At 40.5% G+C, this 58,986-nt stretch overlaps 4 protein-coding genes across 7 annotated transcripts in view; 1 reads left to right on the top strand and 3 right to left on the bottom strand.

Annotated features, from left to right (window-relative positions):
• Positions 1-4,927: 4,927 nt before the first annotated feature.
• On the bottom strand, positions 4,928-37,775 carry LOC134223975 (prominin-1). 3 transcript variants are annotated; one of them, XM_062703192.1, is made up of 9 exons: positions 37,615-37,775; positions 8,412-8,508; positions 8,181-8,343; positions 8,030-8,100; positions 7,732-7,967; positions 7,383-7,666; positions 5,607-7,329; positions 5,453-5,551; positions 4,928-5,141 (listed from the first exon to the last, which is right to left on the bottom strand). In XM_062703192.1, exons 2-9 carry the CDS (start codon positions 8,412-8,414, stop codon positions 4,979-4,981), a joined length of 2,742 nt encoding a protein of 913 aa, XP_062559176.1. In that variant the 5' UTR covers positions 8,415-8,508; positions 37,615-37,775; the 3' UTR covers positions 4,928-4,978. The 3 variants fall into 3 exon arrangements, with proteins under 3 accessions (XP_062559176.1, XP_062559177.1, XP_062559178.1); XM_062703193.1 differs by having other exon boundaries at positions 8,030-8,085; XM_062703194.1 differs by having other exon boundaries at positions 4,999-5,336.
• Positions 37,776-45,385: 7,610 nt separating this feature from the next.
• On the bottom strand, positions 45,386-46,623 carry LOC134223973 (caspase-1-like). The gene is made up of 2 exons (XM_062703190.1): positions 46,384-46,623; positions 45,386-46,327 (listed from the first exon to the last, which is right to left on the bottom strand). Exons 1-2 carry the CDS (start codon positions 46,425-46,427, stop codon positions 45,490-45,492), a joined length of 882 nt encoding a protein of 293 aa, XP_062559174.1. The 5' UTR covers positions 46,428-46,623; the 3' UTR covers positions 45,386-45,489.
• An 11,121-nt stretch (positions 46,624-57,744) lies between these two features.
• On the top strand, positions 57,745-58,849 carry LOC134226853 (uncharacterized). Its single transcript, XM_062707900.1, has 3 exons — positions 57,745-57,988; positions 58,053-58,325; positions 58,543-58,849. The coding sequence occupies exons 1-3, from the start codon at positions 57,785-57,787 to the stop codon at positions 58,828-58,830; spliced, it is 765 nt and encodes a 254-aa protein (XP_062563884.1). The 5' UTR covers positions 57,745-57,784; the 3' UTR covers positions 58,831-58,849.
• Positions 58,850-58,860: 11 nt separating this feature from the next.
• Positions 58,861-58,986, bottom strand: part of LOC134226852 (L-threonine 3-dehydrogenase, mitochondrial-like) — a 174,879-nt gene continuing 174,753 nt past the window's right edge. For both annotated transcript variants that reach the window (XM_062707896.1, XM_062707897.1), the window contains one exon: positions 58,861-58,986. This exon is cut by the window's right edge and continues 397 nt beyond it. In XM_062707896.1, coding sequence (XP_062563880.1) covers positions 58,971-58,986 — 16 coding nt within the window. In that variant the 3' untranslated portion in view covers positions 58,861-58,970.

Below are 58,986 nucleotides of genomic sequence, written 5' to 3'. Positions count from 1 at the left end.
AGCGATTGAGCTGAAATTTTCAGAGATTGATTCTCTCACCCAAAGACACAATCCTGGGGGGGGCCCCGTGGAATTAGACAACTTTTTGTTTCCTGGGCCAGTCTAGTATGCATTAGCCGTAACAATGTAACAATACCCATCGCTATGTTTACAAAGTTTATTTTTGAACTTGTTTGGAAGAATGTTTTATTTTTTATAAATCAAGTGGAACTATAACTCTTAAAAAGCAAGGTTGTTTTCAGTGTGTCGTACCTTTGCTTGCAGTAAAGTATTTAAAGGAGAATCTGCAACCAAACACCTGAGAAGACATCTCAGATCGTGTGGGGCTTGGGAAGCGCCCAGGCAGCAACCGCCATGCATGAGCCACAAGGACCCCGCAGCACACACGTGCATGTTTCTTGCGTCCTGCATCCGTATATGGGTTTGTCCGATGTCGTATCTATGCCGCTAACAAGTATGGCATGCCAATAATTTTAGGAACGTGGGCATTCTGATATGACGTGCTCCACTGATTCTACTTCAGACTTCACCTATGTATTCCGTATATGTAGCCCGGAATGTCTGCAATTCCGAACATATACAAGAACTTGCAGTTTTCCAAAAATAAAAACCAAAGTTTCTTCAGAAATAAGTTTCAGTATTTTATTACTTATTTTTATTATATTTTGTGTTGAATTAATTACTGGTTAAAAATGTGTTACAAATATTCATATGCATTGTATTCTCTAAACATTCTTTGCTATCTTTTTCCATAATTATTTGAAATTTTCAACGGAATAATTGCATTTTAGACTTTTTTTTCGTTTTCTTGTTATTTTGTTTATCCCCCCTCGTACCTTCCAAGAGCTGTCGGACATAAAATAAATTTTATATTTGTATGGGCCTAAGTGTAAAAAGAATTTTGAAAAGTGATTTTTGCTGACCCGTCCAGATGTTTTGAGACATTTTTATATATAATGAGTAAAATTGATTGAACACAAAATAAATAAAGAGAATCATTATTTGAAACTGCAATTATATTTTATTTTATAGCTATCATTGACAGCATCAAACATTTATATATATTTTTTAATGAAAAAGTACCGTAGGGACGGATAGCTCTTATTTTTAAATTACCGAACTGTACGGTACATTTTGATAGATGATCTCAAAATAAAATTGTTGAAAGTATTTAAGATTACAGATAATACTGTAAATACTGTAGACTGTAAAATATTTTAAGTGTGTATATATCCAATATCCCAGTGATTTCTCGTGGAAGTGTAGATGACTCATCGGCTTCTATCATAGCGAGAACCATGTCAACATTATCCTACCCATTCTTTAATTGACTCGCATTCGGACACAGTCGGCATTGGTATTGCTTATTTTTAGCTAACCAGTTTTTACACATTGAAGATGATGTTAATCCCAAACTTCATCTGTTGGTTCTCTGTGTAATAACAGCTGACCTGGCAATAACGGAGTAGCAACTATGGGCGGTCGGTAATGCTCATGCTAAAAAAAATGCTAAAAAATATGAGTGAATTTGTTTTGGCGTGTTTTGCGCATCAGAAATAGTATTTTGGCCATCCATTCAATTCCGATCCATTCAATTTTCAATAGCAAACAATGAGACACGATTTCCAGTCGAATAGAACCTGTTGCGAGTAATTCAACCAATGCTAAGTACAAAAAGTGCGTCTACAAAATTTTGTACACATACACACACATACATACAAACATAACAGACATCACCCCAATTCGTCGATCTTAGTCGATTGGTATATAACACTATGGGTCTCCGAGCCTTCTATCAAAAGTTTGATTTTGGAGTGATGCTATAGCCTTTACGTATAGGAGGAGATCCCCAAATTCCGGGCACATAAGCCATTTCAAGAAAAACTCTACAATTATAAGGATTATGTCTACTTGACCATATACACAAAATATGACCGATGTTCCATGCTAACTACATTTTGATCATTTGAAAAAGTTTCATGAAAAAATATTTTAAGCTCTTTTTAGTGGAATGTATACAACCGTCTAAGACGAGTTTAGTACACTGAAGATAACAAAATAATTAGTGGAATAAAATGGAGAGTACTAAACTCGTCTTAGACGGTTGAAAGTTTCATGGTTCAGAAAAGTGTCCCCAAGTACCTGACACTATTGCACCATGCTCAAATATGACCAAGTCCATGTTACATGAGTAAAGACATCATTTAGAATAGTATTATTTTTTATTTGCTTAAAGTTGTAGATAATAAAATGTGTTAGTAGTGCTTATTTGACTCTTCAGCTAAATTTCTTACATCCTACTCCAAATGCCCACCTTTTTGCCTTTCTCGTACAATAAAGATGTACTGAAAGACTATGGAATTACTCCAAAAATGATCTTTTGATAGAAAGCCTGGATACCCACAGTGTTACATACTAATCGACCCAGCTCAACGAATTGAGGTGATGTCTGTATGTGCGTATGTATGTGTGTTTGTAGACACACTTTGTAGAACTTAGCATTACTCGAATTGCTCGCAACAAGTTGCATTCGACGGAGAATGCGGTCCCATTGTTTTCTTTTGAAAATTGGCCCAATCGGACATTGCATTTTGGAATTATTGAAAAATCATTCTGAAAACTCAGATGTGAATATGTACATTCTGTGGAAGATTTTGATTTGAAAAATGTATTGGAGGTAATCACTTTCCCTTCGATGGGTCTCGGGAAGGGCCGTGTGGCCGAATATACCATTTGGCCGAACAGATCATTAGGTTGAAAGTCAAATGACCGAAAGGGCCATTTGGCCAAAAGGGTCGTTTGGCCGAAAGGGTCGTTTGGCCGAAATAGTCATTTGTCCGAGAGAATCATTCGGCCGAAAGGGTTATTTGACTGAAAGGGTTATTTGACCGAAAGGGTCATTAGGCCGAAAGGGACATTTGGCCGAGAGGGGCGTTTGGCCGAAAGAGTCATTTGAAAAGTGAGAAATTAGGAGTGAGAAGAGAGACGTCTCAATTCTCATTCCTCATTTCTCACTTTTCACTATAAAAAGTGAGAAGCTCACTTTTTACAGTAAGCAGTGTGAAATGAGAAGTGAGTAAAGGGACATCTACCTTCTATATCTTCATTCTTCTCTCTCGCTGTGAAAAGTGAGAAGCGCGAAGATAGTTGTGAGATGTCTCACTAATCACTTCACGCTTCTCATTTCTCACTTTTCACTGTGGAAAGTGAGTAGTGAGACGTCTCACGAGACGAAAACTGCATTATTACATGCCGAAGCTTATTTTTCAGAATAAAGTGATGTATGGACGAAACTTCCGCAACACTCGAAGGAAATGAAAGGAAAAATTGAATTGGGCACATATTGAAAATTTATACTACCCCCAGAAGCACCTAAAATTATTTTTCTGGTTTTAAGGCATTTTTTCAGCTAAATCTAATAAAAAGTCATAGAATATGCCCTCTAAACATCCTAGTATCAATGACAAAGTGGTAGATAATAGTCTAAAGAAGCTATCAACGACTAATCCTTTTATTATGTGGAGTTAAATTGATGCGTTCAGATGATATTTTAAGAAAAATTCTGAAAAATCACAAATCTCGTTTGATGCACCTCTAAATCTCCATGGATTTGGCTGAAAATTGGTCAGGAGACTCCATTTAAGATACTTATTGAAATAGAGGGGTGGCACTTTGAATCTGAAATACTTTTGAAAATGGTGAACAGGTCTAATGTACATATATATTTTTTCTTTCATGTATGTCTTTATCATCTTTACTCAAATTGCTTATGGAAAGCTATTTGGGAGTTAATAGCAATCTAATTAAAGGTCCAAAATGAGAAAGCATGAAAACTACCATTGTCGACCAGGCCCACCTGTTCCGTTAAAATGAAGGGGGAAGGAAATGATGATATGATATCTAATTAACAAGAGGACAGCGACTCACCAATGTCCTCATAAATGTCAAAGAGTTGGAAAGTAGGGAGGAATGATTTATAGGAATCATCACTACAAGCAAATGATAACATAATGTTTTTAAGACGTTGGGAGTGATTTTGCTAAGAAAGTTTTCATCACTCCTTTCTCCTTTGTGTTCTTCTTCTAGGGAATGTATTTAATCTATGCCCTGGCTAATATGCCTTGGCTCAAGCGCCATTACTCGTCCCGTGATGTGGAGGAAGAAAAATTGGCAACAAACCACTACATAAATCCGCATTTCTTGAATGAGTGTTTGTAATATTACTCAGTCACAATGAATCGCCTGCTTTGAGCATGCTTACAGCGGCACACTAGGAGTTAACTTTCTGAAATCAGTATGGCGAAAGGCATCTAAGGTTCGATTTTTCAAAATTAAGCACTTTCATCAAAAAAATATTTGGTAGGCATGGTAGCGGACACCATCCTACATAATCGGTACCAAATAGTTTTTCATGAAAAGTTTCTTATTTTGAGAAAACCCGCGTTAGATGACTTTCGCCATACAAATTTCTGGCGGTTAACTCTTGCTGGCTATTTTGCGCATATACTATAGCGCCTGGATGTGACAGCGGTGGGTAGAAAATCAGCCACTGCCAATAATTCATTTTAATGATAGACGGAAAAAGACAGACGACACACCGCCGGTGGAAATTCAGTATATAGATAATAGCACATTCGATTTTTTTTCCATTTCCACACTAACAACTAATTTACTTGAACCAGTCATGCTATAAATATTTAACTCAATCTTGATATATTATGCTAGTTACTATTGTCGGAAAACATATTGCCCGAAGATAACAGTAAAGACACATAGTAAAGATTTAAACTGGATAGAAATAACGAACAGCTCGTGAGAGCCGCGGATTGAGAACCGCTGCTCCAATTTGTTCTTATCGCTCCTGGTAGCATTCACCTCCAGCACTGTGGACATTCGAAGCAATCCAAGTTGCATCACTTTTTATCTTTTGAGTTTTTATTAAACATACCATTATGCAATAGAATAGTACAAAAAAAAATCAGATCAAACACTCCCGAAACTTGGTCGGGTCTCCGTCGTCAAACTGAAGCTCTATATACTCGATGACGACTTCGCCGTCGCGATAGGCGTCCACATCGTCTGCAATGATATCGTCGTCAGTGCAGCTTTCCTTGGCGGCAGCAATGTGCACCGAAATGGATCTGCGGTGGGGATCGAAAACAAAGAAAAAGAAAAAAAACAAGGGACACAAGACAAGGATCGATGATTTCTCTGAATGTTGATCGGCGTGAACGAGCGAGGTGAGATGACGGTTGGAATTGGCTGAGGGTTACCAATTGGACCTATCAATATCCGGAAGCACGTTTACCGATGTACCGGATGAGGTCAAATGTGATCTATTGGGCGAAAGTGCCAATTTTGTTTGCGGGTTGGGAAGAGAGGTTGGAATTTTGAATTAGTTCAGCGCATGGCAATGAGGCCGTGGAATGATGTAGAAGAGTGTGAAAGTTACCTTTGGATGGACCAATGACCGGATGGGTCAAGATGAGGAGGCTGTTGTTGATGTGGTGGCAGTTGAAGACGTGGATCAGATCGCGTAGAACCTTCGTTCCTGAAAACAGAGTGGGTTGACGGTTATTCGGATTGCAAGCTCGACTTTATCTCACCCATAGTAATTGCTATTAGAGTGCTGAAGCTTTCCGGAAAGCATCTCCAGTCGCCTATAGGTGGTGGACATCATTAACGAAACGGGAGTTGCAATTGCCCACAGAAACAGACAAACAAATGACGAGAACCATAGTCCGTTCATTGGGTCCATGATGTGATGGCAGAAAAGCATTCTCATTGCGTCGAATATGTCGAATAGAGGCCTGCAGCTTGCGCACTTGTCGCTCAAAATCACATGTGTGTGATTCCGGTAAGATTCAAAATGGCCTTTCAATCTGCTTCGAAACTGCTCACTTTTGTTGTGACATATTTCCGCCGATTCAGCATCCAAGTATGATTGAGCACTCTTTAAATGAATTAGACTCTTGTTAACTTGATTTGCCCATGGAGATAACTGGAATTCTAGTGCCGTCAGATGATAGACGATATCCCCACGAAGCTGCTCAAGGGGTACTAAAAGTGAAGTCTGCAACCTCTTCGCCCTACTACCAAGCGTGGTCATTCTGGACGACGTAGCCACGTCCTGGATCTGTGCAGAAACTCGTTGCAGTTGATCAATAAAGGTCACAACGTCTTTATCTGGCGAAAGCTGTGTCAAGTCCATCCGAAATGTTGCCAAATTGATGTCAGAGTCGGTCAACATGCCTTCCAAAGTCGATTGAATTTGGTTGGTAAACCCAATAAAGGGAATTTCTGTGGCTCCCAGTTCATCGATTGCATGATCCAGGTGTGGATAACTGTGGCAATCCATGATTGACGAGATGTTCAATAGAGTATCTAATTGGAATGTAGAGAACGTGCCTTTCTGGCGTTGACATTCGTTTATCGCATTTGCTAGCGATATGTTCACGGAAAATGTTTTATTTGGATCAACTGACCGCAATACCTCGTCGATTATTCCGTTTTGTGGTTCGACTGGGTAAATCAAACCTGGCTTATCAATAAGTTTCCCGAGAATGGTGTAATTAGGTTCATCGTACAGAGGATTGCAGATAAACACTTGGCCGTGAGCGCCTAGAAGCATTTCAATCATGGCAAATCCTGACAATGCAATACTTGATAAACAAATAACTATCGCTCCAAATACCAATGTCAAACCTGCTTTATTATCGGAATGGCAACATCCACAGCTCAGAGCAGCCAACAATATAAGCGTAACTAGCAAAGTGCAAACAGTAGCTGTTAATCCAGTTAACCACAAAATGGCTCCCACTTCACGATAATAGTCGAAAAATGAGTCAGAAAAGTTTGCCGTCTTTGTCACTTCTACTACAAGAGCATTCAAAGAGTTGGAAAATGTATTTGTCGATAGCAGCGTTGTATTGCTCAAACCCTCCAAATAACTTTCAATGTGTTCTTTGGAAGGCGCGGTTGCATTTTTCAGGTCCGTTTTATAATTTCTGAATATAGACCGAGCCAGCGTTAACTCCTGCGTCAACGTCTTCATCGTGCTGTTCTTGCCCGCTTCTCCCATGGACATCAGCTTAGCTAGAACGGGTTCATTTTGTAGCTTTCGTATCTTTTCTATTAGACCCGATTCCTCAAAGTTCTTAATCTTCAATGTATCGCAAAGAGGTCGATCTCGATACGTACATTGCCGTTGTAGGACAGATAACTGTATTTGTAGTTCGTCCAGTCGGTATTCAGCTTCGTACGAGATTTTTGCAGCTCTGGCAAGGGTCTCTTGAAGAAGAGAAATCCTCCGGAATAGATTATTGCTACCTGCAAACATATTATTTATATAGAAAAAATCAAGAACCGCAAACAAAACTTACTTGTGCCAATATCCATAATTGACTCGAAAATAATGTCAATTCCAGTAAACAGCGACAGATGGTTTTGAATCGGTTCTCCTAGTAGCTTATCTAAATCATTCATATCACTCCTAATCCTGTCCACAGCCGTAGCCAATCCTTCAAACAACAGAAAGGAAATTTGCTGTTCCGTGTCTTTGAGAAATGTCTCCACATCGATCAGCGAGGATCGCACTACGATCGGTGTCTGATCAATCGCAGAGGCAATCTGTTCATTCGTTATGAACATGGCAATTATACTTGCACTGAAAATATGAATTTATATGTCAACAATCATTCTGTTTCTATATCATTCACAATCTTGGCCTACATCAACAGTAGAATTATAATCTGTAACATCAGACCAAGGAAGCTCCTTCGGCACTGCAGAGATTCTTCCAGTGAAAGCTCTTCGGCGTGGATAACAGCGTCCACTGTCGGTCCCGGATTGATGTCGTCGTCCGCAGTTTTCGAACAACCCCACGCTATCGTGTAGCATAGCGGGATCAAAGAAACCAGGAAGAATATCGCAATCAGACAAATGTAGCCTGACTCTACTTTCAGTGCCTGTAATTTAAATGGTTGAATATATTTTTAAGCAGTACATATGAAGATTGTCTTATACATACCTCCATGATCAGTTGCAGAAAAGATACTCTCGCATGGAAGGCATCTCGCAGAAGCTCTAAAACACAATAGACTTGAATCGATTGTTTTTTGGGAACCTATAAAGGTGTGGTCGCTGCATCTGGAAGAGAATGTAGCAACAGAAATACTTACCTACTGGGAGATCATACGGCGTTATATAGGAGAGGAATGTTGACAGGTAGGAGAACACAAAGGTCCCCTCGTGAAGTCCCAGCGTTGGGATGATGTACGCATCTGTAGGAGTCGGCTCGGGGAAATCCTGTGCAGGCCTTGGGAGGCTTTGTGTTGGTGGATCCTTGAAGATTCGAATTATACAAGACATTGAATATTTGAACTTGTTGCTAGTATGTAGTACTTATTTACCATATTCTAATGGCAGTATGACTCACGCAGGTGCGGTATGGTGCGGCGTTGTCATTTGGCTTTCCATTATACAGTTGTGCGAATACAATAGTACAATCTGAAAAAGAAATACAAATTCAATAAGGCCGATACATTTATTTTTATTTAACCTTCCGCAACTCTCTTCAACTTTCATAACACGAGAACTCGCGTGTTGTAAAAAGTACAACAAAAATCCGTTATAATGAAGCCAGTTCAAATGATATCAACGTGGTTTTCTAGGGAAAATAATAAAGGGGATATAAACTCTCATTGAGGACATTTTTTAAGTCCAATGGATGTTCTGCTGGTCCTCCGAAAGATCCGGACCAACGGAACACCGGTGAAAATAGTCAATTTTCTCAATAAATAGCGCAATGTTTCTTAACAATTCTAAAAACGCTGGAGTAGTAAAAATGGTGATAGTGGAATTCAATTATTATTATTATTTATTCAGACTAAGGCCGAAGTGGCCTGTGCGGTATATAAGAGTCTTCTCCATTCGGCTCGGTCCATGGCTACACGTCGCCAACCACGCAGTCTACGGAGGGTCCGCAAGTCATCTTCCACCTGATCGATCCACCTTGCCCGCTGCGCACCTCGCCTCCTTGGACCGTTGTCGAGAACCATTTTCACCGGGTTACTGTCCGACATTCTGACTGCGTGCCCGGCCCATCGCAGTCGTCCGATTTTCGCGGTGTGAACGATGGATGGTTCTCCCAGCAGCTCATACAACTCGTGGTTCATTCGCCTCCTCCACGTACCGTCCGCCATCTGCATCACACCATAGATGGTACGCAGCACTTTCCTTTCGAAAACTCCAAGTGCGCGTTGGTCCTCCATGAGCATCGTTCAGGTCTCGTGTCCGTAGAGGACTACCGGTCTAATGAGCGTTTTGTAGATTGTCAGTTTGGTACGGCGACGAACTCTATTCGATCGGAGCGTCTTGCGGAGTCCAAAGTATGTACGATTTCCAGCCACTACGCGAACCCAAGTACACAAATTCTTCTACCATCTCGATTTCGTCACCACCGATGCAAACTCGCGGTGGGTGGCTCACATTGTCTTCTCTTGAACCTCTTCCTATCATGTACTTCGTCTTCGACGTGTTGATGACTAGTCCGATCCGCTTGGCTTCCCTCTTCAGTCTGATGTAGGCTTCCTCCATCCTCTCAAAGTTACGTGCCATAATATCTATGTCGTCGGCGAAGCCAATAAGCTGGACGGACTTATTGAAAATTGTACCACTCGTATTAATCCCTGCTCTTCGTATTACCCCTTCCAAAGCGATGTTGAATAGCAGACGCGAAAGACCATCCCCTTGGCGTAACCCTCTGCGGGTTTCGAAGGGACTCGAGAATGCCCCTGAAACTCGAGCTACGCACATCACCCGATCCATCGTCGCTTTGATCAACCATGTCAGTTTATCCGGAAATCTGTGTTCGTGCATTAGCTGCCATAGCTGGTCCCGATCGATTGTATCATATGCGGCTTTGAAGTCGATGAATAGATATGTGTGGGCACGTTGTATTCGCGGCATTTCTGCAGTACTTGGCGAATGGCGAACACCTGGTCCGTGGTGGAGCGTTCGCCCATAAAACCCGCCTGGTACTGCCCCACGAACTCCCTTGCAATTGGTGCTAGTCGACGGCATAAAATATGGGAGAGTACCTTATAGGCGGCATTCAGCAATGTGATTGCGCGGAAGTTGCTACAATCCAGCTTGTCGCCCTTTTTGTAGATGGGACAGTTATCGTGTGTTATTAGCGCGGTACAGCTGATCCGTCTCTTCACGGTCTCGATCTTCCTGCTGACGCTTTTTCCTCCGGAAAATCGAGTTTTGTCTGTTCCGCGCCTGTTTATATCGTGCCTCGTTCGCCCTCGTGCGGTGTTGCAGCAATCTCGCCCATGCTGCATTCTTCTCACATTCGCCATCATACCAGTCGTTTCTCTGATCCAGGGGCACCGTGCCAAGTGCAGCGGTTGCGGTGCTACCAATATGGCGGATCGAATATCTCTCCAGCCATCTTCAAGGGGTTAGGGACAAAAGGTCGAAAGACAAAAGGTCAAAAGGACAAAAGGTCGAAAGATAAAACGTCGAAAGACAAAACGTCGAATGGGACAAAAGGCCGAAAGAAATAAAAGATTAATAAAATCAAAAGGCAAAACAGGTCGAAATAGACAAAAAACTGAAAAGGGGAGAATCAATCCCGCACCAGAGTTGCCTTACACACATGGGCGTAGCCAAGGGGGGGCAGGGGGAGGGCCGTCGCCCCCCCCCCCCCTAAATTGTGGAAAGATTGAACGGGTACTGAAATGAATTCCCTCAAACATGTGCACTTTACGATCCAATCATATACAGAAATAGGTGGTTGAAATTCAAAAAATTCCCAAAACTTAAAGCCTGTCCACGTTATATTTCGGACACTTGGATAATGTCCAAATGATTTATTGCCTTTTTAGTAACTTAGACGACAACTGAAACATGCTGAAAATATCATATAATGCGAAAAGATTTAGCTATCATGTAAATGGATCGTCTCAGTGATTTGTAATTATTTTCAAAAATCGCATTGGAAGATGGATGTCCGAGATTTAACATGGACAGGCTTTATTAGGGCATCCAGGATCCATAATATATGAAAGTTCAAAACAACTCGAAACATTTCGGGCTCAAAAATTCTCCTTGAAATCCTTCTAGAAGCTCCCCTGGGAACTTCTAAATTCCTCCGGAAAGTTATCCACAAATTCCTCTGAAAATCGTTCGAAAATCCTTCTCATGTAATTGTAATTCCTCCTTATCTAGAAACCCCCCACTAAATTTCTTTAGGAAATTCACGAGGAAATTCCTTGAAGATATCTTTTCTTCTCTCCAAGATTTACTTCTAGATATTTCTTCGGCTATTCTCTCTTCAGGAAGAATCCGGCATTTCCTTCAGGCATGCATTCGAGAGTTCCGTCAAGAAGTGATTTGTAATTATTTTTAAAACTCGTATTGGAAGATGGATGTCCGAGATTTAACATGGACAGGCTTTATTAGGGCATCCAGGATCCATAATATATGAAAGTTCAAAACAACTCGAAACATTTCGGGCTCAAAATTCTCCTTGAAATCCTTCTAGAAGCTCCCTGGGAACTTCTAAATTCCTCCGGAAAGTTATCCACAAATTCCTCTGAAAATCGTTCGAAAATCCTTCTCATGTAATTGTAATTCCTCCTTATCTAGAAACCCCCCACTAAATTTCTTTAGGAAATTCACGAGGAAATTCCTTGAAGATATCTTTTCTTCTCTCCAAGATTTACTTCTAGATATTTCTTCGGCTATTCTCTCTTCAGGAAGAATCCGGCATTTCCTTCAGGCATGCATTTGAGAGTTCCGTCAAGAATACATGTTACATTTCGCACCTCATTGCATAATACTCACCCCTAGCTATAAATCAACTAACTTAGATGTGTAAGGAATAACAAAAAAAACCTCTTGTTTAGCGAGTGTGGAGGTTCTGTTGGCAAGGAGGCAATCGGCTTCAGACAAATCACCGAAATTGTGAGTTATACATTATTTCTAATTATGTAAATAACTATCAATAAATATATTATTTCAGCTTTTTAGCTAATAAATTACAATCATGTATTTTATTTGCTGTAAGCATCGGTTCGAAGCCACCAGCCATTAGCTCCCGCAACAATACATACGGAATTTCTTCCCAAAATTCTACCAGAAGTTTCTTCAAAAATTTCTGACGGAAATCCTCCGATTTAGCTCCATAATTTCCATAATTTCACTTGTAAATCTATAAGAAATTCCTTCGGAAATTCTTCTAGGAACTTCTCGGGGCATTCCTCTCGGAACTCTTCCTTTAATTCCTACGGGATTACTTCCAGGAAATTTTCCGGGAATACCTTCAAACATTCAATAGCGAAATCATCTAGCATTCCAATCTGGAATTATTTTCGCAATTACTTCAGAATATCCTTCAAGAAATCCTCTAGAAATATCTTCATGAATTTCTCCTGGTATTCGTCCAAGTATTTCCCCAGAAATTCTTACAGGTATTTTTTCGGGAGTTTCTTCAGGTACTTCTCCAGGAATTCCTTCAGGAATTTCTCCGGGAGATTTTCCGCGGAAGTGTACTAGAATTCCTTCCGGACTTCACTCGGATTTTACTCGGATATCTGCCAAGCGTTCTTCCAGAAATTTCTTCGGAACAATCCGCAGAGATTTTCTTCAGCAATTAATGTGGGAATACTTTCAGGATTTCATCTGGGAATTTCTACATTAATTCCTCCTGGTATTTTTCAGGAAATTCCTTCAGATTTTTTGTCGGAAATTCCTTTAGGAACTTCTCTAAGAATTATTTCAGGACTTCCATGTGGGAATTCCTCCGGAAGTGCTTGTGGGAGTTCCTCCAGGAGTTCTTCCAGGAGTTTTTCCAAGAAATTCTCCGGTAATACCTCCAGGAACTTCACAGGGAATTCCTGGACGATAATTGGCAGGAATTTCACGGGAAATAGGATTTCGGAAGTTCCATCAGAAATATTTTTTCTCTTCCTCTAGGGCATTCCACCGGATGATCCTCTGAAGTTCCACCAGTAGTTCCTTCGGGAATTCAATCAGGCTTTCTTCCTGGAATTCATTTAGCATTTCTTTAGGCATTTATCTACAAATTCCTCCAGAAGTTCCTCGGAGAATTTCTCTGGGAGTTCTTACGGGAGTTCCTCCGGGAGGTTCTTTTAAGAATTCTTCCAGGAGTTCCTCCTGGAATTCTTACGGAAGTTCCTTTGGGAGTTCATCCTAGAATTCTTACGAGAGTTCTTCCAAGATTTCCTCCGGAAATTCTTCCTGTAATTCTTCAATAAATTCCTTCAAAAGTTCCACCGGCAGTTCCTCCGAGAATTCCTCTGATTTCTCCAGAAATTCCTATAGAAAATCCCCGAGAGTTCCTCCGGAAATTACTCTTTCTTTTCAGAGTAACACCCGGAGAAACTACAGGTGAAACTCCCGGAGAGATTCTCGTAGAAACTGCTGGTGGATTTCCCGAAGGAATTGCCGGAGGAGCTCCCGTAAGATCTATCGTAAGAACTCCCGGAGGAATTTCAGGAGGAACTCCTAGAAGACTTCCTAGAGGACCTCCCGGATGAGCTCCCAGAGAAACTATCCGAAGAACTTCGGCAGGAATTTCCAGCTTCATTTCTGAAGAACTCCCTCTCCTGAGGAACTCCCGGAGGAATTTCCGGAGAAACTCCCGGATGAATTGCTGGTGGACTTCCCGGAGGAACTCTCGAAGGAATTTTCTGGAAGAATTTCTGAAGAAACTCCCGGGAGAATTTTCAGAGGACCTCCCGGAGAACTCCCTTCTCGCAGAGAAATTCGCGTAGGAGCTTCCGGTGGAAAATCTATATAAATTCCTGAAGAAGCCTCAATATATTCCAATTCTGCCGCAGTTCCCGGAAGAATTTTCATAGGAACCGCCGATAGAACTACCGGAATAATTCTCGAAGGAAATCCTAGAAAAATTCTTGGTGGAAATGCCGGTGGAACTCCTGAAAGAATTCCTGGAGGAAGAAATTTCCAGGAAGGAATTTCGTATTAATCTAAGAACTCCTCCGAAAATTCCATTGTTGATTTCATTTTCGGTAAAATTTCTGTATAAATTTCCGGTGGAATTCCTGGAGAAATTCTTTGAAATTTTCACAAGAAATTATTCGAAACAATTCACGGAAAATTTTATGGAATTTACACAAGAAATTCGAAGATTTTTCGTGAAATTCTCAGGAATGTTTACTGGCAATTCTGTGGAATTTCCACGGAATATTCTTATTCTTAAAAATTATGGGAAACAGCACGAAATTATTTGAATTATTGCAGGGAATTCTGCAGAACTTATAAAGAAGTTCGTGAAGATTTTCTTGGAGTAAATAATGGTGGAATTTTCGGATCAATTCCCGGCAAAATTTATGGTGGAATTCCTGAAGACTGTGCCGGAGAAGTTTCTGGAGGCATTCCTAGAGAATCCCTGATAGAATTTCGGATAGAATGCCAGGAGCGGTTGTTGAAGGAATTTCTGGAGAAAACTTGCATATTGATTTTTCTGCCTATTTTATAATAAATATTATTTCAAAGATGATTTGTTTAGAAAGTCAGATGTATGGTTCTAGTTTTCTTAAACTTATGGAAGAATGCAGGATTTTTATAATAATTGTTATAGCCGATTTAATATTCTTTCTGAATACTAAGTTCGTTAATATTTTTTTCACTTTATTTAAAAATATCTGATGAGCAATGAATCACGCATTTTTAAATCCATTGTTGTTTTAATCATTATTGTTTCGATTTGGTTTGAATTTAATTTCATGTGTTAATATTCATGTGTTTTTATAAAACTACTATAAAACTACGATTTAGAAGACCAAAAAAGTTGCCCCCCCTTCTCGAAATCCTGGCTACGCCCATGCTTACACAATTGGCAAAGCTCTGCTTACAATTTTTAACAATTAAATAAAACTCATTCAATGAGTACAGATGGATGTTTGAGTTTTCAAAATGTCACTTCGTTCTCTCACAATGGCGCACGCCGCACATTAAATACACCGGCATGTATTGAGGTTCCCCCAAACACAAGAGACGAGATAATCTTGACGCGATTCTATTGCCTGGCGACTGCGATTCTGTCGCCGTTGGTATGGAAGCGTAAATGGAGCATTGCCAGCATCCACCCAACGATAGAATCGTGGCAACAAGCTGTCACCGTCCCGGCAATAAAATTGCTTAGGCCTGGGGGAGCCTTTACACACCGGTGTATTTTTAATGCGCGCACTTGCGTGGCTGCGGCGTGCGCTATTTAGACAGATTGACGTGACATTTAGAAAATCTAGATCTCCATCTATTATTTGCACTCATTCAATGATTTTTTGTTCAATTGTTAAAAATAGTGGAAAATAAAAAAGCAATTTTTTTGGCAAACTGTATAGGACAATTCTGTCTCGCAAAATACAAGTTTAATTCATTTCTTAAATTAGCAATCTTTTTTACCTCTAACAGAACTATCGGAATATTCATAATATTGGTTTATAGTAATTACTCCTTCTTTGAAAATTGCTCATTCTTCAACTTTGATTGATAAGATAAGTGTGTTATTTCTGCTTGAAAATAAGTGCATTTAACAAATTCCTTTAGAGTACACCCAACTTGGTATTTATCGATCTTTTGTCCCTTTAGACATTTTGTTCTTTTCGACCTTTTGTCCCTTTCGATCTTTTGTCCTTTTCGACCTTTTGTCCTTTCGACCTTTTGTCCTTTCGACGTTTTGTCTTTTCGACCTTTTGTCTTTCGACCTTTTGTCCTTTCGACTATTTGTCTTTCGACCTTTTGTCATAGATTCATCTTCAAGAGACGCTGCGCCTAGCTGCTCTTCCGTTGGGAGTGCCACTTCCAGCTGCTGCGCGTATTCTTGGGCTAGTCTAGCGTCTTGTAGCCGCCCAATGTTAAGCCGCGGCGTCCGTCTTCGACGCGTGTTGTACACCGTCGAGAGTTTTGAGCGCAGGCATACTGCAACGAGGTGAATCTATGACAAAAAGTTGAAAGACAAAAGGTCGAAAGGACAAAAGGTCGAAAGACAAAAGGTCGAAAGACAAAAGGTCGAAAGGACAAAAGGTCGAAAAGACAAAACGTCGAAAGGGACAGAAGGTCGAAAGGACAAAAGGTCGAAAAGGAAAAAATGTCGAAAGAGACAAAAGGTCGAAAAGAACAAAATATCTAAAGGGACAAAAGGTCGATAAAGAACAAGTTGGGTGTATTCTATAGGAATTTGTTAAATGCATTTATTTTCAAGCAGAAATAACACACTCATCTCATCAATCAAAGCTGAAGAATGAGCAATTTTCAAAGAAGGAGTAATTACTATAAACCAACATTATGAATATCTAGATAGTTCTGTTAGAGATAAAAAAAGATAGCTAATTTAAGAAATGAATAAAACTTGTATTGCACGAAACAGAATTGTCCTATACAGTTGGCAAAAAAATTGCTTTTTTATTTTCCACTATTTTTAACAATAACACCTAAAATCATTGAATGAGTGCAAATAATAGATGGAGATCTAGATTTTCTGAATGTCACTTCAATCTGTCTAAATAGTGCACGCCGCAGCCACGCAAGTGCGCGCATTAAAAATACACCGGTGTGTAAAGGCACCCCCAGGCCTAAGCAATTTTATTGCCGGGACAGTGATAGCTTGATGCCACGATTCTATCGTTGGGTGGATGCTCGCAATGCACCATTTACGCTTCCGTACCAACGGCGACAGAATCGCAGTCGCCAGGCAATAGAATCACGTCAAGATTGTCTCGTCGCGTGTGTTTGGGGAACCTTAATATTGCTTTTTGCATTGAAACTTTTCGTTTCGTCACTGAAACCATTGACACTTGTCTTCATCGACTGCTTCCGCGATAGAGCATTTGCACATTTTATTCACTCATACATCTATATTGCTGTCAAAATGTGCATTTGACAATTAAATTTTCAGCTAAAAGCTCTATTTTTTGACACCGGTGCACTCACCAACCAATCGACATCAGTTGTCAAAAAATCAGGAGTACCAACTTGACCACTATCTCCTTGTCGTCGAGTCTGGCGCTGAGTGTTCGGCGCGGAAACCCAAAGGTGGGAATAAAATTTTGGGGTTTATGCGCAATACATGCCGGTGTATTTTTTTTTTTGTTCGGGATGAACCACTGCGTCCATTTCATTGAACTTTTGTAGTATACCCGTGTCATTTGTTTAGTGCATGTCTTTCTGCTCAATTTCTATTGAGAAGAAATGAAGTAGTCATTTTTTATTCATATATTTCTCAAACTTAATGTGAGGCCTCTTTAGATTAAGGTACCGCTATTTATACCCTTCGAAAAATGGCTTATACCAACTCTCAAAGGCGCGCCCCTCAATCAGTTTCGGCTCAACAATAAGTGGGATAATACTGATTTTGACCATGCATCGGTACTGAAGTTCAAACATATTTTTGCTTTTTCTTATGAGTTCCGAATTCGTTTTTGTATAGAGATCTGATTTCATTGCGTTTGGCATTTCCGAATCTCACCTTTACACAGAGCTCTAATCAGTCAGAGGGTTCAGCAGATCCACCAAATTCGTATCCGCTTCTTTCCTAATTAATCAGTGCTCTGGAGCTTGGAGATTCATGTCGTCGGCTTCGAAACCAGCCTAAGATTGAGTTACGTTTTTACAATTTACTCCATTGACTCCATCCAAAAGGAGCAAAAGATGGGTCATCTAAAAGCAAATTATAGTCGTTCCATACTCTTCCGACCATCACTCATAAGTATTAACAAGAATAGTAAGAACTAGAGCACAGTGTGGTAGATCTTACTCCGTAATGCACCACGAAAAGTGTCTACCCAGCATTACAGGCTCCGTTAACTGCCTGGCTAATTGTTTCACCCCCAGGCCATTCATCCCCTCAGCACGGGTCGCCTGACACCTTGGGATTCGGGGTTAGGGACGTCATATTGTCAGCTTCAGTGTTGTACCGAGCCTGGCGATATGACCGGATTTACACCGTTACGCACTACTTCAGAGTATCCATATCCCAGCGTAACGGGACTGCCGGTGTATTTAATGTGCGGCGTGCGCTATTGTGAGAGAACGAAGTTACATTTTGAAAACTCAAACATCCATCTGTACTCATCGAATGAGTTTTATTTAATTATTAAAAATTGTTAAAAAATAAAAAAGCAGAGTTTTGCAAATTGTGTAAGGCAACTCTGGTGCGGGATTGAATCTCCCCGTTTCAGTTTCTTGTTTATTTCGACCTTTTGTGCCTTTTGATCTTATTGATCTTTTATTTCTTTCGGCCTTTTGTCCCATTCGACGTTTTGTCCCTTTCGACCTTTTGTCCCATTCGACGTTTTGTCCTTTCGACCTTTTGTCCCTTTCGACCTTTTGTCCTTTTCGACCATCTGTCCCTTCGACCTTTTGTCTTTCGACGTTTTGTCTTTCGACCTTTTGTCCTTTCGACCTTTTGTCCCTAACCCCAACGAGGTAGTGGTCGGCTTCAATATTCGCACTGCGGTAAGTGCGGACGTGCGTGATATCGGAGAAGAATTTACCGTCGATTTGACGTGATCGATTTGGTTTTCCGTTTCTTGGTTGGGTGATCTCCATGTGGCCTTGTGATTATTTTTGCGGGGAAAGAAGGTGCTTCGTTGGCCGTTGTCATTCGATACGGTGTGCGACTATCCGGTCTGATGACCGGTCTATACATTTCCTCCCTTCCTACCTGTGCGTTCATGTCGCCGATGACGATTTTGACGTCCCGCAGTGGGCATCCATTGTATGTCTGCTCCAGTTGTGCGTAGAACGCTTCTTTCCCGTCGTCGGGTCTCCCTTCGTGTGGGCAGTGCACGTTGATAATGCTATAGTTGAAGAAACGGCCTTTAATCCTCAGCTTGCACATCCTTGCGTTGATTGGCTGCCACCCAATCACACGTTGGCGCATCTTACCCAGCACTATGAAGCCGGTTTCCAGCTTTGGTAGAAGGTAGCCGCTCGATGCCCGCTTTTCCACACTTTCTGTCCTGGCCAGCAAATCTCCTACAGCGCCACGACGTCGAAGTTGCGGGCATGTAATTCATCGTAGATCATCCTGTCGCAACCTGCGAAACCTAGTGACTTGCAGTTCCATGTTCCAAGCCTCCAATCGTGATCTTTTATTTATTGCCTAGATCTCTGCCGATTATTTCGAGTCGCATTATCTCTTATATTGTTCGTAACTATTGGTTTTCCAGGCGGCTTATTAGGCCTGCGCAAACCTCCTGTCTCGTCTGAGGGCCGTCGTGTCAGAGCTGTTTAGCGTCCCACCTAACACCAGGACTTGGGTTTGTGCGCTTTGGGCGACACACGGTCGCTTTGGTGGGACCTACGTGCGGATACATGCAGCTTTTTATAGGAATTTAACAGGGTCCACTGTCAAACCCCACCACATCCTAGGCAAGCACCACAACTCGCAGATGGCCTGGGGAGGGATCGGGATTGATATGAAAGTACCGACAGAATAGTTCTAAAAACGTTTTAATTACGAACGTTAATCGTTCATTTAATGCGTCTACTTTTGACGTAGACTACGTCTAAGGGGAAGACTCGGATACAGGGTGGCAAATGAAAATTTCCAAATTCGAGACCGTCACGAAATCACGTAAGATTTCAAACGTTAATAGCTCCACCCAAGTAACACATGCAACTTCATAGTATTAGAAAAATATTAAAATGGGTTGTAAATGAGTTGTATCTAAGTTAGTTAGGAACAATTAGTTGTAAATTTGTGATAGTGTTGTCACCCATGTTTTTCTTTCTCATGTTTCGACTAAAGTTGCAATAATACTTAATAAAAACATTTAGTTAGGGATCAACAATTTTGCAACCAAATAAGCACTTCATAAAATAATGCTCTGTTACTTTGAGGTAATTTTGAAACCGCTTACCAACTTACGAATTAATAAGAAAGACAGAACCAATCGTTATTAATTAATTTAAACAAATTTTAATTGATTCGATAAATAAGTAAAACAAGTTAAACTTGAAATTAAGATTATTCACTCTAGGGTAAAATGCCCAATAGTGGACCCCCTAGTAGCGAAATTTTGCTCTTCCTGGCATAAGGAGTGGAAATTTTTAAAATATTAATTCTGCGTGATATCTAATATCAAGCTCTGCATCTCCTCTTCACGATACGTACATGAAACACGCAAATACTCAACGTTATTCGTTGAAATTAACATTTTAAAGTCTGACTGAATTCGCCCTATAGTAGACCCCCTGGGGGTCCATAATAGGAAATTGCTTCCCTATAGTCGACACTTCATTTGATTTTTATGTTCCGTTTCGGGACGTTCTTCTTCCCTATTATGGACCCCCCAAAATATTCCTATAATGGACACTCTCGTGTTTATTTTTTATAGAATTGTAAAAAATCATCTATTTTTACTTTCCATAGCATTTTCCATGCATGTAATCAAATCATAGAACTGTAAGGTAGGTTCTCCCGATGGAATTTCATAGCAAAATGTTTACATTATGCTGTAATAATGCAAAAATGGCTGGAGGGTCCATTATTGGTTGGGGGTCCACTATTGGGCACTTTACCCTATTATTAATACTGTGTTCGATATCATGCCAAATATAAATAATGCTCAGCTTTTTCTGCATGCACACTAGGAATCCAAAACGGTGGAAAAGGAACAATTCCAGTTTTTAAGGGCGTTGGAATCCAGTGAGCTTTCCGTAATCCTTCTGATTTCCACGGAAGAGCAGCCACTTTTACAAGGATGATTGCAGGATTTCCGAAAATGTACTGTTGATAACTCCGGTGATTTTGTTTTTGGAGTCGACATTATCCGTGGCTAATCCTCATCCTTACCTGGATAAAAGTCAATTAGGTTCACTCGCTAATAGTTAATGCATTAAATTACTTACCTGCAGGTTCGAAATTATCAATTGGATAACTATTTCCATTATGTTTCATCGTTTATTGAATCAAACGATGAAATAAAGCTAGAGTAAAAATTTTGTGCTTGCGGATTTATTATTGTTGCAATGAAACTTTTTTATACCTTATTTAATACATATACCATAATTGACATTACAGAAGTGTTATTTAAAAGTTTCTCAAGTGACTTATATAGAACAAAACGAAAGCAATATGGATAGGGTTACTATTTTTATTTACTCGCCTAATTTTATTGGAATTGTGAATTTGAGAAGAAATCATCAAGAAATGCTAATATTTGGTTTACATCACAAAATTATCAAATTGTCGAATATTAAGTGTTAGCTACTTTACACTGCACACTGTTTCCTTTCAAGGAAAAACGTGATCGAAATTATTTTGACCTAGAAAAAAGCATTTTAGACCTGTAGTTTCTTTAGCAAAGTTTTTCCGTTGAATATTCTTGATTTTTTGGATGTATCTATTTTGTGATTAATCCCCCTAGAAGTGAGAAACAAAAAAAAAATTTTATTATCAATTTAAAAAATTCATTTTGTTTAGCAATGTTGTAGAGAATCTTATTAGAAAAAATGTTGCTGAAGACACTATAGGTCTATCTTTCAATTTTAATGGTCAAAATTGATTTTTAAATGAAAACGCGCTAAAAATCACTTTTCTTTGAATAACTTTTTCAATCAATTTTCTACAATTTTCGTATGTTCTACAATTTTGATCGCCATGAAAAAATACATGTTTTGCTATAAAAACATATTTTTTATCTCTTATATGTGAAGAGATATTCAGTATTTTCTAACAAAAAGTGAACTTTTTCTGTACAAAAAATCTACTAAACTTGCAAATTCTTGCAAACGAAACCACCTCCACGTGAAACTATGAAGTAAACACTAACGAATCATGGGAAAATCATTTGTCGCTCGTTGTCCCTTCCATGTTAAAACTATGAACGTAATCAGTTTATCACCAGATTAACGGAACCAATTTTTTACTAGTTCAATTGAGCTGTTTCTTGTTCGGGGTCGTTCAAGGTTTGTAAAATATATAGAAATTGTTTTATTATTATATTTCCATATTTTGGTATTTCACTATTAAATTACACAATTAAAAAATCATGTTATAATACTAAAAAGTTAATCATCACTACAGTCGCTGTCGCTTTCTTCTCTCGTACTATCATCAAATAAAACCAAAAGTTTTTTCGCATCTTCCGACAAAAGAGATGCTTTTTTCTTCGGAAATCCTCGAATTGACGTGATCAATGGATCAGATGTCTCTAAAAGCCGGTGTATGAGGTCTGTGTTTGTTTGCACCCTTGAAAACTTCCTGGTATGATCTTCTCTGTAGTTTCTGATGTCCTTATTTCGCGATTCTAACGCCTCTTCCGTTAGTTGACCAATAGGAACAAGGAAAGAAGAAATTACTTTTGCACCATGAACCAGTATTTTATGCACAGATGCTGGCATTGGGTACCATCCGTATTGATCGACGAGAATATGAGCAGTTTGCAAGGCATATTCTTCAAACTTTTCGGAATCAATTTTACAACCTGAAACGAGTACAAAACAGTTCATAAAATAACTCAAACATGAGTGGTCGAAAATTACCAGAAGCCATTGTCTCAAGGATAATTTTACATCGATATATTGCTTCAGGTTTGATTTCAGTGATCTGTGCGGATTGCTCCCAATCGTACACAAAGCGCCTGGCAGTATTGCCGTCGTTGCTATTGCCGCATCCACCAGAACGAGGCTTGTCGACGATCAATCCCATTTCCTTTTTAAATTTCGATTGGATGATGGTTTTCCTCTCCGATACAGTTTTCTTGTGTTCTGCTGTTCTTGCTTGCCATTTCTTTATATCCAGACGATAAGCCAAGTGCAAAAAGTACTCGAAAAACCGAATATACGCATGAAGCACCGACAAACCAAACTGGAAGGTTCCTTCATTTTCATTCCGTTTCAACACTGCATTCAAATCATTCATTTGCGACGGAGATGCGCCACAAATGTAGCAGCATTGCGATGAAGTTGACGTTATGGTATTGCATATTTTCCCGTCAACCATTGTCATGAGCATGTTATACTTAACGAGTACGGAACGGCCAAAACACTGGAATTTCGAGGGTTGTAGCTGCGCAATTTGGCTATCCAAAGAAGCTTGTTCGGCATTGATAAGTGCTGCAGTCTCTTTAGCAAATACTAAATGTAACGGCCTGCAAAACCTCGTAGATGAAGGCCGTGGGTTTTGGAAAACAATTTTTCATTAACAACAATGCTGATTGGGACAATGGATGTTGCAAAAATTTGGCTGTCGGTTGCAGCACCATCATCATTTGTAAATTTCTGCTTATATACTGCATGGTCACCACTGCCATCATACCCGTACTTAACCGTACACACCAAATTCAACAATTCTTCATCTGAAAAGTTAGGTATAATATCTTTGGTCGTCAACATAATTCGTTCAACCGTATGGTCAAGAAGTGCTTGCAGTTTTATTTCTATGTTTGTCTCGCCTATAGTTAACGACTGCTTATCAGGATAACATCTATTTTTGCTTCTAATACTTTCTTGTATGCCGGATATAAGTTAGCATTCCGCATCTTAGCTCCTAGCCGCATCTTGTTATATTGCGATACTGTGAGCTGAGCATCACAAACTAACGCCAAAGCTTCGTCTGGAGTGTAAGAAACGCATAGTGATTGTGCGACACATTTCAATGATTTCAACATGTGTGTTGCTTGAGACGGATTACTCTGCGTGCAGATGTTCAAAATTGATGCCTCAACCCTCCTACCTTCTTCATGTAGCTTCATTGAAGTCGCAAATGATAATTCATCTGCGTTGTGCTTGGATCTTATTTCTGATGTTTTCCTTCTTTTAACGCAGTCTGAACTTTCACTGAAGGCAATTCCTTTAGAAGTCGAAGGAAGTAGGGTGAGTACGGATTGCGGCAATTCGAAATATTGATCAAAATACTTCAACTTCAATACTTCAGCCTCTACGCGCGAATACTTCTTCCATAGCTTCTTAAAATATTTGCTTAAGTTTAAAGAGCATTTCAAAATCTCTGACCGTACATCTCCAGCTTCATCAAAACTGAAATGATTCATTATCTCCAGAGCGAGATAATCGGCTTTTACCTTCATGTTTCCTTCAACACATTTCCATACTCGGAATAAATCGTGGTACTTGAGTTCACCTGCAGGCTCAAATCTACATCTAATATCTATTATTTAGATAGGTAATGAAACTTACTTGTTGATGTCATGTTTCGAAATTGTTTCAAACGTTTTTTTTTCACCATATACACAGGAAATTTAGTCACATTAAAAAATTCTGTTCACTACTGCCTTATCTAAAACATAGCGTTGGCTTACGAAATTAACTTTTGTGTTGTGTCGCGCAGAAAAGTATTTTGGTTAAACACTCTGAATCTCGGCTACAATCAGATAAAGGCTACTTTGATATTTTCAAAAATTTGGTTACTACGTAAAGGAATTAGGCGAGGATTACTTGGATAATAAGCACTATATGTACAATGTGCAAATATAATTGAAGAATAAGTAACTGTTATTTATAAGGCACATCGGACCACATAAACGATCCACATAAAAAGATATGAAAATGATAGAATTATCGAACAAATATGATGTTTATGTGACATATCCGCGAAAAAAAAGATTTTCGTGGAACATAAAGTATATGGCACATTTTTTAATCACAGGTTTTAACATGGAAGGGACAGCGAGCGACAAACGGCTTTCCCTCGATGCATTAGTGTTTACTTCATAGTTTCATGTGGAGGTGGTTTCGTTTGCAAGATTTTGCAAGTTTAGTAGATTTTTTGTACAGAAAAAGGGCACTTTTTGTTAGAAAATCTTGAATATCTCTTCACATATATAAGATAACAATTATGTTTTATACAACGTGATTTTTTCATGGCGATCAAAGTAGAATATACGAAAATTGTAGAAAATTGATTGAAAAAGTTATTCAAAGAAAAGTGATTTTTAGTGCGATTTAATTTAAAAATCAATTTTGACCATTGAAATTGAAAGATAGACCTATAGTGTCTTCAGCAACATTTTTTCTAATGAGATTCTCTACAACATTGCTAAACAAAGCGAATTTTTAAAATGGATAATAAAAAAAATAAATTTCGTTTCTCACTTTTAGGGGGATTAATCACAAAATAGATACATTCAAAAAATCAAGAATAATCAATGGAAAAACTTTGCCGAAGAAACCATAGGCCTAAAATGTTTTATTATTGGTCTATTTAATTTCGATCACGTTTTCCCAAAAAGGAAACAGTGTGCACTGTATGTATATACAAATCAAATGGTCTGTGTTCGTACCCGCATAACTAGAAACGGGTGGATAAATTTTCTTCATTCCTTCTACAGATAAGTTCCTTTTAGTTTTCGACGGGTTTGTCAAACAAGTCAAACCACCTTCCTTTTGCCAGTGGAGATATATCAGCTTCCACACTGATATTCTTCCCTCCCCCTTCATACGGGAGCTTGGCAGAAGGAAGGTCGTGCGATATATGCCATCACAAATATTGCCCTCCGCTCGCTTTCAAATCGACTTCTATAAAAACATTCTTCATGCCTGCCGTATCCTAACGGAACTATCAATTCTATACTTTCGCCTCTAATGCTATCATGAACATGTACGTCCGAATTTGGAAGATGATATTAGCATTTCCATATCATAGTCTCTATACATAAAAATAAATTGGTCTGTGTTCGTATCCACTTAACTTGAAATGGCTGGTTTGGTTTTCTTCAGTCCTTCAGCAAATCTATTCTGTATAATCTCCGACGGGTTTGGAGGATATTTTTCATGTGAAAATCAAAGATAAAATTGAGATATCGTAAAATAATGGAATAAGGATTTGCATGAGAATTTTGCATGGACAGTTCACACCTCGCGTTCTCGCTTGACTATGCAGGAGAACGTCTGCCGGGTCAGTTAGTTACTAAATAATAAAGTCCATAAAGATTTTCAGTCAATTAGGTCCTTCCGTAGCCCTACACTGAATGTGATCTGGCGAGTGTGATTGAATGTTTCAACTGCAATTAAATTTCTTTTTCAACATATTTGAAATAATTTACATGCTCTTTCATGCACCACGGAAAAATAAGTTTATTTTGCGATCTGTATATTGACAATTTCTACATCGAAACACCGGAGATTTTTTTCAATGTCTTTTTCCTTCGACTTTTTTGGTCAAACATTTCAATTTCAGAAGAAAAACAATGAATTTACAAATATTTTAATTTGTTAGAAAAATACTTTTGTGGATGATTTTTTATAACATCCGTTCTCATTGCATCAGTTCAGTACTTCAACATATAAAAATAATATTATTATGTAACTGAACATGCCACCAAATCCCATTTTATGCCAATTTAAAAATAAATCGTTATATATAACTAGTTTATTTGTGGACGCAGTAGCGCCCGTGGCAAGTGTTTTTTTTTTTCATGCATTAAAAAATCAAAATTTTCAACGTCTGTTGTCTATGATTTTTTTTCCATCAAATGCTGTGGCCGGTTGTCACTGGTTTTGTTTTCTGCATCCGATAATCAAAAAGAATTGAAGTGTCAAATATTTTATTTTTTGTTAGAATTTCCCCGCCGAATTTCATAGGACAGACAAACAGGGCTATTATATATAGTATATATCTGGGTGCTGCGGATAGAGCCGCTTTTCTGCTCTCAAGCGAGTAGAGGGATATTTTGAAATCAATCCCATAAGCAAAATTATTTTGCAGTTACTTGGCTGTCAAATATTTCCCGCTCTTCGAATTTCTCTTTCCATGCTGTATGAAGGCGCACAAATGCGCGAGACTCTACATGACTTTACGATGATTTACATACATTCCTGCTGCAATCAGCTGCTGAATCTCGTGAAATTTCGTAACGAGTGCTTTTTAATTGCATTCCTACTAATTTTCAACTCGAAATATAATGTGAAAATATTTGTTACAATGAATACAAAACTTAAACCAAGTTTATTTTTATTTTTTCCCAAATGATAACAATACTTCTCAATATAGGATCTGAAACGAACATAACCACAATTTTCAATGTTTGGCTCCGGAACAACAGAAAATTTTGGCTTCAGTTTGACAACCAAATCAATTCTATCCGCACCACCCAGGTATATATAAGTGTTTATTTTTTGCCTTTCTGGCATACAAAGTATACGTTATATCTTCGCTCCAAAAACAAACTTTTTATAGAAGACTCGGCGACACATAGTGTTATATATCAATCGACTGAGGTCGATGGATTGAGGTGATGTCTGTGTGTGTGTGTTTGTGTGTACAGTGACCTGCATAATAAAAAACCCGCTTGTCATTTTTTTTATACAAAATGGTCAACTTTGGAGATCTAGATCTTGGTTGTGTGTGAACCAATTTTGCTGAAAATTTAACCAGAGCTCAGATATAACTTGAGCCATACCTAAGTTTCGACCATATTGATTCAGACACCATTACATAATAATTTTCATAATGTTTTTGATTCAGAACAATTTACCTCATCGAGTTATCTCAAACTTTTATGCTTAAATGAGATTTATGCAATTATTTATAGTTTTACTAGAAAGCGAAAATACATTTGGCAACCCTAGACACAAAGACTTAAAGGAAAATATGGCGACAATTTCAGGAAAAAAAAAATCAAATTTTATGCTATGATTTAATGTTTTCCAGTGGGCGCGTGTGAAATACAGGACTTTCATATACATGTTTACCAAAAATTGTAATCCGCCATAAAAATTTTATAATTTCAAATCAATATCAGCATAAAGATAAAGCTTACTGATTTGAATAATTATCATGAAACTTGTCGGACACAGAAACACGATCTTCTTTCCAATAGATGAGTATAGTGACAGGCTAATTTTATTTTCATTTTGCAATATGCTGTATATCAATAATATTTGTGTTGCACAAAAATATCAAATGCAACTTGGTTGTGTTTTATAATGACTCCACCTCTTGCGCTTTTTCCGTTATATATCTATATATATAAAACGCAATGTTTTTATGTTTGTATGTATGTTTGTATGTATGTTCCAGCATAACTTCTGAACCCATTGACCGATTTCAACCAAATTTGGAACACACATTCTTTATCTTAAGGAGACGACGATAGGTGGTTAGGGATGCTCTTTACAAAAGAGAGAGAGTATGGGGGGAGGGGTATTGTTTAGCAATCGATCATTTCAATGTAAATCTTGAGCCTCATGACCGATTTGAACCAAATTTGTATCAAATATTGTCTGTCCTAAGGAAGAGTTTTAGTGTATATGAGTAAGACATTTTAAAAGGGGAGGGTGTGAAAGAGGGGTATTGTTTAGTTATCGATCAATTCAGCATGACTTCTGAACCCATTTATCGATGTCCACCAAATTTGGAACCCATATTATCTGTCTCTATCTGCTCCGAAAACAAATTGGCCGAATACCTTAAAAATAGCAAATCCTCGACAATAACATTTTCCCGGTAATAACATTTCCCCAAAAATGACTTTAACGAAAATGATATTTCCCAAAAATGATTCTTACCGATACACATATTCCAGAATATGACATTTCCCTGAAAATGACATATCCCTGAATGTAGCAGGCCATTAACATAACACTATTTGGCCTAAGGTTATTCGTCATGAAGGACATTTGGGATAATTAAGAACAGCATCAGAAAAATCTTGCATAGCATTTGCATTTGCTGGGTATAAAACAATGATAATTGTTTCCCTTCATCGGAATAATGGTATGCCCAGTGAAAAGCAATGATTAATGTGTTTCCTTCTGAATGGTGGATGTGATTGCTTCTTTAAAAGTAGGCATTTGCCCGGAATAAGGCAATGGTGGGTGTGATCCCTTCTTAAAAAATATGCGTTTGCCCGGAATATGGCGTCGATGGATGTTTTTCCTTCCTTAGAAAAAGTCGTTTGCCCGGAATAAGGCTTTTCAAACCCACGATCCCTTCTTCAAAATTAGTCAATGTTTCCAAAAGCATTCTTTTAATCAAATGATAAAGTATGAATAAGTAAACACAATTACCCTGTTGATCAATTGGTTTTATCATTTTCCGATTTTAAAAGAAAACTGCAAACCAAACTGGCAATTCCGAGCAAGGCCGGGTACATAAAGCTAGTGAGTTATATAGAAGGGCTAAAACCATGAATCCGGAAATCAAAATTGTTCTAAATAAATCACAGAAACTTAATTATAATTTAATGTGTTGCTTGGGCATTATCTTTCAATGGATTTTCGAGATTTTATTATCAATCGAATCTCCAAGCAATCTCCAGCAATTTTTTAAGTCCATTGGAACTATTGATAATCAACGTAAAAACATTAAAAATTCCAATTCTTTACCAACTCAGTAAAATTTCAGATTTTCGTTACGACCGCCGTATGGTGCCGTTGGTTCTTGCGCTCTACTTTTGTGCGGTGATTCGCACAAAAAGTACAACAATAGAACCAGAGCAATGACCGCGGTCGGAGCAAAAAAGTAGTGTTTATGAAAAAGTGCTACAGATGCTGAACATGTTGATGTAAGCAAGAGGTGATCATCAGAGATGCCAGATTTGAAGACATGTCTTCAATTTGAAGACATTTGAATCTCTGTGAAGACATTTATTTCGTGAAGACATTTTGAAGACTTTTCAAAATATTTGAAGACTTATATACTTATTTGAAGATACTTGAAGACATTCAATAAGCCAGCGAATAGAAAATACAATTTTATTACTTACTTCACTAAATTTTTACTACAGCATTTCCCACATAACAGCTATGTGAATTCGCATAGCATGTATGTGGAAACACACATAATCCTTATTAACTAATAACCTTCGTGTGGATTCTCCTAGAGCGGCTAGTTATTATTGCACACATAAAATGTATTTGTAAAATTCTTTAGATTTTTGCCAATAAAAATGTGTGTATTTTTATTAGTGTATAAATTCTGCGACCTCTATATGTAAACATTTATTAAACATTTTTTAAATTAACATTTATTAAACATTTATATTACATAACCTATAATAGTCGTTGTCTCGGGCTTAGAATCTCAAACATAAAAATACATTCACATTAGCCGGTTGATAAATGTAACGCGTTTTAGACCTCATACGCACTTTGAGCTGCGTGCTGGTTAAAAAAAAATCCCGATGACAGCATTCGATTGAATTTGGCGGCTGCGTCGTTTTTGACGTGTGTGAAAAGGTATTTCGATCATTACATCGGAACGCAATGACCGATCTAATATGCGGCAAACATAGACAGAATTCTCGCTTAACTTTTCAAAAGGACCTAAGTAACATATTTTTCATGAATTAATTTGAGTACTGCAATCAAAAGCTTTCATGCTGTTCTGTTGATTGCGCTGTTCAAATTAATTCATGAAAAAAAATGTTACTTAGGTCCTTTTGAAAAGTTAAGCGAGAATTCTTCTATGACTAGATTTAATCTATTCAACCGTTGAGCTAGAACCAGATTTTTTTTCTAAATTCATCTGATCTTTTCGGCATTTCCATTCCTTCATTCCACATTCCTCTAAATATCCGTCGGGAAACTCTTTGAATTTCCCGTGGATTTTTAAAAGAATTTTCAGTGAAAATTTATTAGAATTTTTCGTGTAAAATAAGAAGAATTTCCCATGAGGAATTTCTTGTCTAAATTTAAGGGAATTGAAAATTCCGTTAAAATCATCGAGGATATTTATAAATATTTCCGTAAAGAAGAAATAAAGGGAAATCCTTCAAATATTGCTTTTTGCATTGAAACTTTTCGTTTCGTCACTGAAACCATTGACACTTGTCTTCAGCGACTGCTTCCGCGATAGAGCATTTGCATATTTCATTCACTCATACATCTATATTGCTGTCAAAATGTGCATTTGACAACTAAATTTTCAGCCAAAAGCTCTATTTTTTGACACCGGTGCACTCACACAACTAATCGACATCAGTTGTCAAAAAATCAGGAGTACCAACTTGACCACTATCTCCTTGTCGCCGAGGCTGGCGCTGAGTGCTCGGCGCGGAAACCCAAAGGTGGGAATAAAATTTTGGGGCTTATATTTGCGCAATATTTGAACTTCTACAAAAAATCCCTTTCAATTTCCACAAGAAATTTGTCTTAATTAATTTCCATAGAAAATTCTAATGAATGTCGACAAGAAATTGAAATTGTTTTGGTGTTAAAAAGATATTTCTCAAAACTTCCATGGTAAATTACTACAGGAAAATGTTCTTAAAACAAATCCCGAGGAAACTTGTTGCACACTTTCGTGAAATTCTTCCTTGAATTCCTTTGGTAATTCTTCTAGAAATATCTTTGGACATTCTTCCAGTATTTCCTCTGAGAAAAATCGTTCTGCTATTCTTTCTGAAATTCCTCCTAAATTTCCTCCACGAATTTGTCCGGAAGTTTCAGGGATTTCTCCAAAAAAATCTCTAGGAATTCCTCTGGAATTTCCTCTAAGAGCTCCTCCGTAAGATCGTCCAAGAATTCCAGCGAAAGTATATCCAAGATTTCCGCCGGAAGATCCTCCAGAATTCCTCCGGTAGTTCCTTCACGAATTCCTCCAGCAGTTCTTTTAGGAATTCCTCCGGAAGTTATTCCAGAAATTCTTACGAAAGTTCCCCCAGGAATTTTCACGGAAGCTCCTTTAGGGATCGCTTCGGAAGTTTCTCCAGGAATTCCTCTGGAAGATTCTCCAACAATGTTGCTGAAAGATTCTCCAAGAATACCTCCGGAAGTATACTATGGAATTTCTCTGGTAAACAGGATTTCATTCGGAAATGTCTGCAGCAATATCTTAAGAAGATCCTCTAAGAATTCATTCATAACTACTTCCAAGAATTCCTCCGGAAGTTTGTTTAGAAATGTCTAAACAAGAAGGAATTCCTGTGAAATTTCTGAAGGATTTTCTTGATGAATTTCTGAAGGATATTCCTTAGGAATTTTTGAAGGAATATCCTTCAGAAATTCATCAGGAGAATACTTCAGGAATTTCTCCAGAAAATCCCTCCGGAATTTATCCTGAAGTTTCCACAGGAATTCCTTCTTAGGTTGCTCCAAGAATTCCTCCTGATAATCCTCCGGCAATTCCTCCGGAAGTTCCTTCAATAAATCCTTTGAATGTTCCAACAGGAATTCTACGAGAAATTTCTTCAGGTGCTGAAGTAATTAGAAGCTCCGTCAAGAAGTAATTAGTATAAGTAATAAGAAGGTTCATGAAGGGTTTATCCCGAAGTTGCTCCAGAAATTTATCCGGAAGTTCCTACAAAAAATCTCATGGTAAATTTTGAATCCCTACAGGGATTTAATAAATAAATTTGGAAGAATTCCACGTGGAAATTCAGTTAAAAAATCCAGTGGAATTTTAACCAGACTCAATAAAAAATCCAGGGAAACACTATCTCATGAAAATTTTAAATTAAATATAAATATTTAAATTATATTTAAAAAATATTCTCTAAAATTCTAACAATTTAAGCATTAAAAAAATAAACATTATTCCACATCAATAAAATAAGGACTTGATTGAATTTACAAACCTATATTGGATTTTGAAATTTCTCGCTGATATTCATAATTTTAATATTGAAGACATTTGAAGACATTGTTGAACGACTGTGAAGACATTTGAAAATATCATCTGGCATCCCTGGTGATCATTAAAATTGATTATTAGGCAGCACCCCTTTAAAGGCTCCCCCAGACCGAAGCTATTTCATCGCCGCGACGGCGACAACTAGTTGCCGCGATTCTATCGTTGTGTCGCTGCAGGCAATGTTCTATTTACGCTTCCATACCAACGGCGACAGAATCGCTGTCGCCAAGCGATAGAACCGCGTCGCGACTGTCGCGTCGCGTGTGTTTGGGGGAACCTTAAAATAACACTGCAAAAGTCACACAACAGACGGGAAAAGGAAAGGCATCATCACCACTGCGGAGTAATAAATTTGGGGTTTTAAAAAAAAAACATTGTTATATCAGGTTATATCCAACCATTTTCATATATTGAGTTACGCTAATTTTGTTCGAAACACAAATGAATTGGTGTGCGATCAAACATGATTTGCGGAAAAACTACAAATTTCACGCGGCAAAACGTTTACCAAAACGAACCGCGCTGTCTCCTGACCCCATATATCCAACATCCCCAACGGCCGGCGCTGGGTCACCCGTTTGTACACATTGAAGGTAATATTATTCTTAAATATCATCTGTTGGTTCTCTTTGTAATTACATCTGGCCTGGCAGAAACAGAGTAACAACCGTGGCGTCAATGCTCATAAGAGTGGTTCAATTTTTGACGTTTTCGCTCCCCTATGCTTAAACGGTGGTACCAGTAGAACTTCTTTAATTTTTAGCAGATTTGGATGTAATTTGACTTAGGACGCGCGATTTGAAGTTTTGCAATGTTGCTCATTAATATCTAAATATATATGAGTACGTTGGCAACATAGGAAATTTAGCGAGTGAATAAATCGTTTTTGTTGCGAAACAATTTGCTTCTTGCAAGAGAAATTATTAAGGAAAAACTAAATCGTGGGGAATTCAATTGAGCACGTAAAAGAATAATATATCAATAATGAGCATTTTTGTTTTCTTTTTAACTTTGCTTACGAAAGTTCGATCGGCTCGCAACAACAACCGTCTTACAGATACCGTCGACGATGAATTTTGGAAAAAAATTTCACGGTTTAGAAAAATGTCTCCTAGTACCGGACACTATTGGATCAAATGTTCAAATATTGTTCAAATGTGACAAAGTTCCTGTTACATGAGTAAAGACATCATTCGGAATAATCATATTTTTCATGTGCTTCAAGCTGTAAATATTAAAAATTGTTAGTAGAGCTTATTTGACTCTTCGGCTAAATTGTTTACATCCTAAACCAAATTCCCACCTTTTTCAATGTCCTCTTTGTTTCTGCTAATTTCTGTGGCTTACTCAGCAAGAAGAAACAATTGAATTGAAGTAAGTGTAACAAAACAGGTGTAAAAATGGCTATGAAAAATCTCAATGTCCGAACACCACATTTACAGGCACATCTAACATATCATCATCATTATTTAAAATATGGCTAATATGGACCATCTTCACACAATCAGAATGCATTAGATTGATTTTAACATTATTGGTTCAAACCTTCTTAAATAACACGAAACATCAAAATTTTAAACATTTTTATTCAATTTCATATTGAGCATGAGCATGAGCATGAGCATTATGACCGCACAATTCGTAGTTGCTACTCCGTGATTGACTGAACTTGCGAAATTGTACAGAGAACACAATGAATGGGGCTTGGGATTAGCTACCCATTCTCAATGTACACGTTTCTGGGAGCTCAAATATTCAAAGTCAATAACGGCGCCGGCCACGTCCTTACGGTCATATAGGAATGGAAGGATTGTTAGTCCGACTCTCGTTGCTACTAGAGACCGAGTATACCTCTGCATCTCCACGATTGTCTTGGGATAGGATATCGTTTTAGTTACAAAGGATAATTTATCTGGATTCACTTTGGTAAGCGATACGATCTATGGGATGGGAAATAACACTAATTCGAGTTAAAAGTTAAAACATGCACGCCCGGTTGCATATGAAAACTGAGGAGATTCGCGTTTTGGACGACCGCACTGAAGCGCAGCACTCTGTATTCACTTGCTCGATGGCTACAGCAAACTATTGACATGCGCATAAGCCACCGAACACAAGATATATATTCTATTTCTTTCCCGACGGCTGAAACACGCACTGCACTTACTTGTTCGATGGCTACTCTTATTACCTGCCGCGCAATGCAGAACACAATATTTTGGCCGATCGCGCGATAGTTCTGCTATTCACTCGCACAAAATTTACAAAATTTCGGTGACCAGCCGATCGTTTTGCTTTCCGCACAAAGCAAAACTTAATTTCGACGACCGGCCGATCGCTCTGATTACTGGAGAATCTGAAACACGAGAAATCATGCACTGAAATGATTAACTTTTCCGCGCATTGCAGAACACTATATTTCGGCAGATCACGCGATCGTTCTACTGTCTGAAACAAGAGAAATCTCGCACTGAACTGATTTTTATTACCGGCCGCGCAATGCAGAACACAATAATTCGGCCGATCGCGCGATCGTTCTGCTGTCCGAAACAAGAGAAATCTCGCACTGAACTGATTTTTATTACCGGCCGCGCAATGCAGAACACAATTTTTCGGCCGATCGCGCGATCGTTCTGCTGTCCGAAACAGGAGAAATCTCGCACTGAACTGATTTTTATTACCGGCCGCGCAATGCAGAACACAATAATTCGACCGATCGCGTCATCGTTCTGCTATCCGAAACAGGAGAAATCTCGCACTGAACTGATTTTTATTACCGGCCGCGCAATGCAGAACACAATAATTCGACCGATCGCGTCATCGTTCTGCCCATTTTATTCAATTTCATATTTTGTACAAAGCTTACATGAAAATTTGATATCTCATGCCGTTAAAAGCTTTTAAATAGCTTCCTTTTGTACTTAATAAGCTGAAGGAGGAGCTCTGCAAGTATCGTTTTAAGAAGTGTCCGGTATTGGGAGGTGTCCTGCGCTGGGGATCTCCCCCTAAATAGTTAATGAGCCGCCTCACGAAACGATCTTTCACATACGGGGCGATTTCCATACAAACTTCAAACTGCTCGTACTCAGTTAAATTACAACCAATTCGGTTGAAAATTTAGGAGGTTCACCAAAACTGCAAATGGTATCGTTCAAGCATAGGGAGGAAAAAGTAAAATATCAATCACTCTAAGCTCTAAGCAAATTAATTATTATCTTATGATCTGCTTTACGTAGTTTACGTCGGGCGGTCGTATCTTGTATATAACCCTCTGATTTTTCTTCTTCTTTTTTCATGACTCTACATTCCAACTGGAACTTGGCCTGCTTTTCAACTTAGTATTCTATTGGCATTTCCTCAGTTATTAATTATTTAATTTATTTATTTATTTTTTCATTTCGTCAACCGACGTAGACTAGTACAAATAAACAGAGATGAGCCAGCATCGGGCTAAAAGTCTCCTTAATAAAGACACAAAAAAAATAGCACAAATAAAATAATAATAATAATGTTCGTGAGAAAATATTTTATTACATTCGACCTGGATATTATGAAGTCAATAATTAAAAAATATATATGCTGCATGGATGCACTATGCCCAAGCAGGAAAAATGTTTCCCACCAGAAAACATCCTGACAAGACCGAGAATCGAATTCGTTAAATCCGGATTGGCAATCTTACACCTTTGCCCGCAACTAAACATTTCGTTCTTTCATCACAATCGGTAATCACTGTCAAAAAGTGATTTGATCATTATTCATCATTTTCTATCATACACATTCAGTTTTTGTTTTTGCAGCTCGACAAAATCCACACAGTCCTCTGCTTAGCAAAATAAGTAAACTGACATTCCGGCAAAAACGTCGTTTGTTAGTTGATTCTTAGTAATATATTTTCTGCGTTTCAACAACGTTTCATTTAATTCCACATCTTGATTGTAACTTTGCAGATTCCTTTTGGCAGGCCATGTGCTTATGAATACCTGCGACTCGTCTGTCTATAATGTTATAATTAAGTGAAGGAGTTGTAGTTATATCTCGTGCTGATTCTCATTCATTCTTTTTTTATTCTTTCTTGCAAATAACATGCATGAGATCAGAAAGTGAGGTAAACATTGAAAGCGGAAATCCTGTTTGCTTATACGTCTAATATATATTGGTACTGATGAACATGATGGCAACATGATGAAGATAAATAGCAGCATTCTCTTTTCGTTATTGCAGGTCAACACTTCTTTCACATCACGACGGCAAAATATTACAAAGTAATCCGAATAATCCTTTCCTATTCCATAAAAATAACTGCAGGAACCACGCCGTACTTTAAAATCCTGCTGCAGACGACAACATACTCGTAAGGTGAAACACGATCACTCTTAGCACGTGACGAAGCAGAAAAAAGCGTGGTAATGCCGTTAAGTAGACATCAACAATCGCACGAATGGTCGGCATGAAGAAAAGGTTTCAGGTCGGTGTCTTCTTTCTTCCCACTGTATTCTATATTCCATAGTCATTGCTGGAGCCACAATGCAATTTCATACTTCATCGCTTCCATTGGTGAACAAAACCAGCATTTTCGGACTTATTACTAAACGTAGATAATAAAGTTCGAGTAATATGATATTTTTCCAAAACTTTCCAATTCGCGACTAGATCATGAAATCGTTTGTAAGATCTTGATTGACCATATATGGTCGCGCTACTTCCAGTGTCTTTGTTTCTTCGCCAGAATCCATCCAATCGTTTCTTCCGGATAAAACTTTCTCCTACCCATCAGAGGTCACAACGTGCTTATGGTCTAATGCATCGCATGAGCACGTGTTCACTGAACGACGCCTCCACTACACTGTATAAAATCAAATCAGTTCAATTGAACATTAATTCAATTATTGTATTGATTTTCAAGCACGTCACAGTTTTTATTGACCAAGGATCGAATCCAACACTTAACTTCAATTCTATCACTTAATCCGACATGTATTTATCATTTGAATAACGCAGAAGACTCAGATTCAACGCACCTCCGATTCCAAAGTTTTTTTTACAGAAGATATTGACACGTTACTGTCTACAACCGACTGTTTGGTTAATCCAATTTATCACTGCACCGAATAGTTCAGAATAGTTCCTCCTAAATCCAGACAACCAAACACGCGAAAAGCCGACGAAAAACTGAACTCAGTTTTCCACCTTTGACTGCGAACAGACTGTCAGCTACAATGCAATGGATCGGTACAAGGAAGCCTTACTAGTGGTGGGCTAACGTGCCTCTTGTCGTGGGCTTTGGAACTGACGTTTACGGCAGGGATATTTTAAAGAACCCTATTTTCTAGCTCTAACGGTGCTAATATTGTGCAAATATATAATCACCCATATTCTTGTTTACGTACGAACGCGCTTTCGAGCGAAAGTTAAAGCGCATTCCTGTTTAAGGGCTACCTTACACCAAGATTTTTTTATGTACATGTACATAAAAAAATCTAGCCTTACACCTCGGGAGAATTTTCCGCCGGAATTTGGTCCCCGTGTATTTTCCAGAGGAGCGGGATTTTGATTTTCCGTGTCCAAATCCCGAAAACATCGCATATGTAAAAATGCATGGGGAAAAAATCCGCGGTTCAAATTCCCGAGGTGTGACTGCCTAACACCTCGGGGAAATTTTGCGCCAGATTTTGGTACCCTGGCTTTTTAAATGAGGCCGGGATTTTGATTTTCCGTGCCCAAATCCCGAAAACATCGCATATGCAAAAATGCATGGGGAAAATTCCGCGGACCAAATTCCCGAGGTATGAGGCTACCTTTACGCCAGCAAAATCAAATGGAGAAACAGTTCGAAAGAATTGCATTCGTTCGAAAGTATCGTTTGTCCGTAAACAAAAATAAGGGTGAATATCTGTTTCTGCCCACACGAAGGGAGATCCGACGACGAGAAAGAAGCGTTCTATGCGCAGCTGGAGCAGACATACGATGGATGCCCACTGCGGGACGTCAAAATCGTCATCGGTGACATGAACGCTCAGGTAGGAAGGGAGGAAATGTATAGACCGGTCATCGGACCGGATAGTCTGCATACCGTATCGAACGACAACGGCCAACGATGCATAAACTTTGCAGCCTCCCGCGGAATGGTAGTCCGAAGCACTTTCTTCCCCCGCAAGAATATTCACAAGGCCACATGGAAATCACCTAATCAAGTAACGGAAATCCAAATCGATCACGTTCTAATCGACGGTAAATTCTTCTCCGACATCACGAACGTACGCACTTACCGCAGTGCGAATATTGAATCCGACCACTACCTCGTTGCAGTATGTCTGCGCTCAAAACTCTCGACGGTGATCAACACGCGTCGGAGTCGTCCGCCGCGGCTAAACATTGGGCGGCTGCAAGACGGTAGACTAGCCCAGACTACGCGCAGCAGCTGGAAGTGGCACTTCCAACGGAAGAGCAGCTAGGCGCAGCATCTCTTGAAGATGGCTGGAGAGATATACGATCCGCCATTGGAAGCACCGCAACCGCTGCACTAGGCACGGTGGCTCCGGATCAGAGAAACGACTGGTATGACGGCGAATGTGAGCAGGTAGTTGAGGAGAAGAATGCAGCATGAGCGAGATTGCTGCAACACCGCACGAGGGCGAACAGGAAGATCGAGACCGTGAAGAGACGGAGGAACTGTACCGCGCTAATAACGCACGAAAGTTCTATGAGAAGTTGAACCGTTCACGTAAGGGCCACGTGCCACAGCCCGATATGTGTAAGGACATAAACGGGAACCTTCTTACGAACGAGCGTGAGGTGATCCAAAGGTGGCGGCAGCACTACGAAGAGCACCTGAATGGCGAAATGGCAGACAACGGTGGTGGTATGGTAATGAACCTAGGAGCACGCACGCAGCCCGGCTCCGAATCTCCAGGAAATTCAGGAGGAGATCGGCCGGCTGAAAAACAACAAAGCCCCTGGAGTTGACCAACTAACAGGAGAGCTGTTTAAACACGGTGGTGAAGCACTGGCTAGAGCGCTGCACTGGGTGATTACCAAGGTTTGAGAGGATGAGGTTCTGCCGCAGGAGTGGATGGAAGGCGTCGTGTGTCCCATCTACAAAAAGGGCGATAAGCTGGATTGTAGCAACTACCGCGCAATCACATTGCTGAACGCCGCCTACAAGGTACTCTCCCAAATTTTATGCCGCCGACTAACACCAATTGCAAGAATGTCCGGAGACGAGCCAGCCTTGGGCTGAAAGTCTCCTTAATAAAGATACAAAAAAAAAAACCAATTGCAAGAGAGTTCGTGGGGCAGTACCAGGCGGGATTTATGGGTGAACGCTCTACCACAGACCAGGTGTTCGCCATACGTCAGGTATTGCAGAAATGCCGCGAATACAACGTGCCCACACATCATCTTTTTATCGACTTCAAAGCCGCATATGATACAATCGATCGGGACCAGCTATGGCAGCTAAAGCACGAAAAACGGATTTCCGGATAAACTGATACGGTTGATCAAGGCGACGATGGACCGGGCAATGTGCGTAGTTCGAGTTTTAGGGGCATTCTCTCTATCTAACATCGCTTTGGAGGGAGTAATACGGAGGGCAGGGATTGACACGAGTGGTACGATTTTCACGAAGTCCGTTCAGTTATTTGGTTTCACCGACGACATTGATATTATGGCACATAATTTTGAGAGGATGGAGGAAACCTACATCAGACTGAAAAGCGAAGCTAAACGGATTGGACTAGTCATCAACACGTCGAAGACGAAGTACATGATAGGAAGAGGCTCAAGAGAGGTCAATGTAAGCCACCCACCACGAGTTTCTATCGGTGGTGACGAAATCGAGGTGGTTGAAGAATTCGTGTACTTGGGCTCACTGGTGACCGCCGATAACGATACCAGCAGAGAAATTCGGAGGCGCATAGTGGCTGGAAATCGTACGTACTTTGGACTCCGCAAGACGCTTCGATCGAATAGAGTTTGCCGCCGTACCAAACTGACTATCTACAAAACGCTTATAAGACCGGTAGTTCTCTACGGACACGAGACCTGGACGATGCTCGTGGAGGACCAACGCGCACTGGGAGTTTTTGAAAGGAAAGTGTTGCGTACCATCTATGGTGGGGTGCAGATGGCGGACGGTACGTGGAGGAGGCGAATGAACCACGAGTTGCATCAGCTGTTGGGAGAACCATCCATCGTTCACACCGCGAAAATCGGAAGACTGCGGTGGGCCGGGCACGTAGCCAGAATGTCGGACAGTAATCCGGTGAAAATGGTTCTCGACAACGATCCGACGGGAATAAGAAGGCGAGGTGCACAGCGGGCAAGGTGGATCGATCAGGTGGAGGACGATTTGCGGACCCTCCGCAGACTGCGTGGTTGGCGAAGTGCAGCCATGGACCGAGCTGAATGGAGAAGACTTTTATGTGCAGCACAGGCCACTCCGGCCTTAGTCTGATAATAAATAAATAAAAACCACTTGGCGCAAGAACAATAGCCTATGAGAGCAATTGTGTGATTGCATCGTGTGGTGCCCCACCTCTGTCTCCGCCAGTGCTCACTACTGGATCTCAAACAACAAGCTCCATCGTCGTTGTCACCAGAAGCCGAGTAGAAGCAGTAGACTGGAACAACTTGATCAAAGTAAGATTACAATGTAAATTTTTGTTTTAACCATTCCGTACTTGGTGATTTTCAAACCAACATCCATTTGATACCCTCAGCTGATAGATATATTTAAAAGCTTTCGTTCAAGTACTATCTTGTAAGCTAATTTTCATTGTGTGAGAAGCAAATTAAGGATAAAATCGCCCAAAACACTGAGCATCATTGCTCTAAACAATATGTTACAAACAACTTGGTTGGGATCAGTAGTTGGGCTGTCGTTCGATTTGAAGAACAAGCAGTGCCAACCATGACGAGAATAAGCTCTCCATCCTGTGTGTAAACATAAAATACGCTTCGATTTGGTATTAACGGTTTTTGGATAGAAATCATTTTTCGGCGAATGAGCGAAATGATGCGATTCTGCGAGAAAAACTTGAGTACGATGCTCTTCCTGCAGAATCGCAAGCGAGTTACCAACACTAATGATTGATCTTATTTATTCTATCCATTGTGCTTGCCACGCAACATACATATTCATACAATGGCAGGCATATAAAAGCTATCAAATAAATAACTGTGATATGCTTAAATAACACCAAGTTGAGAAGACGAAGAAGAAAAGAAACTTGGCCTACATTATGAGATGCCAAAGCAAACACATAATGAAATTTAGCAATAGGACAAAAATCCTTTTATCCAGTTTTGAATATCACATTAACATTACGGATTAAGGGGTCCTGTAGCATAGTTGGCTACACGTTCGCCTTACAAGCGAATAGTCATGGGTTCGATTCCCAACCCCTCCAACAAATCCTCGTCAGTTGCCGGATGCCTATGCGGTGGCGTGTTGGAGAGCGCCCTTACCGTTACGACTGTCTGATGACGACTGACAAATTGTTCTTCTCGGAGGCATTCCTCCAACGCACGGTATACAGAATCAAGGTAGGCTCGTAAAATAAAATGACAGTTCAAAAGTAACGTGATTGCTCTCCAGGATGAACGAGTGCAAAAGAAGGCCAATCTGAATCGTAGAGCGTTGGCTTGCTTCGTCCCGAGCAACGATAGCAGTGACGTCAACAGTTTACAGTGAAAATTTATTTACATACGTGTCGATGGGTATACCCCGTTAGGCATAAGTACGTTAGGCATAAAGACGTTAGGCATAAATACGTTAGGCATAATGGACGTAAGGCATAACGGACGATAGGCATAATGTACGTTTGGCATAATGGACGTTAGGCATAAAATGACCCAAAGAATAGCCTATGACATAAAGAAGGCAGAATTATGCCAAACGTCCATTATGCCTAATGTACATTATGCCTATCGTCCGTTATGCCAAACGTCCATTATACCTAACGTACTTATGCCTAGCGTCGCGGACCCCGTGTCGATACCCAAGTGACATTTTAAGATTTATCATGCTCTATAAGAGGTTTTCATGACCAGTTGCTAATAAAACTTATAACTCCACCAAAACCTTTTCATGACATCATTAAGATAGCCTTCCGGCCTAATGGACCAACCTAGAAGAAGTTATTAAAACCGTATTAAGAGTAGTGATAAAACTACAATAAAACATTGTATTGGATTTGTTGATACTCTATAAGAGGTTGTCGTGACCATCATAAGAGTAACAATAAAACTGTTTCAATTTCATATTATGGATTTTATTTATTGTCATTCGATTGCCTTTGTTTTTATTTTCAATAGATAACAATGTCCCCTATGTAAATCTGATGTGTGGAAAATAATGTTTCTGATTTGATGTTGAAAATGTAGCATTATTTAAGTAGTTCATACAACAGAATGACATGCGCAACCAAATTTATCGTAAATATTGAGTTTGTAGAAGCTTAAAATCAACGCGCTTCGAAATTATCGAATAATCACATGAAAACAGGAAATAAAATAATTTTCCAAGTTTCTCAAAATATTTCAATTTCAAATAGTTTGTTATAAAGTAATCATGCTTCTATCAAAAAACCTCAGAAATAATTTAATTCCACTATAAAATAGTCTATTTGATCGAAATTGATGATTTTTTTTTAATCACTGCTATGACGTTGATCATTATTTCAACATGGCGACATTCCGTTTTATTAAAACAAAAATCTGGCGATAAATAGCTCAATGGCTTTTGTGATAACCTTAATAATTCTCATTGGTTACTTCATGACCGTTTTAAACATGCTATAAAACTTTGTCATGATTACACTTCCCTACAACAGATGGCCTTCGGTTCAATAACATGCAGCCTAGTGGCTGAGGCCAGAAGCACTTTTTCATCGTACGGGCAACGATGCCAAATCTGTGGAAATAAAAGCTCTCGGTCGATTTGCGGATCCGTATGAGAAATCCACGAATGCTAGTAATTTCCTGAAATTAGTGAATCTACAAATATGTGGAATATTACTCATTCATGTTTTCTTCCTTTTTTAGAAACCGTAAAATCGAAATCATCGTGAATTAAAATGATTCTGCATCGTATCGGTTTTTCATGAAAAGCCGCAATCCAATTAAGTGCATATATTTAACAGCATTTCATATGTATGTGTCTCATTTCTCAAATCAATATCAAAACATAAGAGTTACAGTTGAATAATTTCCAAATAACCCTGCTCATAGAACATAATTAATATTGGCAGAAATCAATTGTTTTGACAAACCTCTATTAGCATTATTGGATAACACCGGAGATTCTTAGGACCAGGGATTTTTACCTGTCGCTTTTTAGTCATTTTTTTAATCAGGTAAATGAGAAGCATCTTAAGTTTATCAGAAACACATGTCACTCACATTATGTCGGTAAAATATGCTAATCTTTTATGCGCCTTATTGCATGATTCAGGTATAAGTTATACAGCAACACTGCTTTCCAAATTCAACATGGCGAATAGATCGAGTTACGTTGAGTTGTTTTAAAGCAGTGACCCAAACTGGTTTTATGACGCATTTGAAAGCAATAATAAAACTATTATCAAAACTTCAAAGCTAGCAAAAGTTTAGTTTTAAAACATGATTTATAAAAGTTTTATGGATATAAAACCTTTGTTCGATAGCATTGTTTATGACCACCATAAAACAATGGGCTTTAATTATTCCCACGATAAAACCTTATTAAAATTCATATAAAACCCAACGTTTACAGAATTGTTACTTGGGTAGTGCCTTGGTTTCGTATGCCGTGCCTCCAACGTACCCAGATTAATGGCAACCGAACAATGCAACGGTCATTGGATTCACGACACGGACTCACGGTGAGATGGACAAGCAACAACAATGAATAATGGAAAAATAAAGATAATTGATTCTGTGTGGATTCTGGCTGCAGAATACCACAGCAGATCTCGGCATAGTAGCGGTTAAGTAACACATAGTGCTTACCTGGCGTGATCCTTCAAATTTGTCACGATATTAGGATCGCTGTAGACTTTTTGGAATCGAAACCCTTGAGCAAAGAAGGTAATGCTCACAAGCTGTATTCGTTGCAAAAATACTGTTAGAAGAGATCGATTCGCCGACCAGCTTGTCTCAGCTGGGCCTATATGCTCCGGAACGGATCCTTCGACGACGAGAGTTTCTTAGACTTGATGCCAGGAACACCGAATATGGATTACATGACCCAATTGGGTTTATGTCAAGGAGCTTCAACGAATTTTACGAGCTTTCCGATTTCAACACATCTGCTGCAACCTTCAAACATAGACTTCAAGTCAGTCGAAATGGACCAGAAGGTGAGTTGAGTGAATGTCCATACACCTCCATATTGGAGAATTTTTCTACCTTTGTTTTTTTTTCTCAATTGCCACGGACTTCATCAATGACGGGACGAGATGAGAACTGTAATGAATCAGATGAACCTACATGGACTTCTTAGGATGAATATTTTATTATGATAAGTGAATGTTTGTATTCCGTACGCCTAATGTTTTGTATTGTTTTTAGTTTTTGTCTTGTGATGATGTTGAAAAAATGTGGAGTTTTTATGCCATATTGAGTTAGCTACATGGCTTATCTCCATCAGACTTCATTAAGACTGTACAGTCCAATGAAGAAAATACTAAACAAAGAAATATAAAGACAAAGAATTAAAGAAAAATAACATTACGGATTGAAAATAAAAGTGCGTACCTTAAAACTGCTAAATATGGGGTTCCTCAATAACCATCACAATTCAATATATCAATTTCCAAGAGCATGCGTGCTTTCTTTATTTCCAATGTAAGTTTATTTGAAAAAAATACACTTTTACAACAGCATGCACTAAGGAACAGGAGATCCCACTCCTAATCGATGTCAGTCACTACTTTACTTTTAGTCTTTTTAGTGAAATAAAAAGTTTTCGTAAGCATCGATACAATGCTGGGGATCTGTTTCTTGGCGTCCATCTTCTCGTTTTGTGGCACAAAGGATTGATATTCGTAGGCGGTTCGTCTCGTAACCCCAGTAAGGAGTGTCAACAAGTCTCGCACCCGTCCTTGCTCGTCCAACTCAGTACAGAGAGACTGTATAAACCATGAACCCTGCCGTGGATTCCTCCAAGAATAGTACCCTTCGTAAGTGGAGTACATCACCAGTAGATCAGCCATGGCCGGAACCAAATACAATACCGGTTCATGACGGGAGTCTACCATGTCTTTGGGCGCATTTGACGATGCAAAAGTTACACCTTCGTCGAACTGCTCTCCGCGACAAGCTTGGATGAAAAACATTTTTGGTTTGCCAATCAAAGATGGACACGAATTTCCCACAAAGTTCTTCCACAACGAATCCACATTGTATTTGTTATCCCTGGCATAGAGCACTCCTTGTTCGCCGTGTGACATGACAACTACTAGCAGGCAGTCATTGTCCGAGTGATCTAGTTTAGAAACTTCTTTCAATTGCTCCAGAACTTCTTTGCGGCTAAGATCGTCGAATACGCGTACATCAAAATCCAAGCCATACAGGGCATTGCAGATGTCATCACGGTCCTTATCGGTACCATTTCGCTTAGCCATGGTCGAGAAGTTCATATGGCAGAAAACCAATGCAACACCACGATGCTTATTTGACGTGTCATAGTACTCTTCGAGAGCGGGCCTAGAAACACCACGCTCTTGTTTCCTGGATGATTCATTGGATCTAAAAAGAGAAAATTTTCACTACGATGCGGAATAAAGGAACTTAATTCGACTTACTTGCTCCCGAAACCGACAACATCCATCTCATCCCCTACATCCATGATCCTGAGTGTTGCAGATTACTTGCTGATCCAATATGCACCTTCGCCAGATTAAGACTAAATTTTCCCATTGCCGCAGCTGGTTTATCGTATCCGTCATCAAATGTTGCCTCTTCAAGGCAGTGGTGCGGAATAAAATCGAAGCTTTCGTAAACTGATAAGCACGAAAACACGATAGGTTTTATCATATATACAACGTCCCTAACCACAAACGCGACTGTGGAGATAAGATGACGGACACGAACCCCGGTGGTCGCGAATTCTTTCCACATAAACATACGGTTCTAAGAACTGATAAGAAATTTTTGTTTGGTTAATAGAAAGTATATCATCTGTAATGCACTTTTCACTAGATGTGGCTTGTGATTCTCCTTTACTGCTTAGCTTGATTTAACTCGAGCAAGACGAGTCACGTAGTACGATATTTTTAAAGAGTTTTAGCTACTTTGAATCTCACGAAGCAAATGAAGCCTAAGGTGCGAAAATCGTAGTTTTAGGTTTCGTGATTCTCGTACTAGGCGTACAGAAAGGCCGTAAAATTTACATTTTTTATGTCGAAGGTCATAATTATTCAACTCAGCTCGACGAGTTGCCATGTTGTCTGTAAATATATTGTTTTGCCTTTTTCGTATGTACTAAGTATACTAAGACCCATAGTGTTTTATATCAAATCGACACAGCTCGTATATGTATGTGTACCTATGTATGTGTGTGCGCAAAAAGTCTCGCCAACTTTCCAGACACTTACTATTAACCGATATACAAGTTGCATTCGACGGGCCGGATTGGACTATGGAATCAGGAGTTATGGCCAAAAGTTTTTACTAAAAAAAATATTTCGAGCTTTTAGTGGAATGTATTCATATGTCATAAGACGAGTTCGTACCATCCCATTTAATTCCATAACAATTGACAATAAGGTTGTATTCAGTGTCTCGTACTAAAGTCGAGTCCCGGTATAAGGGGCAAGGAAGAAATAATCTGTTCAATAAAGAAGCTCGCTTGCCAGATATAATAAAAGGTTTGTTTGAAGCAATTATGGTTTTCCAAACTGCTGCTATTCTACACTACAATTGAGAATATGCCAAATGAACCATTCCACAAAACGGCATTCTGGCAAAATTCATACTGAAGAAATGTCTTCAAATGTCATATCGATAAATGTTTGACAGCGAAAATAAAATTTTATTTATTCAGCTCGGCCCATTGCTGCACGACGACAACCACGCAATCTGCGGAGGTTCCGTAAACCGTCTTCCACCTGATCGATCCATCTTGCTCGCTGCGCACCTCGCCTACTTGTTCCCGTCGGACCGTTGTCGGGAACCATTTTCACCGGATTACTGTCCGACATTCTTGCTACGTGCCCGGCCTACCGCAGAAGTCCGATTTTTGCGATATGAACTCGTGGTTCATTCGCCTTCTTCACGTACCGTCTGCCATCTGCACCCCACCATCATAGATGGTACGCAGCACTTTCCTTCCGAAAACTTCAAGTGCACGTTAGGGGCAAGCCAAAGTAAACGCGACGCGAAATTTTGCATAGGGACTTTTTTCGAGAAGATGAAACTTTTGACCACTACCCGTTTTTGAAATTCGAAACGTTGATTTTCATTATATACCTACGTGATACCGAAGATACCGAAGTATTGTTTCTATTTTGTTCTATTTTTTTATATATTTATAATTTGACTCTAATATTGGGTGCACAACTATAACACACTAGCACTTTAAATTGTCGGCGAGATTTAAAAAAAATAAATCTTTCTTTTTAAATATGTCTTCTTAGTATCAATGACGAGTTTTCTACCATATAGTCAAATAAAATGATTATAATCTGGAATAAAACATTAATTGAATTGAGTTTCCACATAAATGACATTCAATGTAAGAAATAGCTTTTCAAACTTCATGTGAATCAAATGGTGTGAGCATAGGAGATTAGTTGATTATACCAAGTCGGATTCCATTACTGCTGTTCGATTAATTATGTTTTCGTGTATTGCCCAATCCCAAAAAACTGAGACCTATGGTACATTTGTCATGTAATAATTTAAACGTAATTTACTGGATAATTAGTTAATCTTCCATACTCTGCACTCACAACTCAGCGCCATTCATTCATTTATTTAGTTAACATCTAAACAGATAACACTGAATCAACAATTTGACGCCACAATACACGGTCTGCCCATCTCGCTCGCTGCACTCCTACGCCGTCTCGTACCTGCCGGATCGGAAGCGAACACCATCTTTGCAGGGTTGCTGTCCGGCATTCTTGCAACATGTCCTGTCCATCGTACCCTTCCGGCTTTGGCTACCTTCTGGATACTGGGTTCGCCGTAGAAGTGGGCGAGCTCATGGTTCATTCTTCGCCGCCACACACCGTCTTCTTGCACACCGCCAAAGATGGTCCCTAAGCACCCGTCTCTCGAATACTCGAGTGCTTGCAAGTCCTCCTCGAGCATTGTCCATGTTTCATGTCCGTAGAAGACAACCGGTCTTATAAGCGTCTTGTACATGACACATTTGGTGCAGTGGCGAATCTTTTTCGACCGCAGTTTCTTCTGGAGCCGTAGTAGGCCCGACTTCCACAGATGATGCGCCTTCGTATTTCACGACTAACGTTGTTGTCAGCCGTTAGCAAGGATCCGAGGTAGACAAATTCCTCGACCACCTCGAAGGTATCCCCGTCTATCGTAGCACTGCTTCCCAGGCGAGCCCTGTCGCGCTCTGTTCCACCCACAAGCATGTACTTTGTCTTTGACGCATTCACCACCAGTCCAACTTTTGTTTGCTTCACGTTTCAGGCGGGTGTACAGTTCTGTCACCTTTGCAAATGTTCGGCCGACAATGTCCATGTCATCCGCAAGCAAATAAATTGACTGGATTTGTTGAAAATCGTACCCCAGCTGTTACACCCGGCTCTCCGCATGACACCTTCTAGCACAATGTTGAACAACAGGCACGAAAGTCCATCACCTTGTCTTAGTCCCCGGCGCGATTCGAACGAACTGGAGTGTTCTTGAGATCTTCACACAGTTTTGCACACCATCCACCGTTGCTTTGATCAGTCTGGTAAGCTTCCCAGGGAAGCTGTTCTCGTCCATAATTTTCCATAGCTCTACGCGGTCAATACTGTCGTATGCCGCCTTGCAATCAACGAGCAGAGGGTGCGTTGGGACCTGGTATTCACGGCATTTTGGAAGGATTAGCCGGACAGTAAAGATCTGGTCCGTTGTCAGGCGGCCGTCAACGAAGCCGGCTTGATAACTCCCCACGAACTCGTTCACTAATGGTGACAGACGACGGAAGATGATCTGGGATATCACTTTGTAGGCGGCATTAAGGATGGTGATCGCTCGAAAGTTCTCACACTCCAGTTTGTCGCCTTTCTTGTAGATGGGGCATATAACCCCTTCCTTCCACTCCTCCGGTAGCTATTCGGTTTCCCAGATTCTGACTATCAGTTTGTGAGGCAAGTGGTCAGCTTTTCCGGGGCCATCTTGATGAGCTCAGCTCCGATACCATCCTTACCAGCTGCTTTATTGGTCTTTAGCTGTTGAATGGCATCCTTAACTTCCCTCAAGGTGGGGGCTGGTTGGCTTCCATCGTCCGGTAAACTGACGTAGTCATCTCCTCCGCTGCTTTGACTTTCAGTGCCTGTACTCTCAGCGCCATTAAGATGTTCCTCGTGGTGCTGCTTCCACCTTTCGATCACCACGTTCGACCGTCAAGATGCTCCCATCCTTACCCTGGCACATTTCGGCTCGCGGCACAGAAGCCTTTGCGGGATGCGTTGAGCTTCTGATAGAACTTGCGTGTATCTTGAGAACAGCACAGCTGTTCCATCTCCTCGCCTCCGCTTCTTCCAGGCGGCATTTCTTCTCCGGAAAAAGGCGGGTATGCTGTCTCCGCTCCGTCTATAACGTTCCACGTGTACCAGGTACCATGCTGCAGCGCGACCGCCCGCTCTGCGTCCTTCTCCTCCAGAATCTGACTGCACTCTTCGTCGAACCTATCGTTCCGTCGACTTTGTCCCACATACCGACTTTGTTCTCCGCTGCGTCGTTAATGGCTGCTTTGACTGTATTCCAGCAGTCCTCAAGAGGGGCCCCATCAGGCTCACCCTCTTCCGACAACGCTGCCTCGAGATGCTGCCCGTATGCAGTGGTGACGTCAGGTCGCTCTAGGTCGTACCGCGGCGGTCGTCGGTACCGAACATTGTTGATGACGGATAGTTTTGGGCGCAGTTTAACCATCACCAGATAGTGGTCAGAGTCGATGTTAGCGCCACGATATGTCCTGACGTCGATAATGTCGGAGAAGTGCCGTCCATCAATCAGAACGTGGTCCATTTGTGATTCTGTCTGCAGTGGTGATCTCCAGGTGTACCGATACCGAGGCGGCGAAATCAATTAGTCGTAGGCCGCTTTCGTTCGTCAGCCGGTGAGCGCTGAACTTTCCAATAGTCGGTTTAAACTCCTCCTCTTGGCCAACCTGAGCGTTCAAATCTCCTATGATGATTTTGGCGTCGTGGCTTGGGCAGCTGTCGTACTCACGTTCCAGCTGCGCGTAGACTGCGTTCTTATCATCATCAAGTCTTCTGGAGTGTGGGCTATGGACGTTGATTATACTGAAGTTGTAGAACCGGCCTTTGATCCTCAACTTGCACATATTCTTATTGATCGGCCACCATCCGATCACGCGCCTTTGCATATCGCCCATCACTATGAAAGCTGTTCCCAGCTCGTGTGCGTTGCCGCAGCTCTGGTAGATGGTATGATTACCTCTAAACGTTCGCACCATTGATCCCTTCAGCAAACCTCCAGCAGCGCTACGATGCCGAATCCACGGTCCTTGAGCACATCGGCGAGTATGCGTGTGCTCCCGATAAAGTTGAGAGATTTGCAGTTCCACGAACCGAGTTTCAATCGCTAGTCCCTTTTTGTCGCAGTGGTCTTCGCCGATGGTTCCGGTCCGTACTCTCTTGTTGATTGTTCGTTGCGTGAGTTTTTTTGCTGGCTTGCAGGGCCTGACACCCAAACCCCTAATTTTCCGGAGGACCATTCCTCCTTATTTCCGGTGAACCATGGTGCACAGTTTCATGAGAGTCCCTCGCTGGCGCTTGGACGATGATCAGCCGCCCTAACATGGAGGAGAGACGCTGTTGTGAGCCGACCTGACATGGAAAACAGACGCTCAATAAGATTTGCACCTCCGGAAGAACAAAACCCCCCTTCCCTATCAGCATACGACCATAGTTCCTACCGGGGTTGGTTACCCGATCTTCTCTAAGGTTGCTCGTATCCCGGGCAGCGCCACGGGGATAGGGATAGGAGTTGCTGAGTAAAAGGCTTTCAGGTACGCGAAGTACCAATGGTACGCTTTACCCAGCATTTGCCGTGCCAACTCAGCGCCATATTCTTCCATATTCTTCTCAAACATAATAATAAGTCTAAGTTTAGCTCAAACATATTTGCCATGAGTCAAAACTTATTCTTTTCATTGCGTCACTGAATTCACTATATGCAAACGTGTTATAATATGAGATAGTCTTCTAAAGAAGAGTAGAGTAGAGTGGGGCAAGAGTACGCACTTAGTTTTCAATCGAATATGGGGACCTTATGAAACAAGCTTCTGCATATCAAATCAATGTCAACGATTCGTATACTCTTCCTTTATGTTACCCAGTGGAAAAAATAATGGAATTAATTAAATTCGTTTAAGCAGAACCCTTATTGCAAGACATCTGAAAAACTTACCACCGGTGGGGTAAGAGTGCACATTAGGTGGGGTAAGAGTACGCGCTTTTCCAATTATGTGTCTCCAGTATATATTAACACAAATAAGATCTAATAACATTTAATTGATGTTTACTGAAAGTATATAATGTAATATTTAAAGATTACGTTACTCTGAAAGAGGGAGGGGGCCCTAGAAATGTAAACTTTTATACGAAAAAACATTCTGTTTTTTTCTGAACCAAAAAACTATGGAGGTGAACATATATCAGGTTACGCGTAGCGTAAACAAAGGAATTTTTCTTAAAGAAAGTTCACTAATCACGTAACGCAAAATTTGGCCATTTCATCACTCGTGAAGGACCAACGCGCACTTGGAGTTTTCGAAAGGAAAGTGCTGCGTACCATCTATGGTGGGGTGCAGATGGCGGACGGTACGTGGAGGCGTTCACACCGCGAAAATCGGACGACTGCGGTGGGCCGGGCACGTAGCCAGAATGTCGGATAGTAACCCGGTGAAAATGGTTCTCGACAACGATCCGACGGGCACAAGTAGGCGAGGTGCGCAGCGGGAAAGGTGGATCGATCAGGTGGAAGATTACTTGCGGACCCTTCGTAGACTGCGTGGTTGGCGACGTGTAGTCATGGACCGAGCCGAATTGAGAAGACTCTTATATACCGCACAGGCCACTTCGGCCTTAGTCTGAATAAATAATAATAAAAATAATAATTAGAATAATAACCCACCCCAGCTTGACCAGAACAAGTTGTACACACGCCAAAAGAGCTATTATGTCACATAATATGCTGACTCCAGAAGACGTAAAGTACATCAAGTGGGAAGTGCAGAGGAATTAGGAGAGGAGGAGGAGGCAAGATCGAGCGATACGTCGAGAAGGAGTTCTGTTGGGTTGGATGCATCAATCGCAAGTAACCGTCGCGATTCGATTGCACCCGCCGCTCCAGGACCAACAGTGGAATTGCAACGACAGCAATTGAAGGACGAACTAGCTAATCATATGGACACAGCAGTTACACAGTTCCGTGGGACAGACCCCATGTCACAACACCGGATACCAGAATTGCAGTACTCCTATCGGTTGACGAGTACAGTAATCATCCTTAACCAGGATATTTTGCCACAGTACTTGGAAACCGTGGAGATCCTTGAGGAGCTGCAATTTATCGTTAATTCGGCTGCAGTGGCTGTTGTAAGAACGTTGGGATTGCGAACGCGCCCAAAAGCTGAGAGTGATGGACGCGCACACCCCAAAGCACGAAAACCCGCGTGAATGCCACGTCTGGAGACCCGCATCGCCACACTTAACACAGTACAAGCAGGGGAATCGATCAACCAGGCTAGTTCGGAATGTTGCTGAAATTGTGAAACCCACAGAACTCCGTGATCTCCCCGAGGCGAACATAACTGAGATCCTCGACACCCATGTACAACGGTTGAGTGCTCTTGCTAAACGACTGCGACGTTATGGAGAATGTTCGAAGAGGAAGGACAAAATCAGATGTTCAACATCAACGAAAGGGGTTCTACAACCACATCGAAACGACAAAGCCGACTTTGGCGAGGGCCTTCGGAAGTTGGAGAAGTCACGCAGTTTTGGTCCAATGTATGGGAGAACCCCGTCATACACAACGGCGATGGGGTGTGGATGGCAGAAGAAAACAATATTGTGGTGGAATTGGAGACATGACCGCTATCAACGTGACCGCCCAAGACATACGTTGAGGCTACCAGTATACCAGGAATTGGGCTGCACCAGGACCCGATTTTGTGCATAATTTCTGGTATAAAAACTCTCAACGGTCCACGGGCGGATGGCGGAATGCTTCAACACGGTACTAGATAACCCCGGGCAGCTACCGGAATTCATCACTAGGGGTGTCACTTATCTTCTGCCAAAGGATCGGAACACTTTGAACCCTGCCAAGTACAGACCAATAACGTGCCTTTCGAGTCTGTACAAATTGCTGTCATCAGTAATAGCACAGATAACAGATATTGAAGCTAGAACAAATTTTATTGAAAATCCTGTGTAAACTTTTGAATTGATATACGTTGGCGCACTACTGCCATCTACTGAACTGATTGCGGCAGTACATACGGACGCAACTGATTAACAACCGTCGAACGCAGCCAAAGCATTTGACAGCCGCATTCTGGCTGCGTTTTCAACAACAATTATCCTTGCGCCATCTCTAATCGATTGCCAAACGCGGTCCCAATTTAAAATATATTTGAATTAACGGTTGTGGATGTTTACACACGTATCGGATGCCTGCCTCAATATCTGTTATCTGTAGTAATAGCGAGGAGGGTGCAGAACCATTGCGACGTCAACAACCTGATGACCGAGGATTAGTAAGGTTGTCGAAGCAACACACGAGGCTGCAATGATCAGGTCACCATTGATGCAGTCGTTGTTGTGCAAGCCACCCACAAGCAAAGAAACCTGAGCATGGCGTATATCGACTATAAAAAGGCATACGACTCAGTACCTCACTCGTGCCTCCTTAAGGCACTGCAGTTGTATAAGATAGACGGTAACGTCGTCAGGCTAATGCAGCACGCTATGGGGATGTGGAGCACATCCTTACACATTACCGATGGAGAAAAGGTGTTACGATCCAGGACTCTCAGCATAAGGAGAGGCATATTCCAAGACGATTCCTTTGGTCCTCTATGGTTTTGCCTTGCCATGAAACCTCTTAGCAGAGCACTCAACCAATACAACTATGGATATCATTTGAAGAGTGGGGAAAGGAGTACAAACATTACCCACACCTTCTTTATGGACAACTTGAAGCTGTTTGCGGAATCTGTGGAGAAGCTGCACCAATTTCTGCGGCTTGTAACGGTATTCAGCAACGACATCGGATGGAGTTTGGTATCGATAAATGTCGATCAAACATCTACACCAGGTCACCTGGTGGATGCCGACAGTTTCCGCGTCAACGAACAGGAGGAGATTCGAAACATGGTTGAAGGCGAAACGTACAAGTTCCTGGGTTTCCTGCAACTGAAAGGTATTCGCCATACGACGATCAAGAAGAGCTGCAGGAAAAGTTCTTGCATCGTGTCAACGGTATTTTGAAGAGCCTCTTGTCGGCCGGCAACAAGGTGAAGGCGATAAACACGTTTGCTGTGCCCTTGTTGACATACAGTTTCGGGGTGGTGAAGTGGACCAAGACTGACTTGGAGGCGTTAGAACGAGCAGTACGAGTGGCGTTCACTAAGCATCGCATGCGCCATCAGAATCGTTGAGAGAGTCACCCTGCCACGTACAGTAGGAGGAAGAGGCGTCACCGATATACAAACACTGTGTGTTTCCCAGATCCAGCAGTTACGAAGATACTTCGTGGAAAGCCAGAACCACCACGAAATCTATCGCGCTGTGTGTGAAGCTGACCACGGATTCAGTGCCCTGCATCTGGCGCAGGAGGACTATCAGCTGAATTGCGACATCAAATCTGTCGACGAGATGATCGTTTCGTGGAAGCAGAAGGAGTTGCATGGGACGCACCCCCATCAACTGGAGCTGGAATATATCGACAAAGCGACGTCGAAGTGGCTGGTGCGGGGTGAACTCTTCTCGGAAACAGAAGGATTCATGGTAGCCATCCAGGACCGTGTAATTGCGACGAAGAACTATCGGCACTATATATTGCACGCAAACGTGGAGGACCGCTGCAGGAAGTGCAATTCAGTAGGAGAGACGATCGAACATATCGTGCCCAGGTGTTCAGCCTTAGCTGATTCAGCCTATCTCGGTCGTCATTACGAAGTAGCCAAGATTGTGCACCAACAGCTTGCTTTAAAAGCACAACTTGGTTAACCAGTTTGTTGCCTACTACAAATATGTGCCTGTTCCGGTTCTGGAAAATAGTTTCGTGAAGCTGTACTGGGATCGCGAGATCATAACGGATGTCCTCATTCGTGCCAATCAGCCCGATATTGTGATCTACGACAAAAGGATGAAGGGGGTAACCCTCATCGACATTGCTGTACCGCTAGACCATAATGTCTAAACAACATTCTCCAACAAGATAACGAAGTACCACGATTTGGCGGAGGAGTTGAAGCAGATGTGGCACCTGGAGGACGTGCGTATAATTCCGGTTGTTATCTCAGCAACCGGAATCGTCCCGAAATCTCTTCTGAGATCCTTTAGGAGAGCTGGAACTATCTCATAACCTCCATAGCATCCAAAAGACAGTGGTTCTTGGAACTTGCAGCATCGTAAGAAGAATCCTGAACCACCATAACTAATACATCCGGTGCAAACGTTTATTATAGGATTTTAAGTCAACCGGCGAATGAGATCCACAGAGCCTAATCCCCTTTGGCATTCAGATAGCCCGGGGTAGGTGAAAATTCCCAGCACGCTTGCTGAGGAAGTGCCAAAACTCTATAATAATAATAATAGATGTAACCAAGATGAATACACCACTAGGTGTTCCAATCTACCAAATTCACGATTCAGCCATCTTGGATTTTAGTATCGGAGAGCCAGCCGGTTTGTTGTTGTTTTGCACTGGTTACATCTAATACCTCGAAAACGTGCTCCAGCAAATGTTAGATTCTCAAAATGAAAATTTTAAATTTAAATATCAAATGCAAAAAGTTAAATTCATGAAAAAAAAAATCTAACAACATATTTAAATATTCCAAACGAACCAGACTGATTAGGATTCATATTAGAAATCTATTGATATGAACGATTGATGTGAATGATTGAAAATGTTTTTTTTTAACGTTAGCAATAATTTAAAATTATCAACATATTCTTGTGCCTGAATGTCCTAAAACCTAATAATTTGTATTAATTTAAAAATTAAAAATATAGCAAACATATTGTAGACGGGGCCTCCTTAGCCGTGCGGTAAGACGCGCGGCTACAAAGCAAGACCATGCTGAGGGTGGCTGGGTTCGATTCCCGGTGTCGGTCTAGGCAATTTTCGGATTGGAAATTGTCTCGACTTCCCTGGGCATAAAAGTATCATCGTGTTAGCCTCATGATAAACGAATGCAAAAATGGTAACCTGGCTTAGAAACCTCGCAGTTAATAACTGTGGAAGCGGTTAATGAACACTAAGCTGCGAGGCGGCTCTGTCCCAGTGTGGGGATGTAATACCAATAAGAAGAAGAAGATTGTAGACACAATATTGGCCATATCATTGTCATACTCGTCTTTTCTTGTTTGCTTTTCCGACAATGGAGCTCAGCTCTCAGGAAATTCTTCGATTTAAAACATGATTTTGCTAAATAGGCACCACATCCACATCAGCAGATTGATGACTTTACGTTCTACTTTCCAAATTTAATGTAACAAGATTCTAAGTAGGGTAAATCTGTAGAAGAAAAAAAACTAATCCACATCGACGGCAACGAAAAACTAGTTTCTTTCCAAATCGGGACCCCAATGTCAAGTTTACGCCACGTGTTTCAATCGTTCAAATATGCTTGGAAACGGATCGCACAATATGGGGCAACCCAATATATTGATCCAACAACAGACACATCGGGTCAGTTCGAGAACTTGAACACAACCAAGTTTCAGTGTTCGGTTTCATCGGAAGCGAGTCAGGTGTAAAAAAATGGATAGCTTTCAAAATACTAGTGAAGATCCAGCGATTAGAAAGAAATTTTCAGAAAGCATTATGGACATACTGCGACCACTCTCGGAAGCGGAGATGCCTCGACCAGGGAACCAAGATGATGCAGCATCAGAATATAGCACTCTATCGGAACCATTTTCCGATTTGGATGAATCGTACATATTGCTAGATCAGAGGAAAAAGGTGTCTTGCGTTGATAAAAGATTCCAACTAAAGCAATCACATGACATGACTAATAATTTTACAGAAATCAGACGGTGATGATAGAGACGAAATGTTGCTAAATCAATTCACTCCAGAATTTAGGCGGGCATACGACGAAATGATGCTTGCTCGGCTGGAAGGGAGGGAGGAAGAGGAACCGGAGTTTCTGGTGGATGAAGGAGAAAGAGAATCGGAACCGGAACATGCATTATTGTTGGAAGACCCTGGAGAATTGAGTCCGCAGTTCAAAGAAATGATAGACGACTTATTGAAAAAGTCTGAACTTAACTATCACTTGGAGGAGAAGAAGAAAAGAGTAAGTGATGCTTTTTTGCTTGCCTATCTTATGCTACTTACCTTACGCTGCTTCTCGCGATTTTCTATTGGGATTCCATGAAGATTTATTCTCTATTTCTCTGAGACTGTATATCTTGAATAGATTTTCCACTTTTACTCATTTAACAAGATTTTTACCAAATAAAAAAGACACTGATATCTAATCAGTGAATATTTTGACGATTTTTCTTCTACAGGATGCTCAAAAGAAAAAAGACCGCAGGGTGCGACGAACCACTTCCACAGAATCATTCGGCATCCCAGACACCGATAGTTTGTCCGGCATATGGCGCATGCTGGATGCCGTTTCCGTGGACAACGGCTTCCCTATGTCGCACAACTATTACAACTTGTACGATGATAGACGCTTCGAGTGGCTCACTCGTGACGAAGTGCCGTGGGACGAAATCGAAGCCTCGAGGAAAAAATGCGAACAGTGGCTGTTGAAGTTCAGTCCAAGCCCAACCAAGTCGGATACCAAATGAACGGACCATGCGGACGAAAAATTAAACTGCTTGTTAGCAAAACTTGAATGCAACTTTCAATGTACCTTTATTCGAGATGGCATGCAATACAATACAAAAATCGAATGATGCGATGAAAACCGTGCAATCTTCTCATCCTATCACACATTACTCAGC

This window comes from Armigeres subalbatus, chromosome 3, assembly GCF_024139115.2.
Source record: "Armigeres subalbatus isolate Guangzhou_Male chromosome 3, GZ_Asu_2, whole genome shotgun sequence".
NCBI classification, from domain to species: domain Eukaryota; kingdom Metazoa; phylum Arthropoda; class Insecta; order Diptera; family Culicidae; genus Armigeres; species Armigeres subalbatus.
The sequence above is the reverse complement of the archived record's forward strand: the minus strand, read 5'-3'. Positions and strand labels throughout refer to the sequence as shown.

Excerpts from the sequence above, each read along its gene's own strand:
- LOC134223975 (XM_062703192.1), bottom strand. Across the intron at positions 7,330-7,382 it reads AATTATGGATATTGGCACAA|GTAGCAATAATCTATTCCGG; the intron begins GTAAGTTTTGTT and ends ATATGTTTGCAG. Across the intron at positions 5,552-5,606 it reads TCTAATAGCAATTACTATGG|GAACGAAGGTTCTACGCGAT; the intron begins GTGAGATAAAGT and ends CTCTGTTTTCAG.
- LOC134223973 (XM_062703190.1), bottom strand. The coding sequence starts at position 46,427 with ATGGATGTAGGGGATGAGATGGATGTTGTCGGTTTCGGGAGCAA. Across the intron at positions 46,328-46,383 it reads GTTGTCGGTTTCGGGAGCAA|ATCCAATGAATCATCCAGGA; the intron begins GTAAGTCGAATT and ends TTCTCTTTTTAG.
- LOC134226853 (XM_062707900.1), top strand. The coding sequence starts at position 57,785 with ATGGATAGCTTTCAAAATACTAGTGAAGATCCAGCGATTAGAAAGAAA. Across the intron at positions 57,989-58,052 it reads TGCTAGATCAGAGGAAAAAG|AAATCAGACGGTGATGATAG; the intron begins GTGTCTTGCGTT and ends ATAATTTTACAG. Across the intron at positions 58,326-58,542 it reads TGGAGGAGAAGAAGAAAAGA|GATGCTCAAAAGAAAAAAGA; the intron begins GTAAGTGATGCT and ends TTTCTTCTACAG.